Source organism: Lynx rufus, unplaced genomic scaffold, assembly GCF_022079265.1.
Source record: "Lynx rufus isolate CCGP_SWC_20201006 ecotype Redwood Valley unplaced genomic scaffold, mLynRuf1.p SCAF_2, whole genome shotgun sequence".
NCBI classification, from domain to species: Eukaryota; Metazoa; Chordata; class Mammalia; order Carnivora; family Felidae; genus Lynx; species Lynx rufus.
This window is the reverse complement of record NW_025814834.1, coordinates 122,202,348-122,262,148: the sequence shown is the minus strand read 5'-3', so window position 1 is coordinate 122,262,148 and position 59,801 is coordinate 122,202,348. Positions and strand designations below refer to the sequence as shown.

Below are 59,801 nucleotides of genomic sequence, written 5' to 3'. Positions count from 1 at the left end.
CTGTGATATTTGCTGTACTGTGGCGGTCTGGAACCGAATCGGCAATATCCAGGGTATGCCTGTGTTTGCATTTTTTACAGATTTACAATATTTGCAGCACTTCGTATCTCAGTCTCATTTAGTATTAGATCATGTTAGTATTTCTGCCATCATATCCTTTAGTATTTGTATGACGGTTGGTTTAACCCGATAAATGTGTGCCCGACACTGTAGCAAAGATAATGCTGTGTGCTCACTCAGCCTCTTCTTCCCGGACACCCAGAGAGACCACATTTCCCAGTCTTCACTGCAGTCACATGGGCCCGTATTACTGAGTTCTAGACAATGGAATGAGGAGAGAAGGGATGTGGGTCATTTCTTACCTCCCTCTCAAGCTTCAATGAGTCATCAAGCTGTTTCTTCCCTCATTGGCCCACCAGATGCAAGGAACTGATGGACACCTACAGAGTCCTAGAGAAGCCTCTAGGTCAGGGATTCTTAACCTATTTCTGGCCCATGGACTCTTTCGGCAGACTAGCAAGTGTCACTTCCTCAATGGAACAAAGTCTTCCCCATGTGTGCCCCCCACCCCACCCCTGCTCACCCACACTGGATTGTCACAGGATCAGAAAATAGTATTTTTTGGGGGCGCCTGGGTGGCGCAGTTGGTTAGACGTCCGACTTCAGCCAGGTCACGATCTCGCGGTCCGGGAGTTCGAGCCCCGCGTCAGGCTCTGGGCTGATGGCTCAGAGCCTGGAGCCTGTTTCCGATTCTGTGTCTCCCTCTCTCTCTGCCCCTCCCCCGTTCATGCTCTGTCTCTCTCTGTCCCAAAAATAAATAAACGTTGAAAAAAAAAAAATTTAAAAAAAAAAAAAAAAAAAGAGAAAATAGTATTTTTTTAAGCCACTGAGATTTTGGGGTTGTTCATATAGCAGTGAGTAATCTAGCACAAACTCGTGATACTTTTATACTTGGAGACTGTCCATGTTTCCTTCTTCCCATTAGCAATCATTTCCAAAACACATCTGGTAATTTCTGTTAGAAAGAGTTGTGGTTGTCCTAGATAGAACCATTGCCCTCATTTAAATTAGAGTTAGGAGATGAAGCCCTTGGTTAACCCAGCCACAGTATGGACCAAGGCACCCGAGCCTGAGTAAGCAATGGTGCTGAGGACAAGGACTAAAAGCCTACAAAGGCAAAAACAGCACGGCCTGGTAGGAAGCGTTCTGGTGTAGAACTTAGTCTTGAGTCAAGTTCCAGGTTCGTCTTAGCTGGGGGCATAAACCTTGTACAAGATCATTAACTTCTCTGCACTTTGGTTGCCCTGTTTGTAAGGTGAGTATTATTTTCAGAACTCAGCAACTAAAGTGAGGTCCCTGATGAGATCAGGAAATGAAGGAAGTAAGATTGCCCTTTCTTGCAGGTTTTGTTAAAAGTTCAACACACCGAGGCAAAGATATAGTCCCCAGTAACAATGGCTCCCAGGCCGGCGAGAATGCATAGAGCCCCACTCCTCTCTGTGCTGATTGTCTGATATTAGGCCAGTTACAGATTCCTTGGGCGCCTCAGCTCTGTCATCTGTAAGGTGTATGGATTAACATCTCATTATGCACCACTGGGAATTTAGTAACTAATACATATGCTGTAACCCATCTGACTAAATGGAAGGCGGTCATGTCAGTGAGAAGGCCTGTTAGAGGAACACTGCATTCCAAGCACTGTTTAGGACAGAGGCACTGTTAGCTTTGAGGTTCACGCATTTCAGAGAGAGCATGTGCACAGGCATGAGCTGGAGAGGGGCAGAGAGACAGGGTAGGAGAGAGAATCCCAAGCAGGCTGACAGTGTAGATCCTGACGCAGGGCTCTATCTCACGAACCATGAGGTTGTAACCTGAGCCAAAATGAAGAGTCAGACGTTTGACTGAGCTGCCCAGGCGCCCCAAGGGCCAAGCATTTTTGCTTTAGTTTGGAGATGGATGCAGGGATTATAACATACAATCTTCAGGTATTCAGAGCCTGCTGACATGTAATCTGTAAGATCCCGTCTGATACCTTAACCAGTTTCTGTAGTGTTCCTTGTGATTCTAAGCTAGCAAAGCCATATAATTATGTCCTGGGTAAGTATTCCTATACTAGTGAGATGCTATTGGCATGAAGTAGACACAGAAAAAATTGGAATGTTGTTTCAATGGGATGGAATATACCAAACCATGCATTCTTTTTTTTTTTTTAATATTTATTTATTTTTGAGAGACACAGAGCATAAGTGGGGGAGGGGCAGAGAGACCGACAGAACCCAAAGCAGGCTCCAGGCTCTGAACTGTCAGCACAGTCTGACCCAAGGCTCAAACCCATGAAGCATGAAACCGTGGCCTGAGCCAAAGTCGGATGCTTAACCAACTGAGCCCCCGGGTGCCCCCCAAACCATGCATTCTTACATCCTAGTCCTGGAGTAGAAACTTATTGTGATTAATGTTAAGTAGCATTCTGGTGTCTCTCAGGTCCACGTTGATTTTAGTCACTGTGAGTCAGTTTCGTAAGGCCTGGGCATGACATGATGGGTCTCTACACCCTCTAGCAACAGGCAGCATCCCATACTAGTGATTGAATTGGGGTTCTGCCAGTGTCAACCAGACTTCCGTATGTGACACCCCTACTGCCAGATTATCTTCTTACGGCTGCCTGCCTACCTTACCAGACTCGGGCAAGGACAGAACGATGTACTAAATGCTTTGTAAACCGTGGAAGTGTCGTACAAGTGCTAGTGTTACCGCTGTGGGACCAGGTCTGGGAGTGAGAGTAAAACAGGAGCATGGGTGCAGCTGAAAGCCAGATGGTGAGTATCTGTCACCAAAGGGCAACACTGCTGAGCACCCAACTTACAAGGTATTTCTTATGTGACAGATGTGACTTGATGGGAGCTTTACAGTTTGACTTCTCTTTAGCAGCATTGATCTTAAAAGGGGGCATTGCGCATGCCATGGCTGGACAGAATCCTGAACCCTTTAAAAATCCCACCAACGACTCTGAAGATCCCACCAAGAGCTCCTGTTGCCACGCAGTCGTTATGACCAGCAATAGGTAGGATGATATCTTTGTGGAATATGACCCTTTTCCCTAGCAGTTTCGTGTGTGTGACTTAGAATTGCTATACACGAACACTGACTTGTTTACTCTCTGATTCTCTCTCTTGCCCAATGAAGTGGCCTTCACCAAGGCTCAAAGGCGAAGCCAGATTCTTCCCTACTAATAGGACAATCATGGAGTCACCGGTGTTCTGTATGACCTCTGCAGTTGTCTGGAATCTTGATGTTGACCATGATGCCTTGAGAGAATTGGGTTTACAAAGTGGGGTATTGCACTGCTATTTGCCATCTAGCATCTAGCGCTGAGAAAAGGCAGGAGGAATGTAAAAAGCATAGCTGCAGGCACAAAGAATGATAATGAGAACTTGGAATTCCTAAGCATGTAACCTAGAAGAAAATGTTTGCAGAAATAAACATGAAATTAGGATCCCTTATAGCACAAAGTGCCACAAGAGTCCGTCGGTCAGGATGGAGAAGGAAATGGCCCCTAGGGCCTGGCCCCTAGGGGGCAAACAGGGGAGACAGACCTGCAGTCACATGACCTCTTTATTAGCTTGAGTCCTTTTTTACCCAGAATTCTTAGCTAATCTGAGTGTAGGTAGAGATTAGGTATAAAAGGTAGGATGGGGAGACTATTTCCACTGCTAAGTCCTTCATACATTCAAAAATACACGTGAAATGTGCCAGGCACTGCCGGGCATTGAAAGTAAAAGGGCGAGCAAAAGCCAACACAGTCCCTGTCCTCCCTGAGGCTTACAGTCTCACAGGGGAGGCGGGCATTAATCACATCACATGTGGCTGTGAAGGGACAATGGTGTGCAGTGGAGAGCGGTGGTAGCTGGGAGGGCTTAGAGCAAGGAGCTAGGACAGGAACCAGTCAGGGAAGCCTAGGGAAGTGATGACAGAATTGAAATCCATACGTGGGTGCTAACAAGGCCGAGTGAAATGCCTCTTTCTGTATTCTGCGTCAGTTGGCATTCGCTTTACCCAACCACCTCTTGAGACAAACTTGGCAGGGATACATCCTCTGCAGGAAAGCTGAGTGACGGTTGCTTTTTAGAGATTGGAGTGGGTGGGCTGACAGGTATACGTGTGTGTTTATGATCTAAGGCAGCCAACGTGTTTATCCTGTTACGGCGTCCCACGGGACAGAGGCCCTCGTTTTACTTACCAGTAAACCACAGATCAAATTTACATCATAACGCTGCACCTGGTTGATGCTTCAGCGCTCACAACTCCAGAGTGATTTCTGAAGCACTTTGTTACACTGGGGACAATTCCTAAATCCTCAGACTTCTTTTTTTCCTCACCTTGGGGGTCTTGGGCTCTGCAGATTACTCTTTGCTGGCAGGGCAACTGAATTGAGTTTAGACTCCATTGTATCGCAGGCCAATGAACAGGACACACACCCCCCCCCCACCTCCCACACAAACTGTCATGCTATTTGTTTCAGAATTGTTACTATTAATATTGCTTAAAGGCGAGGGCACTTGCCAGAACCTGGATGTCTCCTAGAAAATTTCTGTTGCAATATAATTTCATCTATAGTAGAGTTATACAATTACCAAATCCTTTTCCCAACTGAAATAAATGGTAAGCTTTTTATCCTGAGTTCTGAAATCTGATTCATTAAAAGACACACAGGGAAAAATGATGTAATACAACAGGCTTCTTCATGGCAAAGCTATTCCCTGGATGTCTGAGGTAATTGGAAAATTCAAGGCTGGTTCCTAAGGTGCATATAATTTATAGAGCAGGTTTGAGAGAAGGCTGCGATTTTTTTTCCAAGTGGGATTTGGTTACATGACAAATATTGGAGTTTGGGGGAAGGGCAGTGTGGCTTGTAGAAACAGATACCAAGGAGATGCAAACTAAAATGTGTACCAAATGATACCTTTATTTATTCAACAAAATGATTAAGCCTCTTCTGTGTGCCAGGAACTGTCCTACATGGGGACAATATAATCGATAATGTCAAGTCCCTGTCTTCACAGAGCCGAGTGTCATATGAGAGAACAGACATTAAACAAGTAGAGTATGTGTGTGAGGTGGTGAGGAAGCCGAATAAGGGTGATACAGAGTCCTGGGGTGGGGAGATGCTATCTTATCCAAGGTAGCTAGAGACCGCTCTGACGCGATGTTTGACACAGGAGCAGAAACCTGAGGAGAAAGAGAGTGAATCATTAAGTGTCTGTGAGAAGAGCACTCCAGATGGAGGGGCAGTGATTGTAAAGGCTGCTAGACAGACTACTTGGAGAGTTTGAGGAGCCCGGGGCAGGTGGGTCTGGCTGGAATAGGGTGATGGAAGGATGGGGGTAGGAAATGAGACAAGAGCAGGGAGCTGGGGTGCAAGCTCTTAGAGGCCGCTGTAAACGCTGGCTTTCTTCTGAGTAAGATGGGAGGCCATTGGCGGGTGTTGAGCAGAAGAGTGACATAATCCGAGGTATTTCAGAAGGACGCCTCTGACTCCTGAGGGGAGAACGGGCCCCAGGAGGGGGTGGGGGCTGAAAGCAGGGAGATGAGTAGGGGAGGAAGGCAGGGGAGGAATCTTGGTGTCTTACACCAGGACAGTAGCAGTGCTCTGGGGGTGTATTTTGAAGGGACAGCCAAAAGGACTCGCCCATGGATTGGATATGGTGCTCGAGAGGGGAGTCAAGCATGTTTGCAGGGCCATGGGCTCTACCGCCTGTAAGAATGGATTGGGGCTTTCCTTTTAAAGAGGCAGAACAGACTGCAGGAGAAGCAGGTTGGCAGTGTAGGCAGGTGGGAAGTGAGAACTGGAAACTAGGGGTTCTGCTGTGGACATCTGGAATTTGAGGTGCCTGTGATACATCCAAGTAGAGGGGGTGAGCCACTGGATATAATCCTTTGGAATTTGGAGGAGATAAACGTAGGAGTTACCAGTGTCTAAATGGTATTTAGCAGGTCAGCAGGGGATGAGATAGCCAAGGGAGGGGGAAGAAATGGAAATGCAAGAACGGATCCTTTGGGCTGTCCAATGTGTAGGGCTTGGGGAGACGAGGAGGAACTAGCCAAGATGAAAAGTCAGGGTAAGTCAGTGAGATGGACGATCAAGGAGAATGATGCCACGGGAACCAAGGGAAGAGAATGTTTCAAGGAGGGGAAAGTGATCAGCTGTGTTAAATGCTGTTGATGGAAACATTGGGAACTGATCATTGGATTCCATAATGTGGACATTACTGGAGACCTTGATAAGTGTTTTCAGTGGAGTGATGAGGAAGAAGGGCTGACTGGGTTAGATCTAAGAGAGGGTGCAAGGACAAGCAGGGATAGCAAACAATTATTTTCGAGGTTTTTAAAAAGGGAAGCAGAAAAATGGAGCGGTTGTCAGGGTAATGAAAGATTTGATGGACTGAATTTTGTCCCCCCCCCGCCCCCGCCATTCATAGGTTGAAGCCCTAATCCCCAGTGTGACAGTATTTGGGGACAGGGCCTTTAAGGAAATAACTGAGGTCAAATGGGGTGAGAAGTACAGGCCCTAATTCAGTAGGACCGGTGTCCTTATAAGAAGAGAAGGAGCCATGAGGGATGTACATATCTGCATGAAGGCAAGGCAGCAGTCATCTGCAAGCCAGGGAGAAGGGCCTCCATCTTGGACTTCCGGCCTCCATCTTGGACTTCCAGCCTCCAGAAATGGGAGAAAGAAATTTCTGTTGTTTGAGCCCCACAGTCTGCAGGTTTTGGTCATAGCAGCCCCAACAGACTAATACAAAAATCAAGGGAAACCTGTTGTTTGGAGAGTGGGGCGGGGGAATACTGTAGCATGTTTATTTTCTGAAATGAGCAGTGAGCAGAGTGGGGAGTTCTGGGAGCAAGGTTCCTGGGTTGGAGAGATGGAATGGGGTCTAGTACAGACCCCACATGTATAGAGGTTTGCTTTTGATACGAATGCCAGCAGATGCATAGATGTGGTTGGAAGGTAGGGGATTCTTTTCTGAATCCTTTGGTTTTCTTGGTGAAATAGGAGGCCGGGTCATAAGTGGGGAGGGGAAGTTGGGTGGAAAGGGGAGTTTGAGAAGAAAGTAAGAAATAATTTCATCTTTTCAGGGTGGGGGAGTGAACAGACTAGAGAGATGTTGTGAGGCAACTGGGCGATGCTAAGGGCCCACTGAAATTAGTGGTCGTGGATTTAAAGTAAGGCTAGTCCTCTTGTTCTTGTGTTTTTCTCCAGGATCATTTCTGCAGGGTTGGGTGGAGAGTCGGATCCAAGCGGGGGCTTTGTCACGAATGACAGGGAGACCACAGGCAGGAGAGGTTTGTAATGATGGTCTGGAGAATCTAAGCGGAGAGAGGATGAAGGAAGGCACATGGGGGCAGGAGGGGAATGGTGGGAAGCACGTGGAGGCACTGCGTTGTGGGTTCCCAAGCAGAGTCAGATTATTACAGTGGGTGAGCCAGAGAGATGGGAGCTTGTGGTCATAGGAGGCTCGAAATTCAAACTCTGCAGACGGTGCAGTTGGAATCCAGCCAGGTCCGGGGGGTGACCGACTGGCTGAGGTAGGGGGAACAAGAACAGAGAACGGGTCTTGGAATTAAGAAGGCTGTGTGGACACTGAATTACTCTGACACTGAGGAGTGGTTCTGCAGCGGCAGCAAGCTCGGTGCTAAAATCTTCAAGGAACGAGGAGGGATGTGGGGCTGTGTAGATGCTGAACCACGGAGGGGCAGTCAGTTATAGAAAGGCATCAGCTTCAAGGCGGGCCACTTTTTAAAAAAAGAGCGGTAATGGCCAGGAACAGGGCTTCTCAACAGCGGCCCATTAGCAGTTTGGACTGGATATTTCCTTGTTGCAGAAAGCTGTCCTAAACTGAGCAGTTCCTGACTTCTACCCAATAGATGCTAGGAGCGAGCACCAGCCCCCGTTGTAGCAAGGACAAATGTCCCCAAGGTCACGCCTGGCTGAGAAGCACTGATCGGAAAGCAGCAATGATGAGCTAACAGGACACCTACCTGAGCTCTGGTTGGAGCAGTTGGAAGGAGTGAGGAAAAGCAAGTAGCTAACACTTCATGAGGGTCATGGGGCCATCAGTGTCTTCTGGGAAGATTAGATGTGGGTTAGAGAGCATGGAGGGGAATCTTCCCAGAAAAGGATGAGAATATAGTGAACACCTTTGGATTTACGGCTCCGACATAGCTCCTATCTGTGAGCCCTAAGGAGGAAATGAACGTGTTCCATGATGACCTGACAGTCGTGTGTTTCATCTGCTAACTTCACTTCCTTTGCCTGACCCAATTCACTGCTCAAATGAGTCACCTACTTCTTAATGGATCTTGCAGTGCCGATTTCAGTAATTATCCTTAATACATGCTGAGTTTTTGCCACATAAGAAATCAAGAGTCCAGGGGGCGCCTGGGTGGCGCAGTCGGTTAAGCGTCCGACTTCAGCCAGGTCACGATCTCGCGGTCCGTGAGTTCGAGCCCCGCGTCAGGCTCTGGGCTGATGGCTCAGAGCCTGGAGCCTGTTTCCGATTCTGTGTCTCCCTCTCTCTCTGACCCTCCCCCGTTCATGCTCTGTCTCTCTCTGTCCCAAAAATAAATAAACGTTGAAAAAAAAAATTAAAAAAAAAAAAAAAAAAAAGAAATCAAGAGTCCAGAAGGAAACACCAAATATATACAGTGAAGCCCTGGGCAGGGAGGAGGCACCGGCACTGTGTGCTTCCTCTTCCAAGAATTCTCTGACAGCTAAGCAGGTGCACTCTAGGACTCAAAGCTTCTAGTTAACTCCCTGGCTTTTCGGACAAAAGTGAAGACTCCTCTCTAAATGACACAGGGCTGAGGGATGTGAGGAGGATGAACGTATCAAGATTGCCTGGCGTGAGCAGAACTGCAATAAATTTATGAGGTGGTATTTCAACACTGTTCCTTTATTTTCCTACTACTTGTATGGCCTTGACCAAAGAGTAATCCAGGCTTACGAGTACGAGATGAGCGTGGTGTACGGGTCAAGCCGGGACCTTCACCTGAACAGCAAGTCATTATAATCCATGTAGAGTGCGCTAGCAAGAAATGGATATGATGAAAGGCTTTCATTCCTTGATGAAAATAGCAAATATGTGGCTCAGGGAGAAGTAAAAGAGTTACGCATTCAAAAGTAAGGAACTAGGGGCGCCTGGGTGGCTCAGTTGGTTAAGCGTCCGACTTCGGCTCAGGGCATGGTATCGTGGTTCGTGGGTTCGAGCCCTGCCTCGGGATCTGTGTGGACAGCTCAGAGCCTGGAGCCTGCTTCAGATTCTGTGTCTCCCTCTCTCTCTCTGCCCCTCTCCCACTCACACCTTGTCTCTCTCTCTCAAAAATAAACAAACATTAAAAACAAAAACAAAAAAAGTAAGGAACTAAACATCCCCATGATATAAGTTCCAACTGCACAGATCCCTTGGTTCCCGTACAAAAGAGTGAACACTGCCAATCACCGCGAAGAGAAATGTGCTGGTCTCTTGTGCTCGGCCATCCACACATATGATCAGTGAGGAATTGACAAAAAAGGACTTGGAACTCGAGAGTATAAGACAAGGCACTTTGTTTTTAATTCTACCAGATTCTTCAGAATTAATGTCTGGGGTCCTCTGGTCATCTGAAGTTGCGCTGGGCACCGCTCGGACAAGCTGACCGCATAGCCAGGAAAGCATCAGAGGGCTACGGTCCTGAGTAGACTCCTTGGTGCACTCTCCCCACCTGTCCATGTGCATTCCGACTTCTCAGCAAACTTCCCGCAGCATGACCAGTGCGGGCGGCCTGGGTGACCTTTGTGTCCGTGGCCACAGCCCAGGTACCCACCTGCATGGTGGTTCAGAGAGGAGACAGAAGACAGCCATTAGAGTGAAGTCCAGAAGTTCACCAGGGAAACTAAAGCTTCTGGCAACGTTTAGACTCATGGATGTGAAAATGTTTAGTAAGAACCCGGTGAGGAGAACAAACTGTCGCCTCCATAGCAGGAGGACTCCCGAGGGCTGAAGACGGTCAGTTAAGACTGTCAGTTAGCCGAAGTGCTAAGAAGAGTGTTGTTTTAACGTTCTGCTAACTCAAGGAGATGAGCTGGTTTGGATTTTCACTGAAAAAGAATTGAAATAAGAGAGAAGGGAAGAGTGGCAGAAGTAAAAAAGAACGTAGTTCCTGTAGTGTTTATGCAAAACGGTGCCTGAGCCCATCTTAAGGCCCGCCATCAGAGCACAAACACTGTAGAATACTTTAAAAGAAATAATTAGATCTCTTGCCTGAGCTGATGCCCCTACCCCCAAGGAAAGAGCCAGACCTTCTCCCCATCCCTGCCTTGCTTGGAATTTCTTTAAGGTTTTAAAAGGAACAGAGTGGACTTATAGTTTTTAAGTGCCAGGCTGCGGGAAAGGGTACAGATGGAAATCGAATGTCCTGGGGAAGAACATAGGGCTCATAAGATTGGCGAACTGTATCAAAACTACAAGAACTCCGAACTTTTCAGCTTACGATTTCACTTTTCAGAATAAAGAAGCGTTAAGTGAAACTTCTAGAACTGTGGTATATTTACAGGCACAGATTATATTCCCAGCAAGAAAGCCTATGTCTGAACATCCTAAACCTAGTGGCTGTGCGGTAGGTGACTCCCACTGCTGGGAGACAGGCCGACAGGGGCAGGACTTGGAGAGCGAGCCTCCTTACCTGGCATGGTGCCTCCACAGGCACAGCGAGCGGTTTTCTGGCCTCCGCTGGAGCAGAACGTGCAGCAGTGAAACACGCCCGTGTGTGAGCGATGCCTTTTCCTCACAGTCACAGTGAATGGTGAGCCCTTCAGTGTTTGGACCAAGAGCAGAGAACAGCACCTTATGAGTCAACAGGGGTGTGCTGAGCGTCACATGTGCTAAATGCGGTGTAAGTCCCAGGGCCTGGCCGTGGAGGACAGGGACCACGGCAGGGAAACAGACTAGGGGCGGTAACTAGCTGGGTGCTCGGCTGAACGGCGCCAGGTACAAATGCAGTGAGAGTTGAGGAATGTGTGTGGCCCTTCTGGCACGTGGCCCACCTGATACACGAGTAAACCCAATCTGTGCTCCTGCGTCACGGATGTCACGGTCTTCTCCGTCCCGGAAGGGTGTTGGTGCGCTGCAACCCCGAGGCTGGGCCATCACTCCCTTCCTTCCACCCGTCCCCCCTGGACATATCCATTTACCCATCCACTTAGTCTAGGTCTATAAGGGTACAGGCAAGGGAGGGAGGTGAATAATTCTCAAATTAGAAACTCTCCTACCTGCCCCTTTCCTTCAAGGACAACTTCCACTCTCTAGTTTCTATCCTACGTTAGACCACAAATATTTGATAAGTGTTGCTTACGTGCCTGTCCCTGAGTGGGAACCGTGCTGTCTGCAAAAGCACCAAGCAGAGGAGTGTGGCACCTTAGAAGCCTTTCAAATGTTCCATCTCTCTTCCCTTAAAGAGTATATGATCTATTTTAATCTTTATTTGTTTTTGAAACAGAGACAGAGTGGGGAGGGGGAGAGGGGCAGAAAGAGAGGGAGACACAGAATCCGAAGCAGGCTCCAGGCTCCAAGCTGTCAGCACCAAGCCCAACACAGGGCTCGAACTCACAGACCGTGAGATCATGACCTGAGATGAAGTCAGTCGCTTAACCAACAGAGCCACCCAGGCACCCCTAGTTTATGATCTGTTTTTTTTTTAAACATTTATTTATTTTTGAGACAGAGAGAGAGAGCATGAACGGGGAGGGTCAGAGAGAGAGGGAGACACAGAATCCGAAGCAGGTTCTGGGCTCTGAGCTGTCAGCACAGAGCCCGATGCGGGGCTCGAACTCACGAACCATGAGATCATGACCTGAGCCGAAGTCGGAGGCTCAACAGACTGAGCCACCCAGGCGCCCCTATGATCTGTTTTAAAAACAAACCAGAGTTCAAAGAAATGGGTTCAAATTCTGATCCTGCTATACAGGGAATGTGTATTTCAGCAAGTTTGTTTCTCAGTCCGAGTGGACAATGATCGCTATGCCTGAACAGTTTGGAAAAAAGGTGTGAGAATGTTTGCAAAGGGACCTGGCCCACCCCAGCGTGCCGTAATCAGACAGGCAGGAAGTGCTGCTGAATAGGAGTCTTCCTGGTGCACACGCCACAGGCCCAACATATCACGACACTATGGTATTTTATTGTCCCTGTCAGTATTGCTTTCTGGTTGGGGAACACCTGTGACTACTTGAGATTCTGTTGGAGCTGAGTATTGCCCAATTTTTAAAAATTTGTAATCTCTAAACCAGAAGGTGTTACCCTTGCTGTGGAGGTCGTGTGGTAACCCTGGTAATGGCTAAGCACGTATGTAGAGTGATGCGGGCAGATGGCCAGGCAGAGAGAAGACTGGTCATTTGAGGGGAGAGGGCCTAACTCTCCCAAACTGCGTTACAGTAAGTTCCAGTATGTCCGGTCACAGTCCGAAGAAAGCTGGAAAATCCCGAGCTAGATTATATTGCTTGAATGTGTATACTTGTTCCCAGGCAGACTGCCCACTGTGACTGAGGTATCTTTCCCAAATCAAGAAGTCTCCAACTGGGAGAGTGATGAAAGGCAAGCCTAACTGCCAGGAGGTACAGTAGGGATAGAGTTCTTCTGGTCACCAGCATCCTTTAGTAAGGCTAAAAGTAGCAAAGTCTGGGTCATTTCTAATGTGAGCAGAGTAAAAAAGAGAATTCTATTCGGCCCCTCCATACAGCTGATCCTATGAGACATGTCCCCGCATCCTGAGATGGTAGAAGCCAGAGGAGCCAAGGGGAAAGGAGCCCAGGGAGGCACACACGTGGGTCCCGCTCACTTACCTGCACATGCTGCTCTTTGACACAGACCAACACGGTATAGACGCCAGGCTCCTTGGGAGTATAGGAGACATAGTACGTCCCGTCCTTGTTATCTTGTACCAGCGTTCTGACCGGACTGAATGCACACGGAGTTCAATAACCACTCACTCTCACGAGCCCGCCGCAACTGCCCGCTACTTTAGGGTGTAAACTCTACACCATTCAACCCGATATTAATTTGAAGTATCCCCCAGCAGGACACTTCTTCCACTGGTCTCAGAAATTAATTTTACAGCAGAAGGGAAGCGGCATAAATGCTGATCCAACCTGATGTACAGATGAGTTCCTTGAAAGCGTTACTGTGTTCTTTGAGGGGTTCCTGTTGTACCCTCCCGCTCTCTCCTCTCTCCTGATTCCAGAGACATAAAAATACACTCCCAGCACAATGTAGTAGCAAAGTGGGGCTGAATTTTGAGAAGGGGGCCATTCAGTCCAACACAGAATATCTTGCAGACAATCTGAGGGGCAGAGCATTGAGTACTGGCATAAAACCCACACAAGAAAACACATCTGCTCCAACAGGTCATATCACATTTTTTAACAGCGTCAGGGGAGTGGGATCTAACCATGCAGTTATATCACTACTGGGAAGGGCCTCAAGTTTCCAGTTTCATCACCCCCTATGACCCCTGACACCTGACTGTGTAATACAAACCTGTCTTTCTTATCTTTGGGGACTACAGCAACGTGCACGCTGTCTCCTCCCCTGCCCATGCTCTCTCCTGCTGCATCCTTACAAAGCAGGGTGAAAGAGGCTGTCTGTTTCTCCCGGGCTCTGTGGAGATCTGCAGAAGATAAACACTCAGTCCTCATCTCAGAGGCCAACCATTGGTGACTGCATCCCCAGATCAGACACCATCTCGCTTTTTCTCTTTAGAACAAACAGTTGTGCTTCCTGTTTACTGTGATGGCCCTGCTTCCTTTTTCTTCTCTTCTGGCTCTTTCCCCTAGAGCATACCTCTTGGCACTCCCTCCTGGCGAGCCTGGTTGTCTCTCAGCCAGTAGCTGCTCTTGGATCACGCAGGATCCTGAACCTGAACCTCAGCCCTGAGGGAGCTAATCCTAAGGACAGACCTACATATTCAGAGAAGAGAAGCTCTAGACCCTGTGAGAGAAGGTAGTAGCCCCCAAACCGCTCTCCCCGAGCTGTGGATCATGCTGGAACAGGCAGGGGGGTCGGTTAATCAGCTTCGAATCTTCGGCACTCCCGCCAGCATGCTGCGGGGAATATTCAGTAGCTACAGCCTCTGGTCCAGCAGGTGCAACTTGGCTTCTTAACCTGCAGTTCATGAGCTACCATGTGGTCTTTGGAGAGGCTTATGAAGGGTCTAAGAATCTCCTGAAATGGTGTGCCCAAAGTAATAGCTGTTCCTTGGGGAGAGATCATTCTCAAAGGGATCTGTGACCTCCAAACAGTTAAGAATTCCCGCGCCAGAGTCAGCCTGCCCCTACGGTACCGTCTTGCTGTTAGGACCAATCTCTATATGTTTGAATGACATGCCTCCTTTAGGGACAGAATGGTCAAAAGAAATTGTTTCTCCCCCTACTGAATGGAATGCTTATCATAATCTTTCCAATGCTGAGATGTGACTTACATGAACCACAAAGGGCATAGAAGAAAGTACATTATAACCCTGTCTTCCTCACTCCTCCGAAACTCTCTTCAGAACCAGATCCAAGTACTCTGGGGCCTGCCAGTCTCCTCTCCGAGCAGGCAGGATTTCGCCCTGGCCTATCCTGTCGTCTTCTACGGGCACGGGCTCCTCTGTCATCTGATAGAAATAGCACGCTCCTTGAGGTCCTTGCTAGTTACTACTTTGCTCAACTGGAAAAGGGTCAAGCCTCACCCCTGTATGGGCTACGCACCATACCCTGACCAGAACGAAACAGAAAGAAACGGCAAGGGAGGGGTCGCTTTCCTTCGGACCGGTATGGCTCTCTCCCTTGGTAAACCAGTCAGGAGGAAGCTCTTCCTAGCTGGATGAAGGCCCCGGCTGAAAAAGCCGTACCTCTTTCAACACCATGTCCCCATCCACTGCCCTCTCAAATGCCTTCCTACCTTCTCCTTGAAGGACACATTTAGCTGGATCGACCTCTTTCGTATTGATGGTCCCATAAACTTCATAGCCACGGCACCGGCCTGCCCTCTGCTGAGGAGAGAAGCGTATCTTATCGTTTACTCCAGGATGGGCACTATATTCGACTTTGTTCAGCTTCGTGAGCCGTTCCACTACCACCCCCTTGGTGATGAGGATCTCCAAGTCCGAGCCACTGGTCAGCAGGTGCTCAGTGAACTCCACGCCCGTCCGCATGTCCGCCAGCAGCTGCTCGAGCTGTGCCTTCTGCAGCTGCAGGGAGTTTTCCTTCTGGACCCGGATGTCTTCCAGCTGCTTCAGCAGCCTGTCCCGGTGCTCCTCAATGGCCTTGACGTAACCCTCGGAGAACGTTCGCACGTCAGCTGCCACAGCCTCCACTCGCTTCTGGAGGGCACTGTTCATCTCTGTGATCTGTGCCAGGGCTTCCTCCAGGGCTTCCACACGGGGCTGGGTGCCTCTGAGAAGCTCCCGCACGGAGTCCCCGTGCTTGTGGATAACATTGCTGGCGAAGTCGTAGGGGTGCTCCCGGTGCTCGCCCACCACGCAGTCCCGGCACACGGGCCGGTCACAGAGCTCACAGAACAGTCTCAGCTCCTCTGCAGGGTGCACGGGACACAGAATGGGCTTCCCGATCCTGCTGTAGCCTTTCAAGTCTTTTAGGTCCACCACCGTGTGGTAAGTTGTTTTCTTCTGCCGCCTAGGGGCAAACAGAGCCAGGATCGGGACATTAGGGGACAATTCAGTTGGGAAACAGTCGGGCAGTTTCAAAAACATGGGCGCTGAAGTCAAAGAAACCTGAGTTCGGTCCCTTGCTCTAACCTCTTACTAACCACAGGGTCCTCTCTGATTCCAGTTCCTCATCTGTCCCAGGGGGGATAGTACCTACTTGAAAGGGCTACTATATTGAATAAAGCGATAGTGGACTAGGGCTCTCTGGCCTGGAACGGGACTCTGCCAAAGGTTGCGACACTAAGGCTATGTCCTGGAACTTTCTCCGAAGAGTGAATTTGGCAAGTTTCAACAACAGCCATGGACTGCTCCTTCAGCAAGCTAGAGGTGAGAGCATGGTGGTAACCCAGCACCAGGAGACAGAAACTATGCAAGAGGACACAGCAGCACACCCTAGGCAATTAAAAAGTGTCTGGCTGGCCGTGACATTAAGTCTCCCTAAGATTTCGGTAAAGCATTTCCATGACCAGCGCCTCCATCACCCCAAAGCAGCAAGCTAGAATTTTCCTCGAGTCATCGAAATTATTAGAAAGAGTGAAATCAACAGTCAGTAGGATCACAGTTCTCTTAATTCCCCTTTTCTGTAGCCTTCTGGAGTTTCAAGGAAATCTCTAGAAAACCTGATGACTGTTGAGCGATCCCTCCAGTTAGCATTATATCAACTTGGAGCTCACATGCCTATTCTGGCACCAGAAACGTGGCTGTAGAGAAAACAAGATCAGCTGTTTGATTGGCAGCAAGGCAGTCATAATTACCAGTTAAAAATAGACTGAAGACTACTAACTTGTTCTGTGGGTGAGACCAGAAAACAAATGGAAGGCAGAATTTAGAAACTGTTTTAAGCTAATCCTAAAATCATGGCTATTTTCTATTCTGATGCCCTGGAATGGGGGAGAAGGTGGACAAGGGACAAAGAGTGATCCATGTGGCAAACTTCACCAAATGCCACGAAAGACCTAAATCTGCACCCCAACAAGCACCTACCGGCCCACCTCACCAAGCTCCAGAGTGACTCTAGGTAGTACAAGGCAAAGGCTGAGGTGGGGCGCCGCCAAATAGCACCTTATGCTGTTTGGAGGGCAGCGTGGATTAGCAGAAAGAGCACAGAATGCAGCACAGAATGCAGCCTAGATGTAAAATTCGGTTCTGTTACGCACTCCTTCCCAGCTGGCGGACCTTGGCAAATCACAGTGTTGAGCTTCAGTTTCCTCAAATAATAAATGGGAGTGAAAACAGTGCCTGCTTTTCTGTAAGAGTGGCAAGGCATCAAATGAGATCAAGGCCAGGGGCTATGCTCTTATATTCTTCTGTTTAGCCAGCACCCACTACCATTATCCTTTATACAAAAAGCGATTAATGACCCAAGGAAACTGTGAACGTGCTTCCCAAACCGCAAAAGGACTATGCAAACCTTGATTCCACTATTACTACAGGTATCATGTAAGGGTGCAGGAGTTAACTACCATTCTAGAGTATTCATCACAGCATATATTGCTGTTTGACCTTACATGGCACTTGAGAGTGCTTTCCTTCCCATCTCTTCACAAGGGATTTCTGGCTTGACACCACTTTTTTTTTTTTTTTTTTTATTCTGCTCTTAAGCTACACCAGGTGGAGTAACCCATCTTTACCTATGAGCCTGGCAGCAGAAGTGGCAGAGGTTGGCTCTGCAGGTCTGACATCTCTTCTCCACTTCCCTGTCGCTGCACAGGTCACACACCAGGCCCTGGCCTTCCCCACGAAGACTCTCCAGCATCACGTCATTCATGGCCAGGTGGTCTATTGTTAAAGCCTTCACTCCACCCATGGGCAGGTCCACCTGAGTGTCACATACCGGACAGAGGATGCCGATCTGGGGCTGCAGGCTGGGTGGCTTGAGTTCCTGGAATATTGACCCCTCAGAGCTTGTGTCAGAGTCGCCCCCTCGGATGTCCACTACCGAGTAGGGTTCCAGCTGCTCCAGACACGTGGTGCAAACTGTGTGCAAACAAGGCAAGAGCCTGGGGGCTTTGAAAAGCCCCATGCACAAAGGGCAGTGAGTCTTGCCTGAGTTCCCAAGTGCAGTCCCACTGGGGAGTTTGCCCACGAAGCCCAGCAGCGGCTTCCTGTTTTCTGACATATTCCCCACGTTTGTGCCCAGTATCAGGAAAGGCTCTGGGTAGTTCTATAATAAAGTAGTAGGTGATTAAGCCCACCCAAAGAGAAAGTTTCCAGAATTTGAGCAGAGACCATGGGGACTCTCTCTTCGGCAAAGCAAAGGGCAAAATGATAGAAGAGTCAAAGGAACCACCCACGGATCTATTTAGGAGGGCCCCCTCCTTTCCATGGCATCCCATACCAGACGCACCCACGCCCTCCTCTGCCCCCCAAGTCCTCCGCCCCGGAAGCACTTCCAGGACTAAATCCTGAGCTGGTCCTGATGCCAACTCCTGGACCCCTGCACCTCTCACTTCCTCCACTACCCGCCCCCCTCCCGCGTCCCGGCCCCCTCTCCGGCCCCAAGAGTCCTGCGCCCGACACGCGACAAGCGCCTCCCCCGCCCCCGCGTGATGAGGTGGGGAGGGGGGCTCCCGCTCCTTCCCTCGACCCGGCCCTTCGCGGACCGCAGACGGCTGGAAAAGGAGCTGCGAGTCCGGCCGGCTTCTCGGCGGCCGCCGCCTCCCCGACACCTCGGCTCAAGGTGCCCGATGACTCTGGCCCCTCCTCGCACCAATCCCAGCCCGGTCTACTCAGGCGAGTCCAATCACCGTCCGAGAGGGGCGGCCTTCGCCGCTGGGGGTCCCGCCTCCCTCCAGAGTGACACCACCACCATCCAATAAGATTTGGAAATTCCACATCTTCGCCGGGCCACTCCGACGGGTAGGGGAGGGATCTAGCTAAGTGCCGGGGGTCCGGCGGCGGGAGGGCTAGGGCGGAGGGGAGGAAAAGAGCGAGGCTGGAAGTGAGCGGCATAGTATAAGCAGCGTCACCCTTTTACGGGGACGATCCCTCTATCGCTGTGGCGACCAGAGAGGCCAGAGGACCACTTAAAAAGCCCCGCTGGTCTGCCACGGGGACGGCCTCCTTTGCGCCCTCGGATTGGGCCCACGGACCCAGACCGGGCCCTTCCATTGGCGGGTGGCGCTGTCAGTTGCTCAGCGCACAGCTTGCTGGGAGTTGTAGGACGAGGGGGTCCTCGTCCCAGAGGCTTCGGAAGCTATGAAGGACGTTTCTGCTCGGCCGGCCTGAGCCCACGAGTTCCCGCCTGGGCCTCCTCAGCTTGTTTTAGTCCAGGAATCCCCCAGGCCTAGCATGCAGGTTATAAGAGCTTCGTTTCCTGGGGCTCAGGGCCCCGAGGTTCTGGGGACCCGTCTGGGAGACCGTTGAACCGAGGGCTGGCTTCGTGGTTCCCTGGGGTGAAGAAGCCGTTGTGTGACCCGTCGGGGCCAGGGGCGCGGAAGGCCAGAGGGGTTAGGTATTTGTCACCGAGAAGCCTACAGTTTCGTACACCAGAAACGGAGCAAGTTTGTCCGGCTGTTTTGATCAGTCAGTCCAAGGGGGCCCGTGACTGGTCACAATGGGAGAGTGGCTCCTGGCCAAGAGGGAGGGAACCCTTTGTGGGCTCACAAAATAATTGGGAAGATGAACGCGACAGGCAGCCTTGGCAATTTCTTTGTCTCCTTCTTCAAGTATCCTCACCAGGAGTCTCCTTATTCGGCCCTGTGGGGGCTTTGCCACACCCGAGATCTGGGACCTGTATCTCCACAATTTCCAGAAATGGTAACCCTCTAGCTCCTTTCCCTCCACTGTTCTATTTCCAGTCCCTTAAGCTTGTCCAGTATGCCTGGTTCTCTCACTGCTGGTTTTGTTCCTGACCTTCCTTAGTTGATTTGGACCCAATGGGCAGCTGTTTCATTGAGTTCATGCTAGAGGCACACTTAGCCTGGAACCTAAGCTTACAAAAATATGGAATCTGAAACCCAAAACAAAATAACACTTGACTTTAGAGTATGAAAACTATAAACGTTTTTAAAAATGGAAATGTTTGGCCATTTCCAAAATACAGCATGGCAATGAGTCCAATGTCACTGTTACATAAAAATGATGTGTGATTTCTAAAAATAAGTATGACCACGAAGGTCTTAAAAAATAGTCCTTACCTGGATATCTTCAGCTTCTCCTCCTCCTTCTGACTCAGACTCTCCTTTCTAGCATCTAATACCTTATGTACTCAGCAGGTAACTTGAATGGGGTGAGAAAAGCAAGACTATCTGGAAAACTCACTTTCTGCTTAAAAATCTATGGTTTGTCGCACCTCCTCTCACACCCATCCTGACTGCTTTTCTTCTCTTCCTCAAGACCTTTGCTCTTTTACTCCAACCTCTCCTGGCTCTTCAAAACTTTGCTGCTCGTACATTTTCAGTCACTCCTTTACTAGCATGTTCTTTCTGCCAAGAGTTGTGATCAAGTCCTAAAGGGGGATGCATATCCCCCCTCGACTCAGCTGACTTTCAATTTAGCTGACTTTTGTGACTCTCATCACTACATTCCTCAAAAGAATTGCCCTGCTTTCTGTGTTCATCACCACCCATTTTTTTCCTCCCTCAAATAAACTAACTCCTCCTTTAAAAAAAAATTTTTTTTTTCATGTTTATTTTTGAGAGAGAGCACCAGCGGAGGAGGGGCAGAGACAGAGAAGGAGAAAGAGAATCTGAAACACGCTCCAGGCTCTGAGCTGTCAGCACAGAGCCCGATGTGGGGCTCAAACCCATGAACCGCGAGATCATGACCTGAGCTGAAGTCGGAAGCCTAACCGACAACCACCCAGGCGCCCCAACTCCTCTCTTCTGTTGAAACTTTTCACTTGTAGATTACAAGTGACCAAGTCACTTTTCGTCAATATACTTTCCCCAATATACAGCCTCTTTAGTACTTACCATTGTTATGTACTTCCTTATCCTTAAAACTTGCTTTCTTTTTCTAAATCCTCTACTCTTCTGGCCTAATCTTGTGGGCTGTTTCTCACACTCTCCTTCCCTGGTTTCCCTTCGTCCTCTTTATGCCCTACCTTTTTTTCTCTATTTGTCATGTTACGTAGATGATTCCCACATCCACACTTTCTCCCCTGAGCTTTGGTCACAGCTGTTCTAAATCTGCACTCATTGTGTCCCCATCTTCCTAAACCCCACATACCTTAAACTTCATTGAACTTTTTCGCTCACTAAACTGTGCTCTCTGAACTTTCCTATTTTATTCTCTCCAGGATATCATTATTCCCCCTTCTCTCCAGCTTGAAACCTTATAGTGTTCCTGGCTTCCTTTCTCTTTTTCCATGTCCAGGCAGGTACCAATTTCTTTCCATGCCCACTGCCAACATCATACTGCATAGAATTTTAGGATGATATAGGACCCTTACCTGTAGTATTACGCCCTCACCTCAGATATTACGGTAGTCTCTGAATTATCCCTGCCCTCCATTTTTTTTTCAACCAATCCTATGATTTTTCCCAAATTAATTCTAAAAACATGTGAAAACATGGTACAAGTCAGTCTTCATTCTAAAAGTTGCACTAGCTCCCTATCGCCATAGGATAAAATCTGGATTCCCTAATACATCGATAAACCTGGCCTTTTAGTTACCCCCCTGAACATGGTCAAACACACTTCTTGGCCTTTGCCAGTTTTGTCTGCAGAATTCTTCCACCTTTACTATTTAAACCTCCCCATCCTTTGATGTCAGGCCTGCTTTACACAACTGCCTCGAAATTCCCTGTTGCTTCAGAGCCCCAAATTTGAGCTCCGGTGGCTCTTTTCCTCTACTTTTCTCTTTTCAGTTTGTGTCACATGGTAGTATTAAGTGTTTTTATTATATATGTATGTGTGGGTGCATGTATATATGTATGCACCACACACACGCACAAATACACTGTGTCTCTATTAAGATGAGAACCCTTGGGAACCAACCTAGTGCCTAATCAGTAGACATGTAATAAGGACTTGTTATTGGTGAGGCAGGAAATGATGATGTCCAATCAAGGAGGATAAACAAGACTACAGGCAACCAAGAGTTTTGTGGCTAGTGCAGACCATAGGTGATAATGGCGTGAGATCACAGGCAAAGATTAGTTAAGGATTCTCCTTTCCCAGAATCAGCTCAGTGTTTTATTCCATGCTAACAGACTACTTCATCTTTTCTGAGGACCCCAGGCAGCAAATAGTTACAGGGAAGGACAGAAGTCACAGGGTCAGAGGAATAGGACTGATGAAAGTGATCAGGTCCATCGGGGTGTCTAAAGAATTTCAGCCCACTCTCGTAGCCCAGGACAGGGAAAGTACCAAAGGCAGGAAGGATGGAAAAGCAGGGTGACCCATCAAGAAATCAGGGCTTGCTTGGACATTTTGATCGATTAGCACCAGCAGAGACTGAGTGAATATACATAGAAGGTGAACCAGAGAGCTATGCCGGACTTACCTTTCACCATTAAACTTCTTTCTCACTCCCCATCCTTTTTCCTTCCTTCAAGGGAAAGAGAATCCTTTCTCCTAGGATCTGTGCTCTGAGGCCCAGCCTCATCTGCCTGTTCTCTCTCCTCTGTCTTCGTCCATTCCTTTCTGGTGGACTTTTCTTTCAACTCCTACTCATGCTTAAATCTCCTACCCTATGCCCCTCTCTAGCTCCTGATTTCCCGTGGCCTCTTAAAAAGAAGAGTCTACACTTGCTTCTCTAATTCTTGCATTTTACTCCTAAACACTAGGATCTGGCTTTTGCTGTCACCATTTCTCTGAAAATTGCTTTTGCCAGAGTCCCTGGTAACTTCCAACTTGTTAAATCCAGTGAATACTTTTCAGTTACGATCGAACAGAATTTGCTATCGTTTTTGTTTGTTTTTAAAGTAAGCTCCCTCCCGGAGAGAGAGAGGGAGACACCCATCGTGGGGCTGGAGCTCAAGACTTGGAGAGCCACATGCTGTACCAACTGAGCCAGGTGCCCCTGCTTTCAACGCTGCCTCATTTCTTGAAACTTTCTCTTTCTCCTCCCTTGGTTGCTATAACACTGTTCTCGATTTTCCTTCCACTTCCTGCCTCTCTAACCAATCCTTCTCTTTCTCCCTGCAGTGCACTATTTCTTCCACCGGGCTCTTAAAACACTGGTATTCCCCAGGGTCCTCAGCCCTACTTAAAAAAAAAAAAAAAAAAATCTTCATCCTCCCTGATGGTTGTGAGATTTGGAGGTGGCGTTTATAGAGCACTAGCCCATGTTTTATATGGGGGCTCTTTTTTTTTTTTTTTACTGTTATCATTATTGCCCACATCATATCTCTGAATTTACTCCCTCCCTTCTATGCCTATTATTCCTGCTTTTTAGTTCAAGTCCTTACCAGGCTTTCTTTGGATTACTAATTAGTGTCCCTGTTTCCAGTCCATTCTCTATGACCCTGTCAAAAATCTTTCTGAAACCCTAATTTGGTCATGATCTTCAGTGGCTATTCAAGACCTTCATTTCTTTTTTTTTTTTTTTTAATTTTTTTTTCAACGTTTATTTATTTTTGGGACAGAGAGAGACAGAGCATGAACGGGGGAGGGGCAGAGAGAGAGGGAGACACAGAATCGGAAACAGGCTCCAGGCTCTGAGCCATCAGCCCAGAGCCTGACGCGGGGCTCGAACTCACGGACCGCGAGATCGTGACCTGGCTGAAGTCGGACGCTTAACCGACTGCGCCACCCAGGCGCCCCAAGACCTTCATTTCTTCATCAGATATTCTTTGAGCACCTGGAGTATGTTTTCCCCAAATGTCTTTGTGGCTTGCTCCCCACTAGAACGGTAATGAGGGCAGGGACTTTTGACTGTGTGCCCAGATACATCATTGTGTAGAGCAAAAATCCCTGCTTTCATGGAAGTTATCTTCTAGGAGGGGCTTCCCTTAACTCTACCTTTTCCCTCTGCAACCTAGGCCTAGTCAACCTCATTTCTTCTACTGCCTCATCCTGATTTTTTTTTCTTTCCTAAAAGAGCCTGATTCCTAAAAGAGTCTTTAGTGCCATCTAGTGGAAGTAGCTGCAATAAAATGCTCTCCTACTTCCAAAGCTTAGACAGCGCACACTTCTATTTTGCTTATTTTGAACTGAGATGGGTAAGAGAAAACTTGGTCCCATTGCATTATGGCTGCTTTGCAGTTTATCTAGAAATTCGCCGTGCTTGAGATGTTTCTTTTTTTTTTTTTTTAATGTTTATCTTTGAGAAAGAGTGCCCGCGCACGCGAAGGGAGGTGGTCCAGAGAGAGAGGGAGACAGATAATTTGGCACAGAGCCAGATGTGGGGCTTGAACTCACGAACTGTGAGATTATGGCCTGAGCCAAAAGTTGGACACTCAACAGACTGAGCCACCAAGGTGCCCCAAGATGTTTCTAATTGTGAGATCTAATAAGTATAAATAGTTCCTTATAGCTGAGATTTTATGTTAACTGGGCAGCTCTTCACTCTTGAGAAGGTGTGGGATGAAAGGCCTAGAATGATCTGAGCTTTGGAGCTCTCCTTGTGTAACTACTTTCAGGTCAGACTGGAACTAAACGACTCATAAGATCCGTTGTAACTTATTACCCACCGTTTCAGAAAAAATTCTCCACAGTCTTCTTTAACATCTCACTTGACTCCTAGCTGCCTGACCAAATGCTCTGCCCTGACCCCAAACACCCCATAGTGGATATAGTCAGGAAGCTGCACCCAATCTTAATTGGTTTGGCATAAATATAAGCTATTCTTAGATTGTACTTGATTACACACTTTATTCATTTTATTCATTTTCTGTGAATTCCTTTTTCTGTGTTTATGAAATAATAAAGCTCATTATTAACCTTTTTTGAAATAAATGTTTTATGAAGCCCCTGATAGATTAACATATTTACTAAAAAATTAATGTGGATAAACACTTTGTGATTAGATTATCTTTTATGTAAGTTTATCTTCCACATAAAATATACATAAATAAATTGGGTAATAATACAAAGAAAATGGCACATTTTGAGATTGGATTTTGTACTGCGGATGGTGATAATTCTTGTGATTAAAATTAGAGCAGTAGTTGTGAATGTTCTTAGAGAACAGATACTAAAAGGCATGTTTTAAGTGAGTAAACAGACAAAAAAAATCACACCTGTATGCACAGAGAACAAACGTGGGTGCCAGAAGGGAGGGAAGGGGGGAAGGGCAAAATGAATAAAGGGCGGTGGGAGATACAGGCTTCCAGTCTTGGAATGAATGGGTCGCAGGAATCAACGGCACAGCATAAGGAATATATTCAGTGATACTGTAATAGCATTGTATGGCGACAGATAGTAGCGACACTTGTGGTGAGGATAGCATCATGGTTAGACTTGCCGAATGACTGTGTCGTATACCTGAAAGGTAACATTGCATGTCAACTACACTCAAAAAAATTAATGAAAAAGAAGAAAAGATAAAAGGCATGTTTTGCACTCTTTATAATATTGCATTATAATTTAACATATGCTATTTCTTTCCCTTAGGATTCTTTTGTTATTTGTATTTAATGAACATGTCAACTTGCCAGATTAATCACGAAACTTTTGATGTAGAAGAGACCCTTTGTCTGGACTACATTTGCCCCAGATATCTTCATGGCTTATTCCCTATCAGAATGGTAAGATAAAGGCTATTGTCTGTGGTGTTCTCTGTGTATTCACAGTATCTAGATGCATGTCTAGCCCGTAACTGGAGCCCAATAAATATTTATTAGATGGATATATGAGAAAATTGAGGCACAGCTAGGTAAAGACATGGCCTGAGGTCACATGAAATTACTGGAGAAGTGGGACACGAATGCATGTCTTCTGACTCTTACTCTGTTGAGTTGTTCAGTATAACAGCTGGTCTCTATTCAGTACAGCTCATTCATTCATTCATTCATTCAGAGAGCATGAGCAGGAGAGTGGCAGAGAGAGAGAGACTGGGAGAGAATCCCAAGCTGGCTCCACATTGTCAGTGCAGAGCCTGATGCGGGCTTGATCTCACGAACCATGAGATCATAACCTGAGCCAAAATTAAGAGTCAGACACTTAACCAATGGAGCCACCCAGGTGCCCCAAATCGGTACAGCTTTTAGTTCAGGCACCTGGGTCCCCTACTCTGAGCTCTTTGCTTTGAAAGGAACTACTCAGGCTCCTCTGCAGTCACATCCCTACCCAGGGGACAGGGAATACTAAGAATACATTATCCCACTCTACCCCCTTCACCTTGGCCCTAGGAGTGGTTAAAGGGCAGCTGCTGGGGGTGGTGGAGCTTGATGGAGTTTGTTGGGATGTCCTCCATGGGGTGGAAAGAGAAAAGCAATATGGGCTAATGCCTCTTTTTCTCCTTTTGCTCCTGGCCCCCCACATGTTAAGAGTGGGCCTGTCTCCATAGTAAATCTAGTTGTCCCCAAGTATTAAATGTCATTTAAATCAACACTGTGTGAATACCTATATTGTGCCAGACACTGTGTTGGGTATTTTCAAATGTATTTTTTCATTTAAATGTTATCCTTATTTAATAAGGCTCAGAAGTAACTTGATTAAGGACCCACAACTAATCAGGTACAGAGCTAAATGCATAACCAGTATCCTCAGGAAGTGTTAAGTGTTCTACCCTTACCGAAACACGTGTGTGTGTGTGTGTGTGTGTGTGTGTGTAGATTTTTTTTAGTGAGAAAATAATGTTTGATCAAAACATGTGAACAGTTTAAAAGGGTGTAAGTAAATAGTAAATCTCATGTGCCAGGCCCTGAGTCAGAAATAACCAGTTAACAATTTCTTTTGTTAAAGATACCCATATATTTTAAAACTTAGCACCCACAATTTTGAACCTTTTTATTTGGAAAACCTTAGATATGAGCTATACATAGTGGAGAGAGAATAACAAACCTCCAAGAATCTATCATTCGGTGTCACCAGTTCATAGCATTCTCTCATTTTTATTTCATATATTTCCGCCACTGTTACTTTTATTATTATTTTTATTTGTTGGGGTATTCTAAATCAAGTCCAAGATATCATGTCATTTTATTAAATTATGTTAAGATTATATTAATATACTTATTTGGAAAGGTTTAATTATAAATATGGAAAATATTTTGACTTTTCATGTAGAATTCTTAATTTGAAAAATACCATATATGAAAAAAAATAAAAAAAAAAAGAAAAATACCATATATGGTTAAATACTAATTTAAATCCTCTCCTTCATTTCAAAGAGGACTCGGATGGGAGCTAGGCATTTAAAAATGGTTTTTGTGACTATAAATAAAACTTATATGTGTACAGCCTGTGTTATATCATGCTGTTTTCTTTTCAGGATTCTGTGGGACTGCATATTTTTTTGTGATAGTCAGGCCACCTTCTGTTTTTTTTCTTTTCCCTTCCTTCGGAAGAGCTGTTCAAAATGGTAAGCAAATAAATGCCTTTTTTCCTTCTGGCTTCTCTGAGTGATAGAACCTGAAAATGATGAATATAAAAGGGCAGATTATGATTTAATGTGGTGCCTTTTCTAATTCAAATGACAGCTAACTTTTCTGAGCTGAGGTGCACCCACATCTTGGTAATAGCATTTAGAACATGAGTAGATTATAATATATCATGGCTTAGAGAGGAGCCTATACATTAGTTCCAGGAATGTTGCTAGGAAATATATATAAATAATGTTCCTGGTTGCCCAGAAATCTATATAATCTCCACCAACTGAGGCAAAGCCCAGTTATTTATTTCTATATTGACAGCAACTATTTTTTTCTTAAGTACCTATTTTCTAGGTAGCATTCCAATCTGCACTGCATTTTAATAAATTCTTCACTTTTTTTGCACAGTGTGCAGGACCTGAAAGCTTTTTGTCCTTTTATTAATGCGGAGTTCATGGTGTTTTCAGGAAACTCTGGTGTGGTAGATCCCTTATATTCTTCAGTGTTCACGCCTCTCTTTTAGACAGAGTCCCATCAGGAAAATCTTTGGAGTGATACTCTCTGGGGGGTTGGACTGGGGAGGGGGTCCTTGGGGAGGCTGTTCCTAAATATCTATATGATAAGAGCTGAGAGGCAGTGACCTGGGTGGAAAGAAGACTCAGAAGCTTGGTTGCACAGCAAAAACATTTTCCTCATGTACGTATCCAGCGTGGCTTGGTGCCGCCACTGTCTAGACTTGCGCTGTCCCACATGTGGCTTTTGAGCACTTGACATGTGCTTAATACAAATTAGAAATGGTCTAAGTGTACAAACATGCCGGTTTGAAAAGATTTATAATGAAAAAAGGAATGTCAGATATCTGAAATGTAACATTTTATGTGGATTGCATGTTGAAATGGCCTATATTATAAATATACGTATATTTTAAAATAGACACTTTATTTTTTGGAGTAGTTTTAGGTTCCCAGCAAAATTGAGCAGAAAGCACAGAGAGTTCTTATAGATCCCCTCTCCTCTCACGCACAGCCTTCCTACCATCAGCATCCTGCGCTAAGGAATTACCTTTGTTGTAATTGAACCAATATTGATACATCATTATCACCAAAGTGCACAGTTTTCATTAAGGCTCACTCTTGGTGTTGTGCACTCAGTAGGTTTTGACAAATGTATGATGTCGTGTATCCACCATTACAGTATCACACAGAGTAATCTCACTGCCCTAAAAATCCCCAGTGCTTCGCGTATTCACCTCTTCCTCTCCTCACACTCCTGGCAAAGCCCTCATCCTTTCACTGTCTGTGGCTTGTCCTTTGCCCGATGACATATCGCTGGAGTCATACAGTATGTAGCCTTTTCAGAGTGGCTTCTTTCACCTAGTAACAGACATTTCAGATTCCTTCGCATCTTTTCATGACTTGATAGCTTATTATTATTATTTCTTTTGCACTGGCCACTGTTGCAATATATGAAAGTGGTAATCTTTTCATAGAACTCTACTACATAAGATCTATTATTAAGCTTATTTTCACTTGTTCCTTTTTACTTTCGTAATGTGGCTTCCAGAATAAAATTGGGTAGACTGCTTACATTAAATGTGTGCTGAACAGTACTGCTCTAGACCTTGGTAAGACGGTGTCATTGATAGTTTGTCTTCAATAAAATCTTCTCATTCCAACGCCTGCCTAAATTTTGCTGCCCCTACAAAGAGCATTCTCCATCTCTAGGACTTCTATACTTTGGGTCGGTCCCTCTACGTTGCCCCCAAACTACTTGGGATTACTATGGTTCTCCCCCTACCTTTCCCAAAAGAGACTTATGTTATTTAATTCATTTTGTCAGGACCAGGTAACAACTGATGAATTAGGTCCTTTATTACTCTGTTGGGTTCTCTGGAGCATGTTCATTATGGTGTTAATTATGGTGGCCAAGTGGCTTATAATAAAAAGTTTTTCATGGAAGATATGACCCAAAGACTTAGGAATGAACTTTTTTTAGTTAAAAAATCTTTGAATTTATCTTACTTTACATTTAGAGAAGTAGCTAATACATTAATATTGTTTCTAGAAACTAATTGGAATAGGAATTCATTCTATCATAATCTGATTTATTCCTCTTTGTGTTAGATCTGTTTATCCGTGCATTCTCATTGGGAGTGATATTGCCCACAAGAAGGCAAAAATTGGTTCTTGGGGTATGAAAAAATCTTTTTTAAAGTATAAAACATATGTATTATATATACATAATATATATAATGTATATGTATATGTAATACACATATACGCACATTACAAAGCCAAATTACAGCTTATCTGCGTATTAAAGTTTCCTGAGGAGGCAATTAGAAAAAAAAAAGTCTGAAAATTTTCCTTAGGGGCTTAGTTATGAAAGATGTGTTGAGAGACACTGGTTTATCTGGGTAAATATTCCCATTGCCTGCACATTACAGCAGAATGTTTTATGACCAGTTAATCTTAAAAGTTTCTCAAGTAGGGAGGGGAGGAAAAACTGGAGGAAAGATCTAGAAAGATTTCTATTTACAGATTGGAGGAGAAGGAGCATCTGAAGAGTGCTAGAAATCCCAACTGATCAACAGTTATTAACATTTTGCCAGATTATTAATTTTTTAATTTTTTAATTTTTAGAGAGAGAGAGAGCGCACAAGCAGGGGAGAGGGGCAGAGGGAGAGAGAGAGAATCCTAAGCAGGCTCCACACTCAGCACAGAGCCCGATGTGGGGCTCGATCTCACAACCCTGGGATCATTGATCTGAGCTGAAATCAAGAGTTGGACACTCGACCAACTGAGTCAGCTAGGCGCCCCTGCCAGATTATTACTGATTGGTTGATTCATGCGTTCATTCTCTCTCTCCCTCTCCCCGCTGACCCCCTCCACCACTCCCTGGAGTAGCTGGGCGGCAGGATATGGCTATTCATTGCACTAGTTTTTCAAGTGTTTTCTGGGTGTGAAAATTTTCAAAATAAAAGGTGGGGTAAAATGTCATCCTTCTGCAAATCCTATCTTTACCCACTTTGGTACCCTGATTCTACATGGGGACCCTGTTGAACTAAGTTTCTTGGTAAAGTGTTTTCTGTCTCCTTTTGTCTTTTGCATATATTCCTTTCTTCCTGGACATATTATTTGGCCTCTTTTTCTTCCTTTACCCACAGCCTTTGCCTGGATAACTCCCAGAAGTCTTTTAAGGTTTGACTTCCTCCAGGAAGCCTTTCGTGACCACCCAGCCCCACTTAAGTCTAGGTTAACAGTCCTCCATATATTCCCTTTATTGTGATTGCCCTTGTCGTATAATGTCAACTCGCACATTAAACTTGTCTGTCTTCCCTGGACTGAGTTCCATGAAGGCAAGGATTATGACTTCTTTTATTCATCTTTTTTTCCTTGGCAGTTACCCCAGGGCCTCACACAGTATTTATTAAATAAAGCAACAATTAATTTTTCTATGAGATACACATTTGTTTTGTATAATTGCATACAAAAGGGAAAACAAGAAAAATTAAAGAAGGCATTGATGTTTTATTTAGCTTATAAAGCTGTACTGCTGATAATAGTATAATATCAGGTTAGACTTTTATAAATATTAAAAATAGCTCCGGGTCCCTATTATTACCCCTGTAAAACTCTTGGCGAGATGTCCCTGACAATTCCGGAAAAAATTGTTTCTCTCAGCTCCAACAGAGCTCTGTTTCTGCTTCTATATTATAGCATTCTGGGGGATTCGGTGGGGAGATAAAAAGCAAGGGTGTTGTCTTTTAGGAGTTTGGAGTTTAGTGAGAGATACAGATTAGGAGTGATACTAATAGTTTTTCCTTACATTTGTACCATTTTTGAATAGTTTACAACTCAATTTCACATCATTTATTCCTCACAAAAGCCCTGTAAACTAGGTACTATTAAAAAAATTTTTTTAATGTTTATTTTTGAAGGAGAGAGAGACAGAGTGTGAGTGGGGGAGGGGCAGAGAGAGAGGGAGACACAGAATCCGAAGCAGGCTCCAGGCTCTGAGCTGTCAGCACAGAGGCCGACGTGGGGCTCGAACTCACAAACTGCGAGATCATGACCTGAGCTGAAGTCGGACGCTTAACCGACTGAGCCACCCAAGCGCCCCTGAACCTGGTACTATTAACTCTATTTTAAGGATGCTGCTAATAAGAATGTGTTATGAAGGTAAGAGATTCTCTTTTTTATTTTCTAGACTTTAGGCATTTTCCCCATATCTGGAGTCCATTGATTTTAAATGGGTAGCACCTTACCAAACTCTTCACCCTTCCTTTTGTACAAAATTGTGTAGGTACAACCAGGCTCCAACTTCACCCTTCACCATTAGGAACTACTCTCTAATGAATGATGTCCTTACTCCAGATTGAAAAGTCCTCCAGTGAAATGCATGAGATTAGGTAGAGTTGATTGTTTTTCTTTTTTAAAGTTTATTTATTTTCAGTAATCTCTACACCCAACGTGGGGTTCAAACTCATAATCCTGAGATCAAGAGTTGTAACACTCTTCTGACTGACCCAGCCAGGTGCCCCAGGTCAATTGTTTTTCTAATTTAGCGCATCTTTAGATATATAATTCTACATATTTACCGAAGACAAAGGCTATGATTGAAGCTATCTAAAATATGTATGCATATTGGGAAAAGACTAGAAGAGTATGCACAGACATGGTAGTCATTACCAGGTGGTAGATTTAGGAGTGATTTTTTTCTCTATAAATTAAAATTTGTTTTTATGATTTTTAGAGTGTGTACATATCCGAGTTCTTTTGCATATTAATTAAGGAAAGCTAAGGGTCACCTATTTTTTTTTAATTAAATATAATTTACTGTCAAATTGGTATCCGTACGACACCCAGTGCTCATCCCTACGGGTAAGGGTCACCTATCTTGAGTCCTAATAGAGTCTTGGCTAATTTAACCCACTAGTTGAGTAGCCATTTTCCCTCTGTCTTCCCATCTCTCATCAAGAACATCTCCTCTCAAGAGAATGCATAGAACTCTGCCAAAATCATTGGATCAAGCCATAGCATCAAGTCACATTGACCAGGAAAGATTTGTCCCTGTATTCCTCAGCTCTGTCACTTTTCTGTTGTGAATTGGACCTAATGGATTCTTGCTTTGTCCCTCCTGAAGCAAAGTACTTTGTTCAGGAGAGGTCAGGCTTATATTCCCATCCACCATGTTTCACAGGGGTGGTTCTCTGATCAAAACTCAGAAATGAAAATGAAACTGGAGGCAGGAAGATTAGTTCAGAGGCTGAGCAGTTGTTTACTTGAGAGAAGATACTGAACTAAGGCAGGAACAATAAGGATCAAAACTGTAATAGTATGAAAACAGAGGCCCTTGAGCAGTATAATTGATACAAATTGATGATCAATTAATTAGGACCTAGGGGTCAACGATGACTGAAAGCTCTAACTTGGATGACTTCGGTAGGATAGTATAACTCACAAAACTGAGTTTGTTTTGGATATGCTTCGAATGAGGTAGCTTCAGATGGGGGCGCCTGGGCAGTAGTTGGGAACGTGTCTGGGTTGGGAGAGATGAAAGCTGGAGATAAAAATTTGAGAATCATCAGATTTTTGTTTGTTTTTTTTGGTAACTACCAAAAATGTATGCAATCTTTTGGTTAAAGCGACACTCTTCCTTTGATGTAAATTGCGTCTGCTCCACAATATATGCTTCAGACATTTTTACTGTCTTCATAGTGTTAATGATAGCATTTGGACCACCATTTGTCCAGGGTCCAGGGAGCAAATGAGCGCAGGAAGCAGAGTGGAAAATCAAAGGAAGAGATTTCATCACTTAGTGAACTCAGAGGGCTGTCTGTATTCTGGGGATGAGAGACTGTTGGTGGTCTTCAAATGACAAAAAGGAATCTGCACATCCCTTGTTCATGGCCCTTTCTCACAATGTGACTCCAGAGGGTTTTCTTGTTTTGTTTGTTTGTTTGTTTTAATGTTTATTTATTTTTGAGAGAGACAGAGATAGAATGCGAGTGGGTTAGGGGCAGAGACAGAGGGAGACCCAGAATCCAAAGCAGGCTCCAGGCTCGAGCCATCAGCACAGAGCCCGACACAGGGCTCAAACTCACGAGCTGTGAGATCATGACCTGAACCGAAGTCGGACGCTCAACCTACTGAACCACCCAGGCGCTTTTTTGCTTGTTGGTTTTTAAATCATAATTTGGGCCTAATGCAAAAAAAAGAGTCCTGCAGAGTCCCAGCTCACCCATCATGTGTGGCCACACCTATGCAAGAGCTGTTAAAGAAAATCAGTTACACTACATGCTGCCATTTCAACTGACCTGCAGTAGTCCAGTGATATTTGTAGGTAGCGAGGATTGCCCTCCCTATGATGGCAGGTACATATTCTTTTCTTGACTGAGCAGAGCCCATCTGGAGGGCCTTGAAAGCCCTTGGAGGGAGAATGACCTAATACTAGGTCCTGAGCTTTGGGTGATCCCCTTTTTAACAAGGCCATTTTCTCAGTTGGGGGCTTCCATAGCGTCATATTTACCTACTCTTCTTCTTCTACAAATACATAGAGCGATGTTGGGGGGAGGGTCACTTTTCACTGTAATGGGAGGTGGGTGACTACTCTCTACTTAAATGCTTGGTCCTGATAAGTCTAGTGAAGCTATGCCCTGCCTAAGCTTACAACTCTACCAAGAGCACAGAGGCTTGCCTTGCTCCTTCAGATCTGCCTGGAAGTTTTTTCCCCAAGTAAGCCCTCTTTTACATTCACATTATGTAGCACTAGGGGTAAGCGTGTTTGTGCCCCTTTTGCATGACTTTGCCCAACACACAGACGTTTTCCATCTTCAAGGACTGCAAGAGGATTTTAGTGAGAAAGAAAGAAAAAAGGAAAAAGCTCTTTTCTCTCCTGAGAGCCCCAGGACAGAAAAGACTGTGATCTACCTCTAGCCCAGAGCTGGCTTAGTACTCAGCAATTTAGTTTAGTCACATGCAGCCAAACTGCCCCTATCACTCAGTTCTCCTCCTTTGAAGATTGGACCCACACTGGTTTTATTTTTCATCTTCTCATGCTCCGTGGTCTTTTGTAACATTTAAAATAGTAACCTATGGTTTGGGGAGGCCATTAGCCAATTCACTTCCCTTAGCAGTGTCCACCTGCTGAGCTGTTGTGCTCTAGTCTTCAAGTATCCTCTGACCTGGTTTGAATGAGTAGCTATTTGGACAAGGCTTTCTGTTGTGTCCCAGCTGTTCGAACATTAGACATCTATTCTTTGTCAAAAAGGAGGAAAGAGCAAAGTTGTTCATATGTTTCCTCTTGTGGTTGCATCAGTATTCGTTTGCCTTGCCCAACACGTGTACTTCCTAATCGCTAATTTTTATTCGTTCCTTCATATATGCCCGTGTTACTGTGTGAATCGTATCCCCCCAAAATTCATATGTTGAACTTTTGTATTTTGAAGTTCTAACCCCCAGTATGCTTCAGATTGTGACTGTACTTGGAGATAGGGCCTTTAAAGAAGTAATTAAGATTAAATGAAGTCATGTGGGTGGGCCCTAATCCAATATGACGGGTCCTTATAAAGAAGAGGAAGAGACCCCAGGAAGGCAGGTGTACTGAGAAAAGGCAGTGTAAGGACACAGTGAGAAGGTGCCATCTGCAAGCCAAGAAAAGAGGCCTCAGGAGAAACGCACCTTGATGACACTTTGATTTTGGATTCCCAGCCCTCAGAACCGTGAGAAACTTAATTTCTGTTGTTTAAACCGCCCAATCTACGGTGTTTTGTTATGGCAGTTCTAGCAAATGGATACAGCCAGGCCATGTAGTAACTGCTTTTCATGAATTATCTCTTTAATAGTTGCAGTTACAAATGGGGCAGGTCCTATTGAGACAGGGACTCCCAGTATAATTTTTGCCCACAGCAGGAACTCTGTTCAGAGTATGCTCAGGCCTGACCCTGAAGGTGGGTAAGTAAATAAAATATGCTGGCTCATGAATAGGTGAGGTGGGGAGAGGAATTAAACGGAGCCAAGCATTTTTCTGACAGGCATGTCTCTATCTTGATTATGCTTACTCCTTTTTCATTACATTAAAGGAGAACGGTAACACTTCATTTACACTGGGGCAAATTCTTAAAGGCTTTTATTTATTGAGCTGGTAAGTCCCTTCTGATTATTCACTATTTGTTTTTAATTTCTCCCGCTATTTTGGTCTCTTTCTTACCCAGATCCAGGGAATAGCTGGGAAAAATGTATTTGCATATACCTATTATTTTTCCTTTCCTATATAGACTGGCTAAAATTGTAGGTCTCAAAGTTTGTCAAAAGTACAGAAACTGACACAAGTATATATAAGAACATGCAATGTAATGTCGTAAAACGTCAGTGGGGTAAGGATTAATTAATAAATAGTATTGGAGAATAATTTGAAAAAACAATAGTTAGCTCTCTTACCTCACAGATTATACCCAAAATTAAGTTAAGATGGAGTAAAGATTTAAATATTAAAGAAGAAACATGGAAGTATTAAAATGTAAAGATAAATATTTTAATATAATCTCAGGGTGCAGAAGTTATGTCTAAACATCCATAAACAGAAGTCCTAAAAGAAGAAACAAAACTGGAAAAAGTGATAGATTTGATTGCAGAAAAGCGGCATGTCGGCCATGGCAGAGGAGGTAGGACCAGTGCTCAACATTAGTGGATTCAAGGAAGAATTTATAATAATTAAATCTCTTCTTTCCAGGTGTCCTTGAGGCTGAACAAGAATGAACGCATAAGCTGGTCTCAGACGCCAGATTGGACCAACCGGAAAAGGCATCACCTCAGCAGATGACACCCATCTTCTGAAGGCTTAGAGGTGGTCCCCAAAGGATGCTTGGGGACACGACAAGGTGGTGTCATTAGAGCCAGTTGGGAGAGGCTTGCGGGTTCCACTGCCAGCCCCTTTGTGAACCAGGGGAGTGCTGTGATGGAAAATGGCCCGAGTGTAACTGAGGAAGCATTGCAGTCTCCTCCAGGGAGAAGAGCTATCCTCACCGACAGCTGAAAATCCACGTGAGCAGCGAAGCCGAAAGCTCCCGGTGAATCCTCATGTGTTAACACATGTAATAATGTGATGGCCAGTATTTATGTAATATTTTAAACCTCTTGTAGCACTTTTACACATGACCCTACTCTTTTAGAAATAGTATGGGTCGTGATGATGGATTTGAGTTTGATTTCTGGTTCAACCTATTGGCTGTGTGATCCTAAATAAGTTACTTAACCTCTCAGGACCTGTTTTCTCCTCTGTAAAATGGTGATGGTGATGGTGATGGGTCAAGGTGAGACTCACCTTACAGGATAAGGCTTGAATGAGACAAATACCTAGTATGACATTCGACCCACAGGGGGCACTACATTTCCTTCTCTAAAGGTAGCTATTTGCATTGGTTGACCTCAAACTTTCACAATGGTCGCATGTTTATAAAGGAAACGTGTTCTCTTCAAATGTGTCTCAAGTTACATGGTGATTCTTAACTGCAGCAATGGGGGTGATGTCTGTACTGTTAAAAAGCACCTGCACCCCGGCCCCAGTCTTCCTTGCTGAGGATCACTGGTCTACACTTCAGTATCCCGAGTATCTCTCAGTAGTTGGATATTCTTGTTTGATATTTTCACTCACAGCTTTATTTCAGTAAAGTAAGGGTTTGCCTCCATGGGAGGGCAATACATTAAGCTAATCAAAAAGGTAGTCCACAGATTACTTTCTCATGTGTAGCCAGGTGCCAGGATGCATTTTTTCTTGGGCAATTCGGAGGCGGGGCAGTTAATGGAAAGAAGGATGGAAACACAAAGGGTACTCAGGGCCTACAGGAGGATTGATTGGGCCATGGCAGGGAAAATGGATAAAAAGGAAGGGAGAGGGAACTGGAGACAGTTATCATTTTTCTCATAGCCTCTCATTCTGCAGCTGTGACATGGCTTCTCCTAGGGCACCACTGCCTCTCAATAGAAACTGCTCTCTGTGTGCTGTAACCCTGTCCTACTTCTAGTCTCACCTACCCTAGGTGTGAGGCCTAGACGCTCCACTTAAGTCACATATGGCTACCTGAACCGGCTCATCAAAATCCTGTCAAGTATCATAAGGTCCTGGAATTTTATCTGTCAAAACCTAAATCGCTGTCCCTAGAATGACACGTGAATACTTGGAAGTAACATCTGGTAACTGCAAATATAGAAGGTGAAGGGAAGGGAAAGGCTCTCACTCTGCTATGAACTGCCCACAGGCTAGATTCACTGAGCATCTTGGCTTGTTCTGAAGAAGTGATATAGGACCAAGGTGTTCATCAAGTTCTTATTTGATATGTTGTTTAGAGTTTGGGGTAAGGGAGCCTATAACTGAAAATGCTAAGGATGCGTCTTAGGCCAGACAGTTAGATTTGTGCTGAGAGATGAGATAATGCTGAAGGTCAGGCTATGACTTTGAGAAGACACAGACATACCATTATCCGGGGGAGCCATACCTTTCAGTGCGCACTTGGGCTCCTGTAGTGATTACTGCAGACCCCCCTTCTAAGGCTGCGATTTAACTGCTTTGTCCCAGCAAACACCATCAGGAAGCAAGCCTTCCTGGGTTTATCCGCTTGGCCCTCTTTTAATAGCAGCCTTCCAAGGGCTGCCTGGACCCCCATCCTTATTTTGTCATCATCTTCAAGGGAGTCCAGGTACACAGCAGTGAAAACCAATAGACAAAACAGTGTGTGATTTTATGCTAAATTGCATGTATAAAGGCGAGAGTAAAATCATGGCGTGTAGAACTGCTCAGAAACAGCTTCATGGGGGAAGAATTTTTGCCGGAGGCTAAGTAGGATTTAAAGAAAGACAGGAGAGAGCATAGCTAAGCCTTTGTTTTTGTGACTTGTAAATTCTCACTCATGGCTTTCATACTGAAGCTCCTGGAGATGACTGATGTGAAAGAGAAAATAAGACAAAGTTAAGAGGAACCAGGAGCTCAAGCACATTGTAAGACCGTCTCAATTAGAGCAGCCAGTTGGATGGGTAGAGACTTCACCAGCCGGGGGGAGATTGGTGAGTTATATTTCATCAATAGAACCAAAGCACACTGCATATGCCATCGGGCAGAAGTTTTATTATGCAGTAGTGAACCACGAACACCCCTTCCCCCAATTAACAATGCACATACAGAGGCCACCGTGCGCTTAAATCTTCAAACAGCCTGGGTAGAGCTGGGAGCCAGTACGTCCACTGAAGTTTGACTTGGTCGGTCAAATGTGTTAATATTTCCGAAATGTTTTAACCTTTGGCATCTAAATGTGAGCTTCCCCAGATGTCTGTGGTGTGTCTCATAGTCTGGTCTTTGCGCTTTCACGGATATGATGCATCTGTTGTCTGACGCATCTGCCGTGTGCTCATGGACAAGGCCAGAGAACGAACCTGGGATGGGAGTGTTTATGCTTTCACAGTTTGCTCTCTCAGTTTGCTTCGGCATTGGTCTCCTCTTGCAGAAGGCCTATTGGGACCAAGCTAGAAATACAATAGGGAAGCGTTCTGAAAGTTTCCTGAGAATTTGTCCTTTGGCAATTAAATTTTCTATAGATTTTAACCCTCTAACAACTACCAGTGCAGTTTTTGACAAGTCTCGTAACCTGACGATAGCCAATTATCCACACTTCCCCCTGGGCCTCTGGGTCTTCATCTGAAAAGTGAAGAGATTAGGAAAGACGATTTTGAAGTCCTCCACCTCTAAGATTTAGAATTGGATACTTCCTGAATAGTAAAAATCAGATTTTTTGACACTAGAGCAATGGGTTTATCCACCTTTATGTATTCTCCCAAACTGATCTGCCTCAAGCCACTGAGACCTTTCCCGGATAGAGACATGGCCGGCTGGTAAAGCCTATAGACTTTCCTCAAGTAACTAGGACCAGCCAGTTGGCCCATGCTCACATCCTATTCATTTATCTTTTCATTCAACAAACACTTGTTGAAGGCCTGTTATGTGCTACGTTCTAATCTTCAAAACTTGATCCCTGGCTTTTTATCCATCTTCCCTTACGCTTGCTTTGTTTGACAGACCAGACAGACAACAGCATAGGAAATGCGTATTTAATCATTCTCTTGAATGGTCAGAACTCAAAAATCAAGTTTTCTATAACAAAATGTAATACAGTCACGGTGGGTCCAAAGTGCCGGGAGGCCAGTGGTCAACACATGAAGAGTATGGGCAGGGGGGTTGTGAACAGAACATTCTTTTCGATCAGAGCTTCATTCCTCAGGGTCTCACTTCAAAGGTTCATCGCCCCTGCTTTCAGAAGTCTCTGTGTGTTTCAAGGAAGGTACATGTTTTTGTTGCCTTAATTTGAAGTGTGACCAGGCAAGGTCCTGAGCTCCAAATTTGGAGCACGAGAACTTGAGATGGAGTGCAGGCCGATCTGACAGAGCCTGATTTGTACACTAGAACAGAGGGAAAGGACCCAGCTGAAGACAACCCCATCGGGAATGCCTGATTGCCTGACACTGAGCTCTGGCTGTCTGTGCTGACACCTCTGTGCTGAGACCGAGGACAGGGCCTGTTTGTGGGAAGCAAACAGCTTTGTTGGCTCCCCTCTTTTCTAGATCCTTGTCTACTCTGCATCAGGGCTTCTTGTGACAGCACGACTGACGTTTTGGGCCAGATAATTCTTTGTTGTGGGTGGTCGTCCTGTACATTGTAGGATGTTGAGCAACCTCCCTGAGTTCTATCCGTGACAGTAGCACCCTCCCCTCTCCCCCGAGTTGTGACACCTCCAGTTGTCTCCAGACATATCCAGATGTCCCCTGTGTGTGGGGATGGGTGTGAAAAATCACCATCGTTGAGTAGCTGAGCATGCTCTAGATGCTGTTCAGAGTTGAGGTCATCGCCGTCCACGCAGGATACAAAGCAGAAGCCTGACACCTCGTGATGATACGGTGCCCTATACAGTGATGGTGAGAGGTCCTTTCCCGGACCGTTCAGGATGAACATCATCTGGGAAATGTAATGGCATTTGTTTGCTTTAAAGACAAGAGGCTCAGGTAATTTAGAAAATCCGTGTCATAATTTTTGTGTTACATTTATGACCTTCTCCACACTTCTTTAGCATTTGTCAGGTGGAAGGAGATTCCAAGGCGCTCTTGGGTCATCCTAATGAAAAGTAACTTGACCCATCACTAAAATTCAGCCATCTCTGAATTGTGAAGGGACACCCAATTAGCAGCTTCATATTATATCCCCTGCAGTTTAATTCATAGAGTAGAAGATGTGGATCTATTGCAGTCAGAACGTTCTGGGATTTTAGGGCAACATTACAGCAATATAAAGATTCAGAGACGAGGGAGATACAGTATCCCTTCCTCTCACTCCCTGGATGGGCAGGGGTAAGGGGAGGTCCCTGAGGTATGGATACACCTGTCTCCACATGCATTTTACTCAGTCTTAACACATTTCCAGTTCAGGTGAATTATGTTCCCAGCTTTAAATATACATCTTTGAAGATAGATTTATCTTGTTCATCTTGGAGTCTTCCGTGGGTTGCTTTTGACTTTTTTTTGCTTCTTGATCTTATTTGTTCACTCCAAATTTCATTTCCCCCCAGAAATATAAAACTAGGTCATATCTTGTGGTGAAATAGTTCTGCAGATTCCTGGGCTTCTGAAAATAACAGAAATAGGCTATCATTACAACCATTCAGCAAACATTTATTGAGAACTGATGGTCTCTGCCCCTGTATATGGGTATCTCTTGTTCAGAAATGGGCTGGTTATTCTGTATTTTGATGGTGTTCCACCAAGACCACATGGTACCATGGGTTGCTGGGGGAAAGGAGATGGCTTGAGTCTCTTCTTAAGGGAGGGGATCATCCTTAGAGCAAACAGGAACTGAGAGATGAACTATGAGGCTCCTGGGTAGAAGCAGAAAGATGACTTCTGCTTGAGTTTCCAACCAAGGAAAGCATGTGACCTAAAGTGTTGTGACCCGTGTTGGTTGGCAGCTGTCTCAGAGCTTCCTGGGTGTAATCCGACACTGCCTCTCCCGCTCCCCCCTCCCCCCCCCCCCCCCCCGCCCTCAACATGTAGGTCAGGGAGAGATCCAAGGAGGCCGGTTACTCCAGGTTGGTAGGTGGCAGTGTCAGTGAGCAGAGGGCACTTACATATGAGGCTTGTCATGGGCGACAACAAGATGAGTGGATCCCTGCAAATCTTTATACATAAAGGGGCCTTCAGGAGGTTCAAATACCGTGCAAGGTGTTCTCAACACCACATCATCATCTCAAGGCCATGTTCTTGGAGCAGCCTCTGGGAGTGGGAAAGGCAAGTGGGAACCTCATTCCAAGGACAGAGGAGGAGGTGAGGAGCCTCTGATCACCCGGGTCTAGCTCATAGGTCAACTGACAGTCACGTCTTTTCATTGACCTTCCCCAACCGTCACTTATAATGTGTGTCATAAGTAATGATCTATTTGGTTATTAAACAAAATATTTCAAGGTTATCCCTCTATAGTTCTAGGGAGAAAGAGCTAATCAGTTAACAGTATATAACCCATACATACTGCATGTGAACATTATCCCCTACATGTATGTCACGGCTTTTAAAAAAGCCTGCAAATTACTGCTTGAAGGGAATACAAGGTAAAGATGAATAAGCTATACTTTATAGGTCAGATTATCTAGTTGCAGGATATTAAAAATGTATTTACAGTGTTGTGGGGCATGAAGGAAAGAAGAAAGCGTTCCTTCTACTAGTGAGATCCTCAAGAGAGAGTTTCCTCAGGGAAATCTCCCTCCGCTGGCAGCGGTGGAGGCGGGAACTGGCTGGTTTCCTTACAGAGAATCCTTTCTGTGCACTGCGCGGTTGTGTTTGGAGCAGGAGAAAGAATGAAAAGCAGATCAACAGAGCTTCGCCTGCCCTACTTAACAATCTAGGCAAGGAGTGGATGTGCCTTAGAGAGTGGAAGATATACATTATTCATGCTTGCCAAGGGGATGCAGAATATAGGGACCATCAGGAAAGTGGGCCATAAGCTGGGAAGCACTCGATTGAAATGGGTGAAGGAAGCATGGGTTCGGGTCGCCATAGAGCAGAGGGCACCTCCAGGAAGGAGCAGTGAAGAGAGGGAGCAGAGCCAGAGAGAGGAGTGGGCAGCTGAGAGGAGGAGGAAGTTCAGGGCGAGACACCATTATAGAGCTGTGACCGCATGGCTGAGGACTTCAACTTTGACGTAACAGTGCCCAGAGAGTCACTTGAGGTCCCAGAGCAAAGGAGGGCTGTGATGAAAATAGCATTTGAATAATTGTATTTTGCTATCTTGTTTCCTATCACCGGAAACAGGGAAAGGAAGGAGCAAGTATAAGGTTTTAGAACTAGGCTGGTGTGTGAAGCAATGAAGGCTGGATTAGGGTCAATCTGAGGGACAACATGGGACAGTGCTACAGGGCTTGGTAGCAAATGGACACGAAGGCCACAGGGGGACAAAAAATAGCTCTAAGGTTGTGAGCCTGGGCCCATGGTGGTGATGCCACCGAATGTGGTCGTGCTGACTGGAGCTTCATGAGCTCAGCCGTGTACAAATTCCACACGCAGAAGGTGATTCAGAGAGAAACGTCCTGCCAGTGATTGGAGCCGGAGGACTGAGGTGACAGGGAGAAGCCTCAACAGTGGAGGCTGGTTGCTGAGTCACTTGTCAAATTTATGGTCAAGAGGAGCTTTGCTGGGGGGGTAGGAGGAGGTCACTTGTGGGAGCAATGATGTTCATGTCATGATGCTTCGGAAAATAACGGTGAAATCCAGGGGAGCTCTCGGGGCCAAACATCTCTTTCTCTTTCTCTTTTTGCCTTGTGGATGGGTGACTCAATAAATGAAAAGATGTTTGAATTTACACAAATATTTGAACGGCATCGTTGTTTTCTGCCCTAAGCGTATTGATGAGAGCTACACTCTTTGTTCACAAACATTTACCTTTCACAATACCGGTGGGAATAGTGCCCACTGGCCTGGCACCGTCCAGTGTTTCTCTCTGAGGCTGACGCCGGAGGTTGCTTGCCTCGTGTGAGGAACACCAGCACCCACGGAACCGACCCCCACCCCATTCGTGATTCATCTCACCTGTCGTACCAGTGACTGTGCATGTTTCCGTGTGGCCAAGGCACCTTATTTGAGCATCAGGTAAGGGGAGAGAGGCAGGAGTCCCCAGATGATGGCAAATAAAGAAGAGACACACAGGGAGGCCTTTGAGTTCAGCAGCTGCAGGTGACTCCGCCTTTTAATCTCCGAGTCTACAAAGGGACAGAAACAAGTTCAGGGTCACAGAGGAAAAGCTGGAGGTCTTCTTCGCATGGCTGGGTAGCAAAGAAAAGTACCTGAAAGACTCAACAAGTTGTTTCTAATACACCTTATACCCCAGTTGGGGGGCAGTTCTGTACCCTATTCTCTACCCCTCGAAACTGGCTTAAAATCTGAGCTTTCTCCTTCTTCAAAGGAAGTTCCATTCTGTGGTCCACTCCAGCGGACACTCAGCCAAATGAAAAACAATGCCAATACAGAGATTGTTACTGCTCAGCAAAGAATGAATAGGGTGAACAGTCATGACCAGTGTTTGCTTTCAGACGTATTTGTTCCTGTAGGCAGGCACCTTTGCAGGCTCTGTGTCCTTTGCTTCTTCACAGCACTACAAAGCGTTGAGAAAGTATCGTCCTCATTTTGAAGCAGAGAAAGGTAGAAGTGAAGAAATGAAATTACTCTTCTTTTACTCTCTTTCCTTCCTAGACACCCCAGTCTCATCTAGTTCATTCCAGCAGTGACACTTGCTGGCTGTGTGACTTTAGGCAAGTTACTCAATCTTCTCCTCCTCAGTTTCTTCACCTATAAAACCAGGCTAAAAATAATAACAACCTACTCCCTAGACAACTTCTGAGGATTAGTGAGTTAATACGTGTCAAGCACTTTGAACAGGACCTGTGGATTTACGGCTGCTACCGAATATGTCAGTTAAAAATTTAATCATTCAGTAAATATTTTTTGAGCACCCGCCATTGGGGTTCAAAGGAGTCCAGTAAAAAAACAAAACAAACAAACAAACAAACAAACAAACAAACAAACGCCCCACTCTCTTCCCCAGCTGAGTTCTGAATCAATTAAAGGATGGGATAAAAAGAGTGGGGCTGCTGGAAGACCAGAATAGCACCTTTATTATTGGCAAGGGCGACAATAAAAGATGAAGCTTCGTCTTCAGGCAGATGGGCTGCAGCCCAGGCTGTCCCAGGGACGGGCAGCACCAGACAGGGACAGGCTTCCCGTCACAAGGGCAGATTGCGCTTGGGAAAAACTGGTGGCTTAGAGGAGTGGAATAGAATGTAGACTTCCTGGGGGTTAGCTAGAGAGGAAAGGAAAGAATGGAGCCAAACTCCTTGTGTCTAGCTTCTCCTATTAAGGTCACCCATCAGATAAATTAATTCCTCCTCCTCGGGGAAGAAGGGGAGGAAGGGAGAGAAGAGAGAGGCTAGAAGGGTTACACTGATGGGGATCCCTGGTCATGGAAGGAAAAATGTAGAGTAGAGTTGAAGGTTTGGGGGAGAATGCTGTCACATGCTGGATAATGTGCTAAGCAGTGGACATGTGTACCTGTGTGCACAATGGGCCTTGTCAGCTCCACATCTCTAGAACCCTCGTCTTCATGTGTCTTCTCCTGTGTTTTAGGTTTTTTTTTTTTTTTTTTTTTTTTTTTTTTTTGTCGACAGCATTACTAACGTCCTAAGCAAGCTGGGTAGAAATATCAGATGCATTTTGACTTGCTCTTGCTGTCGTCCATCCTATTTGTGTCACCAAGATCATTTTTTTCATTAACCTTTGATTCTTCCTCTTTCCTTTCCACTCTCACTGCCCCAGGTGAAGCCCTCATCGTTTCTCCCCTGGACCGCTGCCATAGGTTCCTGACTTCATACTTTCCTACTCTATCAAAACCATTCTTCTTGTCCTTCAAAGCCTAGCTTGAACTCTGCCTCGTCTACTGAGCCACAGTCATAATTAGCGCTTTCCCCTAGACGCCATGTCTATACTGTGGCTGACCTCTCTTATGACATTTGTGTTATTCATCTCAGTAGTTCATAGGGCTTGAAAAACTGCTTTGTACATGTTTGGCACACAATAGATACTTGCTGAATGAATGGCCTAAATTAGCAGTATAGTCAGAGAACACAGGATATAAACTTCATGGTCTCATCCGATTGTTTAAAAACATGTATGGAGTCATTACTTTGTACATGGCAAGAAGGAATTGTGTTAATTTTCTGAATTTTGAGCTATGTCATGCTGCCATATGGTAGCCAGTCCTAGTACTGATACATGGGGCACTTGTCCTAATGCATTCAATAAACACGTGTGGAAAAAGAATCTGCTCACAGAATAAAACGTGTGCTCAATTTCTGCGGTTTGTTCAGTTATTGTCCTTTCTATTAGAAGGCATTAGTTACACAGTTTGGAGATATTTATTGAGATCTGAACTGAGATACTGGTGTTAACACCCGTTGTTCTAAATGCCCAATGCTTCATTCCCCCCTTTCCTTCTAGGAAGGCCTTCCATCAGGTACTATCCCATTGGTCTGTGTGTGGGCAGCTGACCCAAGTTGAGCCTTTCTGAGAATGTAGGATAGGACTGAGGGATTAAGGCTCACTCTGGTTACTCTACTGAGTGAGAGAGACTTTTAAACTACGAACTCTTGGCACTCACATTCTGCCCTATAGACTAAAACAAGAGAAACCAAATTAGAGAGTAAAGAGAGACTAGAGAATTGACAATCCCAATAGAGTTTAAATTCTTGGTTCCAGCACTTCCTGAAGCCAAACCGCACTTTGTGTCCTTGGTTCTACAAGATACCCTAATGTTCTTTTATTAAATTTCCCTTTTACCTTAGGCCTGTTTGAGCTGGTTTTCTGTTGCAGTCAACTAAGAGCATCTATTTAGTACAGTCACCAATTTGTTCCTCAGGATGGCGGAAGAGCTCTCTTTTTCTCATATGTATGATTTTTTTTTTTGGTTAGATACTTTTTTTATTGTGGTAAACATATCACAGATGTACCATCTTTACCATTTTTAAACGTACAGTTCAGTAGTTTTAAATATATTCACATTATTGTGAAACAGACTTCCAAAACTTTTTCATCTTGCAAATCTGAAACTCTATACCCATTAAACAACTCCCTTTGCCTTTCTCTTCCCCCAAGCTGCTGGTAACCACCATTCTACTTTCTATTTCTATGAATTTGACTACTCCATTAGATATCTCATATGAGTAGGATCATAGAGGATTTGTCTCTCTATGACTGGCTTATTTCATGTAGCATGATATTCTGAAAATTTACCCACTTTGCAGCATGTGAGAGAATTTCCTTCCTTTTTAAGGCTGAGTAATATTCCATTGCATGTATGCACCACATTTCGTTTATTCATATATCTCTTATGGACATTTTGGGTTGTTTCCATCTCTTGTCTATTGTGAATCATGCTGCTATGAACAAATATCTCTTTGAGAACCTGCTTTCAATTCTTTTGGATATATACACAGAAGGTATTGTTAGATCACATGCTAGTTCTATTTTTAATTCTTTGAGGAATCTCCGTTCTGTTTTTCTTTTTTTTTTTTTTTTAATTTTTTTTTTCAACGTTTATTTATTTTTGGGACAGAGAGAGACAGAGCATGAACGGGGGAGGGGCAGAGAGAGAGGGAGACACAGAATCGGAAACAGGCTCCAGGCTCTGAGCCATCAGCCCAGAGCCCGACGCGGGGCTCGAACTCACGGACCGCGAGATTGTGACCTGGCTGAAGTCGGACGCTTAACCGACTGCGCCACCCAGGCGCCCCTCCGTTCTGTTTTTCTAGAGCGGCTGCACCATTTTATAATCTCATCAACATGTACAATGGTTCCAATTTCTTCACATCCTCACCAAAACTTGTTTTTTCCTGGGATTTTTTTTTTTTTTGATACTAGCTCTTCTAATGGTTGTGGGGCGATATGTGATTTTGATTTGCATTTCTCTGATGATTTGTGATATTGAGCATCTTTTCATACGTTTGTTGGCCATTTGTTTGTATCTTCTTTGGAGAAATGTCCGTTCAAGGTCTTTGTCCATTTTTTTAATTGGGTTATTTGATTTTTGTTGTTGTTGTTGAGTTGTAGAAGTTCCTCATGGATTCTGAATACTAACTCTTTATCAGATATATGATTTGCAAATACTTTCTCCCATGCCACAAGTTGCTTTTTCATATTTACAATTTTAAATTAAAAAGTAAGCTGACAGAAATATGATTTATTCAGTTAAATTCAGCAAACATTCTTGATCAAACTGGCTAGGGGGTTATCAATTTTGTTAATTCTTTCAAAGAACCAGCTTCTGGTTTCATTGATCTGTTCTACTGTTTATTTGGGTTTCGATAGCATTGATTTCTGCTCTAATCTTTTTTTTATATTAAATATAATTTATTGTCAAATTGGTTTCCATATAAGACCCAGTGCTCATCCCAACATGTGCCCTCCTCAATGCCCATCACCCACTTTCCCCTCTCCCCCACCCCCCATCAACCCTCAGTTTGTTCTCAGTATTTAAGAGTCTCTTATGGTTTGCCTCCCTCCCTGTAACTTCCCCCCCCTTCCCCCTCCCCCATGGTCTTCTGTTAAGTTTCTCAGGATCCACATATGAGTGAAAACATGTGGGATCTGACTTTCTCTCCCAGACTTATTTCACTTAGCATAACATTCTCCAATTCTATCCACGTTGCTGCAAATGGCCAGATTTTATTCTTTCTCATTGCCAAGTAGTATTCCATTGTATATATAAACCACATCTTCTTTATCCATTCATTAGCTGATGGCAATTTAGGCTCTTTCCATAATTTGGCTATTGTTTAAAGTGCTGCTGTAAACATTGAGGTACATGTGCCCGTATGCATCAGCACTCCTGTATCCCTTGGGTAAATTCCTAGCAGTGCTATTGTTGGGTCATGGGGTAGATCTATTTTTAATTTTTTGAGGAACCTCCATACTGTTTTCCAGAGTGGCTGCACCAGTTTGCATTCCCACCAACAGTGCAAGAGGGTTCCCATTTATCCACATCCTCGCCAGCATCTATAGTCTCCTGATTTGTTCATTTTAGCCACTCTGACTGGCATGAGGTGGTATCTCAGTGTGGTTTTGATTTGTATTTCCCTCATGAGGAGTGACATTGAGCATCTTTTTATGTGTCTGTTGGCCATTTGGATGTCTTCTTTAGAAAAGTGTCTATTCATGTCTTCTTCCCATTTCTCCACTGGATTATTTGTTTTTCAGGTGTGGAGTTTGGTGAGTTCTTTATAGATTTTGGATACTAGCCCTTTATCTGATATGTCATTTACAAATGTCTTTCCCCATTCTGTTGATTGCCTTTTAGTTTTGTTGATTGTTTCCTTTGCAGTGATTTCTGCTCTAATCTTTAGTATTTCCTGTCTTCTGGTGGTTTTGGGTTTTATTTGCTGTTCTTTTTCCAGCTCTTTAAGGTTTAAGGTTAGATTGTGTATCTGAGACCTTTCTTTCTTCTTTAGGAAGGCCTGGATTGCTATATACTTTTCTCTTATGACCACCTTTGCTGAATCCCAGAGGTTTTGGGCTGTGGTGTTATCATTTTCATTGGCTTCCATGTACTTTTTAATTTCCTTTTTAACTTCTTGGTTAGCCCATTCATTCTTTAGTAGGAGGTTCTTTAGTCTCCAAGTATTTGTAACCTTTCCAAATTTTTTCTTGTGGTTGATTTCAAGTTTCATAGCATTGTGGTCTGAAAATATGCACGGTATGATCTCGATCTTTTTGTACTTGTTGAGGGCTGATTTGTGTCCCAGTATGTGGTCTATTCTGGAGAATGTTCCATGTGCACTGGAGAAGAATGTATATTCCACTGCTTTAGGATGAAATGTTCTGAATCTATCTGTTAAGTCCATCTGGTCCAGTGTGTCATTCAAAGCCATTTTTCCTTATTGATTTTCTGATTAGATGATCTGTCCATTGTTGTAAGTGGGGTGTTGAAGTCCCCTAATATTATGGTATTATCAATGAGTTTCTTTATGCTTGTGATTAATTGATTTATATATTTGGGTGCTCACACATTTGGAGTATAAATGATTACAATTGTTAGGTCTTCTTGGTGGATAGTCCCCTTAATTATGATATAATGCCCTTTTTTATCTCTTGATACGGTCTTTATTTTAAAGTCTAGATGGTCTGATATAAGTATGGCTACTCTGGCTTTCTTTTGTCGACCATTAGCAGGATAGATGGTTCTCCATCCCTTACTTTCAATCTGAAGGTGTCTTTAGGTCTAAAGTGGGTCTCTTGTAAACAGCATATAGGTGGATCTTGTTTTCTTATCCATTCTGTTACCCTGCATCTTTTGATTGGAGTATTTAGTCCATTGGTGTTTAGAGTGAGTACTGAAAGATATGAATTTATTACCATTATGTTACTTGTAGAGTTGGAGTTTCTGGTGGTGTTCTCTGGTCCTTTCTAGTCTTTGTTGCTTTTGATAGATATAGATATATAGATATAGATATAGATATAGATATAGATATAGATATAGTCTTTTCTCCCCTCAGAGAGTCCCCCTTAAAATTTCTTGCAGGGCTGGTTTAGTGGTCACAGACTCCTTTAATTTTTGTTTGTCTGGGAAACTTTTTGTCTCTCCTTCTATTTTGAATGACAGCCTTGCTGGATAAAGAATTCGTGGCTGTATATTTTTCTGATTCAGCACTTTGAATATATCCTGCCATTCCTTTCTGGCCTGCCAAGTTTCTGTGGATAGGTCTGCTGCAAACCTGATCTGTCTTCCCTCGTAGGTTAAGGACTTTTTCCCCTTGCTGCTTTCATGATTCTTTCCTTACCTGAATATTTTGTGAATTTGACTATGATATGCCTTGCTGATGGTCGGTTTTTGTTGAATCTAATGGGAGTCCTCTGTGCTTTCTGGATTTTGATGTCTGTGTCTTCTCCCAGGTTAGGAAAGTTTTCTGCTATGATTTGCTCAAATAACCCTTCTACCCCTTTTTCTCTCTCTTCATCTTCTGGGACCCCTATGATTCTGATATTGTTCCTTTTTAATGTGTCACTGATTTCTCTAATTCTTAAATTGTGCTTTTTTGTCTTAGTCTTCTTTTTTTCTGCTTCATTATTCTCTAGAAGTTTGTCCTCTAGATCGCTGATTCTCTGCTCTGCCTCATCAGTCCTTGCCGCCGTGGCATCCATTCAAGATTGCAGTTCAGTTATAGCACTTTATTTCATTATTACTAGCTTTTACTTCTTTATTTCCACAGAAAGGGATTCTAATCTATTTTCAACTCCAGCTAGTATTCTTATTATCGTGATTCTAAATTCTGGTTCAGACATCTTGCTTGTGTCTGTGTTAGTTAAGTCCCTGGCTGTTGTTTCTTCCTGCTCTTTCTTTTGGAGTGAGTTCCTTTGTTTAATCATTTTGAACGGAGAAAAGGAATTAATTAGGTAAAAAAATTAAAAACAATTAAAATTAAAATAATTAAAATTAAAAAATTAAAAACAACAAACACACACACACAATCAAATAAATGGTGCTAGATCCTAGGTGTGTTTTGGTCTGGGTGTTGCAAGGGGCTTAATAGATTAGAGGAAAAAGGGGAAAGAAAAAAAAAAGAAATCGTTTGAAAATTTGAAAAAATGAATACACTGAGATAGAATAAAATGACAAGATGGGAGTAAAATAGAATTTGAAAAAATTTACACAAGACTAAAAAATATAGTAGAAAAAAATTAAAGAAAAATATTTTTAATAAAAATTGAAAGTAAAAATAAATTTTTTCTCTTTCTGTATTCAAGAAAAAGAAGAAATGAAAAAGAGAAAGAGAAAGAAAAATAAAGGAAAAAAAATTGAATAGATGGGCCAGTGAACAGACTGAAATACAATTGAAATTACACCGTTTTCCCCTAGAAGTCAAACTATGAAGTACTTTATAGTCCATAAACTAAGTAGGTGGAGAGATTTGTCATGTTCCCGAAAAGCGAGGTTGGCCCAGTTGGGTGGGGCTCAGTGTAATGGCTCCGTTCTCCACTAGATGGTGCTGCTTAGCTTACCAGGGTGGATTGTTGTGGCGTTTGTAGGTGCGTATGCGCATGCGCGGGAAGGGCGAAAATGGTGTCACCCAGCTACCCCGTCTCTAGTCACACACCCATCCTTTGTCTCTGGTTTGTGGCGGCTCCCTGCATTTATACCCTGCGTGACCAAGCCATCAGGGTGCCAGGCGGCACTTCCCTCCTGAGTTTTATCTCAAATGAGACTGTGTTTCCCGACCCCTCACTTTCGAGGGACCGCGGCTCTGACCCGCTCCGCCCCTCTGCAGGAGGGTCTCACCGAGCACTGGCCAGGTGCCGCCACCCCCAGGAACGTTGGCGGGACTGTGCTGCTGACGCCCAGAGACTGCGGCTTGGCTGGGTGCCAGCCGCCCCAGAGAAAGTTCCCGCGATCAGGTGGCAGCAGCGTTTCAGGGATTGTGGAAAATCTCAACCCGCATCTGGCTTCACCCCCAGTGAACTCGTTCCAGCACCAGCGAATGCGGTTGTTCTCCGGGTGGCCGCACAGCCTCTACCGAATGTCCTCCCAGCAGGGGAACCGCCTCTCCCTGTGTGGCCCGAAGAGCCCCGGACCCCACTTTGCTCCTGGGGATTCACCCTTCCCACCGGAGCACCGCCAGGTATCAGCTGCGGAGTTGCAGACTCTGTGCTCCCTGTTTATAATCTTAATGGAATTTAAACCCTCTCCTCTCCTTTCTCCCTTTTCAATTCAGTCCCTGCGGCTGTTTCCACTTTTCCGCTTTCTGTCCAGCTGTTTTTGAGGGGGAGTGCTTTTCCTGTATTCTCCATCATCTCCCTGGATGGAAAAACAGCTCCCTGCCCTCCATGGCTTCTCTCCCCCGGTTCACCTCTCTGCGCCATGTACCTGCTGAGTTCTGTGTTCAGGTTGTGCAGATTGTTGTGTTAATCCTCAAATCAGTTTTTTCGGTGTGCAGGATCTGCTAAATTCAGCACACATTCTTGATAGTGCTCTTAAATGTGCAAGGTATTCCACTGGTTCTGGGCTGGCTATGAGACAGCAGTTCTCCTGACATACGCCTTCCACTCTAGACTGAATTTTTAATTCAGCTGCCATAGGGACGGTCTTAAAAGTCATAATCCAGTCTGTACATTTTCTAGACACTAGCTCAACCCTAGGTTTTGTGTGTGTGTGTGTGTGTGTGTGTGTGTGTGCATGAAAGCAGGGAAACTAGCATGTTGGGCCTCTCTGAGTCTTGGTCGTGTCAGCCTGGGAGGCCACTTAATGCCAGAGCTTTCAGATAAATCCCAGGCCAGTGTTAGTGGGATCATGAGCCAGTCCCAGATGGGCTGAATAAGACTAAGTCAGACCCTAAAAACGTCTTCTCAAAAGCAGGCTAGAACCAAATCAGTTTTGGGGGGCTAGGCATGTAGATCACCAGCTGAATATGTCAAAGATGTCAAATAATTGTCGTTTTCCTCATTGCTTCACCAAAGCAGACCTACTGAGTTAGGGCCACAGATTCCTAAATACTGCTTTCCAGGGAACCACCCCCAGTCAATGAGAAGGCATACAAGATGAAGCCTCATTGCAATTTTTGACCTATATGCCATAAATATTGTCTTGTGTTAGGCTTCTTCACTATAATTGTGGCTAAGGTCTCCATGAAGAGGACTCTGGAGCTTTCCATTCCCTGATACATAATATATCTGTTAAAGAAATTAGATTTTAATTCAGATTTGATTCTCACCCCCAATAAACCCATACGAAAAGTGTACAAAAAGCATGGAGAGACCCACCTGTCACTTTGATATCCCCTGTGGCTTTGGCAATGTTGTTCTCAATCATACAGGAGTACGTGTTGTTGATCGTGACATTGTAGAGTACGGACACAACCTTCATGGTCACATTCTCAGAGTTCAGCTCAAAGCTGGTATTGGAGACTTCTGAGAAGTTGGCTCCCTGGTCAACTTGGGATGCCCAGACCACTGTAGGCTGGGGGAACCATCGGGGAGCCTCACACCGTAGGCTCTCTGAGCTGGCATTATAGTCCACATTCACCTCTGGGATGCTGAAGGCTGCAGGATTGAAAGGGGCAGATGTCAAGGTCATACCAATAAAACAATATAGCCTTTGAAGTGCAAGGTCTTAAAAACACAGTCATTTCCACCACTGAAGTGACTCAATACTTCCCCAGTGGGCTGTCTGTGCATGGCCCATTGTATAGTAGTTTCCAGTAAAGATTTACACAACCCTTTGGCCAAGACCTAAGTTTTAGGTATCATTGTTATAACAGGTAAATCTCTCCAACTAAGATGAGTTCCAATTTATCCCTTTAAAGATAAAGGATAAAGTTGATCACAAGAAAGTGTATCCCTTAAGGAAATTGGGCATTTTCTCAGGTACCTGTGAAGCCTGTTGGATTTTTTTATGTATTTTTCTGCCTGGAGGATAAAGTTAGGGTGGGGAGGGAGAAGGAGAAGGAAAAGACAAACAGCATTCACCTGTCGCCCACAGAAATTCCATACACAGGCCTTCCCATCATGGTGGTTTGGATTTTCTTGGGTGGAGCCTCTCCAGCCCTGGTGTCCAGGGGTAGAGGCAGGCATTTGTCTTCTTCTAAGATAGTTCTCCTTCTTGGGGAGGTAAGTGAACTTGGAAATTAAGACTAGCTTCTTCTAATATTCAGGCAGAAAGATACTTATGGAAAAATGTTAAGTCCTGGACTTTTGACTGTAAAACGCTTATTATGCCAGGATATAATTTATTAAGTTATTTAGCACTTTCCTTCACCCGGGACTGTGCTGGAACTGAGTGAGCGGTACAAGGAAAGACCTTGCCTTGCCCTTAAAGAGTCTGCCATCTAGCAGGGGAGATGAGGCTCATCCCCTCCCAGCAGGCAGGGAATGAGCTCCCGGGAGATGATGTAAGGAACTGAGTGTACATGACAGTAAACCACCATTTATTGAGGGTGTTCTCTGTGCCAGGTACCAAATTCCAGACATTATTTCATTTGATCCTCACAACAGTTACAAGGATATCTATTATCGCCATTTTAAAAATAAGCTTTTAAGTTTGGCATGATTTTAGATTTACAGAAACGTTGCCAGGATAGCACAGAGATCATGTATACACCTCACCCCATTTTCCCTAATGTTAACATCCTAAATAACCGTGGCACATCTGTCAAAATGTGCCAGAGAAACCCATCACTGGTACCTAACTATTATGTAGTTATAATAGAAGCCATCACTGGTACATAACTATTAACTTATCTCCAGACTTTGTTTGCATTTCACCAGTTTTCCCACTAATGTCCTTTTTCTTCCCCAGCATCCCATATTGCATTTGGTCCTCCCGTCCTCTTAGGTTCCTCTGGCCTGTGACAGTATCTCAGTCTTTCCATGTTTTTTCCTGATCTTGACAGTTTTGAGTGGTATTGGTCAGATATTTTGTGGGGTGCCCCTCTCTTGGAATCTGTCTGATGTTTTTCTCATGATTAGATTGGTGCTATGGGTTTTGGAGAGGAAGACGGTGGGAGGAAGAGTATCCTTCTCATCATGTCACATCAGAAGGCATGCTATCAACATGACTTATCACTGATGAGGTTAACTTTGATCACTCAGCTGAGGCAGGTTTCTCTGGAAGCTGGACTTCCTGAGAAAAACACACACTATGTGTGGTCGTGGGGGAGGGAGGAAGTGTTAAGCTCTACCTCCAGGAGTGGGGAGATCTAAATACATTATTTGGAATTCATCTGTAAAGGTTTGTGCCGTCTCCCTCATATTTATAGAAGTATGGACTCGCATGTTTATTTTATACTTGGAGTTCTAATTTAATACCATGCTGTTTATATGGTTGCTCAGACTGTTCCAGCTTTGCCACTGGAAGCCCTTTCAGTTGGCTCTGGTGTCCCTTTGATATGACCCTAGGAACCCCCATTTTAAGATGAAGAAACTAAGGCCCAGTCAGGTTGCCTTGCCCAGGTCACTATACTTGTCCAGGTCTGGCTCTAGATCTGTGCGTCAAACAAATATAAACACGTGTTATGAAGTGTCCAAGGAAGGCCTGTGCAGGCCAGGAGACCTCGGGATACTTTCTGCCTATCTTGCAAGGCCTTTCTCAAATGCCAAATTCTCCATGGGGGCTTTCCTATCCGTCCCCTCCCTAGGCATTTGGATGTGATCTCTCTCTCCCTCTGAATCCCCAAATCACTGTGTATCTCTCTTAAAGCATTTGATACACTTTACCAATTATTATAGTTATTTACCCATTTTTCTTATCTCTGCCCCAGCCCTCAACTCTATATGCTCTGTACAAAGAGCTCTTCAAGACGGGGGACAATCATCTAGTTTTCTTAATCATCTTTTTACTCCTCACAGTACATTTCTGAGTTCCTTGTACGGTAATTCACCAAGCTGAGTTGATAAGGAAGGGTGGATTTCACTGGAGGAGGATTAGTGAGTTTATAGGACAATACTGTTTTTCATTAGTTCCTTTTGAAGTCTTCCTAAAACGGGTTCCACTGCCATAAGCCCCTGGAGGTACTGAATTCAGACTTGGGCTAGGGCCTACTTCTTGTAGAAAAGTCTCAGGCCAGATCACAGGTTTCTCTTGCTAGTAATGACACAGGCTAGCATGAAAGAGACCACGTTTATTTTGGCAAGATATTTCACGGAATATACCTGAAAATCTGGAAAAGACTAGAGTCCAGAGCAGAAGATTTTAAGATCTAATATGATAGGGGGCTATTTTTGGAGTTGCTGTGGGTCTTGGACAGCAAGGATGGCTGCTGGCAGAATTCAGACAGTCTTCGCCTTATTGGTCACTCTTGGGCACACATATTCCATCAGCCATCCATGGTCTTTAGCCCCAAATACCTTTGGGCACCTACCTTTGGGCACTTTCTTTCCCTCTTTCCCAAAGTGACTCACCTCCAGTTTTATACTCAAGGTTAGCATTCCCCTTGCCTTTGGAGGTGATGATGTAACATTTATAGGTGCCAGCATCTGTGAGTTGCACGTTTTTCAGCCTCAGAGAGGCATTGCCACCTATCACTTGATCCGCAAACACAGCCGTCCTGCCTCTGAACATCTCGTCTTGGTCTGACAGGTCGTCTTTGCCTTCTTTGAACTCATGTACCAAGCCCATAACACCTTCCTTCAGCCACTGTATCACGATATCAGAAAGTTTGATGTCAGGTTCAAAAATGCAGCTCAGGATTCCATCCTCCCCGATGTTCCCAGCGGAGGTGAGAGTAGTGACTCTAATGGAGTGTCTCCCTGCAATTCAGGAAGCAATGGTCAATGCTGAGGAAAGTCTTGGAATGTCTACAACCAAACCCTTCATTACTGAAGGCCAAACACTTCTGGAAAAAATTAGAAATGTAGAAGAACAGGAGAGGCATAAAAAAAGAAGACATAAGAATAGAAAGAACAGGGACACAATAGCCTTGATCTACAGCAGATCTACTGTTTGGGAACAGGCAACCCAAACTTGAGAGGTGACAAGTAGACAACATACGGAACTTGGAGTTTGAAATGGGAATTCAAATCCTGGCTTTCTGACTTAATAGCTGTGTGAGCTTGAGTAAATCATGTAACCTCTCTGGGTCTCAGAAAAATGGAGGGAATGATATCTGTTTTCCCCACATGAAAGGGTTCTTATGAGGATCCAATCAAATGGACGTGAACTTGATTTGCAATGACACACATCAGGTATTGTTACTCTTGGTTAACCAGAAGTGGCACAGAAGTGAGACCTCACGTTAACTAAATGTGGCTAGTGATTCTGGAGAATGCTAGATTCTAAAGTGCTGTTACTTTGATCTCCATTTGGATGATGAAGAAACCAAAGCAAAGAGGAGATAAGTGACTTGGTCAAGGTTATAGTGCTAGCTATGGTGTAATGAAGAATCGTACTTAATTTAATTGATTTTTGGCTCAAGATAGAAACCACCCCACCCTCCAAACATACCACCAGTAGAAATATTAATTATGATGCCAGACATATCCACTGCCTCTCCCCCACTTGCCCAGTGGACAGCCTGTGCAATCTGTGAAGGACTGGCCAACTGAATGACTGGGCATGCCTGTAGGGGTGATTTAATTAACCAAATCTAATTCTTCTTTTTTTAAATAGAATTTATTGTCAATTTGGTTTCCATACAACACCCCGTACTCATTCCAACAGGTGCCCTCCTCAATGCCCATCACCCACTTTCCCCTCTCCCCCACCCCCCATCAACCCTCAGTGTATTCTCAGTACTTAAGAGTCTCTTATTAACCGACTCTTCTTGAGAGAATCCTTCCATGGTTGGTTGTGAAGTGAAGGAGGGGGAGAGGCATTTGAGCCCAAGAGGAGAGTGGAGCCGATCCAAAGTGTGGGGGAGAGAACATGCCAGAGAAAGATGAAGAGAATCCTCCACCCCTAGAGCTGTCTTAGATCCTGAGGGGTTCCATGTCTAGTTCCTGTCCCAATCTCTGAGTACCTTTTAAACAAACGCTTTGTTTGTTATATTAAAACAGTCGGCACACACCTCTCCTTCTTAGAGCCAAAAAAGTCCTACTTGATGGGTCCCGAGCATTTCTTGGCTTCCCTGTTGGTATTTCTGCGCTTCATCTTTGCTTCCATCCAATCTAGTTTACATGCATTCATCTTACGGGTAGACCTTAAAATACAGTCTGGACACATCAGTTTTATAATCACTAATCTTCCACGGCTCCCAAAGGCTGTGGAGTAAATAAAGTTCAGACTTACTAGCATGGCCTTCAAAGCTAAATCCTGGTTGGCACATAGTAAGTGCCCCATAGATATTAGTTTTTATCGCTGCCTTTCCAGTCTCATTTCCTAACACATCCTTCCATAGTCTCTACTATTTATGTATATCAAGTGATTTATTGATTTTCTGCTTTCACTGGAAAAAATACACAAGGTATGCATGCTATTTTTCAGATTTAAGAGGTAAATGCTATGAAAATAAGGATATCCTTGGCATTTCACCTCTCCTAGCCCATTAGGGATTGGAACTAATTGGCTCGTAGGCTTTATGGAAAGTAGGTGAAGGTACTGGATGGAGGACAGACCCGAAGAAGCTAAGCTCAATGGGTTTATTTAGAAAGAACAGAGTTACTGATAGAAGAAAAGTTCTAGGTAAAAAAGAGGCAGGGGAAACAAAACCTGTGCACAGGCTGGCTTGGGAGGAAGTTGCACAGACTTTTGAGTGTGGGGGAAGTGAGACCTGGGAGCAGCTGCCATGCACAGTGGCCATTCACGTGGGAGATCTGGGAGAGAAATTATGAAAGACGACAGTACGGAGTTTCAATGCATTATATGAATGCAACAGGCCCCCTCCCCTGCCTTGGCATTTTCTTGAACTCTGCTTTAAAGATTTAATTTGCTTTTCAATTATTTTTACTTGACAGACTAATATCCAAGACATTCCAGGGTAGTACTGGTTATACCATTATACTATGCATCTTCACACCCCTGTTCATCTCGCACCTACAATTTATAGTTCCCCCCTCTCCTTTATCACCAGCTATCCAAATTCTACTTCTATGCAAGGCTGTTCAGATGGCAGCCCTTGCGTGAAGCCCTCTTTTGATCTGCCAAGACAAAATTAATAGATTCTCTACTCTCCCATAATACTTTCCCTTGCCTTTATTATAGCAGCTGTCTCCCTCCACCTTGTGTCTAGCCTGTCCCTGGCACACATTTGTAAGCTTTTCAAGGACGGAGACTGTCTTCATGATATTCGTAAGCCCTATAATGCTCTGATTTTATATGTTAACTTGACTGGGCCACGGGATGCCCAGGCATTTGGTCAGACATTCTGGGGCGTCTGTGAGGATGTTTCTGGACAAGATTAACATTTGATTCAGTAGATGGAGTAAAGCAGGTCACCCCCTGCCCCTTATTTGGGGGGCGTCATGCAATCAGTAAAAGGCCTGAATAGAACACAAAGCCTGAGTAAGAGGGAACTCCGACTGCCTGATTGCTTTCAGCCGGGACGTTGGTCTTTTCCTGCCTTTGGGCTAGACCTGAAACACTGTCTTCTTGGATCTTGAGCCTGCCAGTTTTGGGACTGGAACTACATCATTGGCTCTCCAGGTTCTCAAGCCTTTGGACTCAGATTGGAACTCAACCATCTGGGTCTCCAGCTTGATGAAGCAGATCTTGGGATTTTTTAGCCTCCACAATTGTGTGAGCCAATTCTTTCTAAATCTCTCCCTCCCTCTCTCTCATTACACACACACACACACACACACACACACACACACTCCAGTTGGTTCTGGGTTCTGTTTCTCGGGACGACCCTGACTAATACAAATTTTGGTACTAAGAAGTGAGGTGCTGGTGTAATAGACTAGTAAGCATGTGGAAGGTGCTTTGAAACAGGGTCCTGGGTAGGGGCTGGAAGAATTTTAAGATGCATGTAGAAATATGGATGTTAAGGGTGATTCTGGTAAGGTCTCAGATGGAAATGAGGAACATGTTATTGGAAACTGGAGGAAAAGTCATCCTGTTATAAAGTGGCAAAGAACTTGGTTAAACTAT

At 44.6% G+C, this 59,801-nt stretch overlaps 2 protein-coding genes across 2 annotated transcripts; both read right to left on the bottom strand.

The window, feature by feature from the left end:
* Positions 1-9,587: 9,587 nt before the first annotated feature.
* TRIM45 (tripartite motif containing 45) lies at positions 9,588-18,404 on the bottom strand. The gene is made up of 6 exons (XM_047084978.1): positions 17,367-18,404; positions 14,970-15,703; positions 13,566-13,695; positions 12,872-12,986; positions 10,720-10,846; positions 9,588-9,861 (listed from the first exon to the last, which is right to left on the bottom strand). Exons 1-6 carry the CDS (start codon positions 17,852-17,854, stop codon positions 9,713-9,715), a joined length of 1,743 nt encoding a protein of 580 aa, XP_046940934.1. The 5' UTR covers positions 17,855-18,404; the 3' UTR covers positions 9,588-9,712.
* Positions 18,405-43,318: 24,914 nt separating this feature from the next.
* On the bottom strand, positions 43,319-56,531 carry VTCN1 (V-set domain containing T cell activation inhibitor 1; the record flags this gene model as incomplete). Its single annotated transcript, XM_047082293.1, has 3 exons — positions 43,319-43,443; positions 53,042-53,320; positions 56,177-56,531. Coding segments are annotated over 3 exons (759 nt in total), but the record flags the coding sequence as incomplete, so codon positions are not given.
* Between the last annotated feature and the right edge of the window lie 3,270 nt (positions 56,532-59,801).

Excerpts from the sequence above, each read along its gene's own strand:
- TRIM45 (XM_047084978.1), bottom strand. The coding sequence starts at position 17,854 with ATGTCAGAAAACAGGAAGCCGCTGCTGGGCTTCGTGGGCAAACTCCCC. Across the intron at positions 15,704-17,366 it reads TTCTGCTGCCAGGCTCATAG|GCGGCAGAAGAAAACAACTT; the intron begins GTAAAGATGGGT and ends GTTTGCCCCTAG. Across the intron at positions 13,696-14,969 it reads ATGTGTCCTTCAAGGAGAAG|ATCTCCACAGAGCCCGGGAG; the intron begins GTAGGAAGGCAT and ends TATCTTCTGCAG.